We start from the raw sequence: 72,089 nt of genomic DNA, 5'->3' as shown, positions 1-72,089 counted from the left end.
GAGACAGGGACCATGGAATAACCAGATGTGGAGCAGAAACTTAATTCATCTACTTATCACTATGTATCTTTGACAAGTAACTCACAACTCCAAAATCTCAAATTTATCATCTGTAAAATCAGTATAATGATATCTACCTCATAGGGTGGTTTCGAGGTTTAATTAAGGTGCTATGTAGAGTGTCTAACATACAAAGAAAGCCAGATAAATCATAGCTACTATTCAGACTCAGTCGTCCAATAATTGCATAGTCTATGTTAATGTATCTTTATTTGACTGTGCATTTCAACACGGCCAGTGCCTGACAAGTGATATTCATATTGATGACTCTGAGGCTAACCTGTTAAGACCCTAAGGGATTCTTAATCCACAAGTAATAAATGGTGATCAAAAGGGTTTTAGTGCTAATGTATTTAATCATTTTTATTAGCATCACATTGATAAATTCAGTGGAAACATCTCACAGTCTTATTTTACTGGACTTCTCTGCAGCTTTGGACACTGTTCAAACTCTTTCTTGAATATCAGTGTTTTTGTAATTTTAGTATTAATAACACGTTTTCCCCAACCTCTCTAACTGGTCTTTCTAAATATTTTTGTGGGTAACACCTGCTTTTTTTTTTTTTTTTTTTACTTCTTAAATATTGGTTTTCCTTAGGCATCTTTCAGAAGACATTCCTTCTCACCTCACTACTCTTTTTAGACAATGTATTTCATTCCTATGACTTCACTTGTCATTTAACTCATGGCCTCTAAGTAAGGTTGTACAGTCTGTACACTGCCTGAAAGTGCTAGGCCAAGAGAGAGTGAGTGCTGGCAGAAATTCAGTCTGTGTTCTGCTTGCCAGGATGTGCACTCCAGGGCCAGTATTTACCTAGAGGAGGGCTTTTTCTAATTTATACATTATTCCATATGTGAGCAATTGCCCTTCTCTAAATGACACTTACAAATTCATGCATGCACACACACACACATATACACACACACACAGTGCAAATCTTTATAATTATATCAAACTTTACAAATTTAACTGCCAGTGTGAATCTCCATCTGTATGAATCAAACTCCACATGACCTAACCTGAGCCAGTCCCTTCTTCACCCAACTTAACAGCTTCATCCACGTCCCCTATCTCTCTGGAAAGAATTAACATCCACCAAATGCCTCAGCCAGAAACTTAAAGCTACATTTCACCCTTCCCACTCCCTTACTCTCAATATTGAATAGCAGCAAACACTCTGCTGTCTGTACTGCCCAGATTGCCCTTCAGGACTTAAGCGCACATTTCTCCAGCTGGTGAGAATGCTGCCGGCTGAGAGCATGCAGCCATCTGCCCTCTCTGGGATTTCCCCAACCTTAGAGCACTACCACATCCAAGAGTACAGCGCATGCCCAGTGACTAGTTCATGGAGAATTTAAAGGCCCAACTCCAGACTACTCTATGGGACCGTCTTAGTTCCAGAACTACCAGTGAATGCCTTATGTCTTCATTAGAGCCCCATTTCTCCCTCTCCATAGTTCTGCTTCCTTCTCTTTCCCCTCATATACTGATCCCAAGAGCACTTTCAAATGACATTCTGCACACTCATGGTCTACACCATCAACCATCCTCCAAGTATCAGAGGGATATATTCATCTCTCCATCCTTGCTATTACTTCCATATTTACGTCATCCTAATCCCTCACCTGCATGATAGTTGCTACCTTTATCTTCTCATCTTAACTTTCCCTTCTTGTAATTCACTGCCTACACTGTCAGAATAATGTTTTAATCATATACACACTACTTAATTTATTAATTCTTTTCCGGAAGAGTGAAGTCTAAACTTCTTAACATGGCTTGGAAGATCCCTTTTGTTCTGGTCTCTACTATTTACCAACCTCATCTTTCATTACTTACTTCATTTTGTTCCTATCTCTGACCATGCTGAACAATTTCTGGTATTTACCTACTTGTTTAACGTGTCAAAATTACTTTTGCCTTTCAGACTTTGTCCTTAAACTTGGTGCACTTTGCTTCCCAAATCTCCTTCCACCTCTATTCCTTAAGCCATCCTTTTGCCTCCAGCGCAACCCAAGAACCTAAAGCTCAGCTAAATCTTATTAAAATCCTTTAAGTCTCAGAATTCATGCTACTTGTTCTAGAAAATATTTTCTAAATCTTAGGAGACTAGATATATCATGTTCTCTCTGTGCTTCCATAGCACCCTGTACTTAGTCCTAAGAAGCACTATTGATATTGTATTGTGATAGAATTTTATATCTCTTAATTTTTTGTTTTATCTCTGAATTAAACTGGTGAATTATATTTACATTAATAGGATGTCTAATGATAAAGCTTTCTAGTACTCGTAGGATAAATATGAATAAATCATAAGATATATTTCAATGTGCTGTTGAATGTTGGTTAATTTTTTTTCAAATTTTTATGTTGCTACTCTTTAAGCAACATTGTCTATTATTTTCTTTCCTTATACAGTCTCTGGTTTGAAAATCAAGATCGTATCAGTCATTTAAAATAAGATAGAAGCTATTCTGTCAATCCTATTTTCTACAGTTGTGCAAGGCAAGCTAAGTATTTTGTATTCCATGAATGTTTGATATAATTCTCTTATCTGGATATAGAAATGTTTGTGCATTTTATAGTGAGTTCAATTTACCTTAATATATACAGGCTTATTCATATTTTCAATTTTCCTTTGAATTCGCTTTATAGTTTTCCAAAAAAATTGTTTCACCTATTATGTGAAATTTTAATGGCACTACATGTTTACCTATGTAACAAATCTACCCATTCTGCACATATACCCCGACCTTAAAAGTTGGAAATTTAAAAGAAATTTAATGGCATTAAGTTAATAATAATCTCTAATTTTCAAAAGTAAATCTTTGTTCTATCCAAAATTATATTCTCCTTTTTAATTCTAGTTTTGTTCGTTTGTGCTTTCTATTTCATAACCAATCTTGCCAGCATTTTGTCTATTTATTATTTGTCTTTTTGAAATATATTTTTTTGTTTTGGTTGTTGGTTCCATCATTTTTTTTTCTATTAATTGTTGTACCTTTATGTTCTATTTCCTGTTTTAGGTTTTCTCTATTTTACTATTCAAAATTTTAAATTGAATATTTATTACTTTTCAGCCATTCTTTTCTTATGTCAGCATTTATAGCTATAAGTTTTCATCTAAATATTGCTTTAGTTGTATCCTACAAGCTTTTTATTTAGTATTTTCATTTTCATTGTCTTAAGTATTTTCTAATTGCCATTATGATTTCTTATTTGACCTACATATAATTTCAGAGTCTGTTTTGATGTTTACATATATAATTTTTAATGTTAATAATTATTAGTTGAATATTTAAAATTTAATGTAGTTGCCTTTGCTACAGGAAAGGAGTCCAATCCAGAACCCAAGAAAGGATTACTGGATCTTATGCAAGAAAGAATTCAGGGCAAGTCCATAGAGTAAAGTGAAAGCAAGTTTATTAAGAAAGTAAAGAGATAAGAGAGTGGTTATTCCATAGACAAACCAGCCCCCGCCCCGAGGGCTGCTGGTTGCCCTTTTTTATGGTTATTTCTTGATGACATGGTAAACAAGGAGTGAATTATTCATGCCTCCCCTTTTTAGACCATATAGGGTAACTTCTTGACATTGCCATGGCATTAGTAAACTGTCATGGCGCTGATAGGAGTATAGCAGCGAGGACAACCAGAGGTCACTCTCATCACCATCTTGGTTTTGGCAGGTTTTAACCAGCTTCTTTACTTCAACCTGTTTTATCAGCCAGGTCTTTGCAACCTGTATCTCATGCTGACTTCCTATCTCATTCTATGACTTAGAATGCCTTCACCGTCTGGGAATGAACCCAGCAGGTCTCAGCCTAATTTTACCCAGTTCCTATTTAAGATGGAGTTGCTGTGGTTCACATGCCTCCAGCGCATTCAGAGAATATGGTAATAGATCTTAATTTGTATGAATTTGCTGCATTTTTCTTAGAGAATGAAAATCTGGTCAATTTTTGTTAATCCTCACATGGACTTGAGAAGAATGTATGTTCTCAAATTGTAGAATACAGATTTTGATAACTCTCTGTTGAATATGGCTTATCAATCTTGTGGTTTAAATTTTGTTTGTATCTTTCCTATTTTTCTGTCTGCTTTATTAGATAGAAGTGTTAAAAATCTCCCATGTTGGTAATTTATCAAATTTCTTTAGGTATAGTGATGTGTTTGCAGGTTTAACATTTAAATTTTTTTTTGAATTGTTCCTTTTAACATTAAGCTGGGATCATCTAGAGTCATGTGTTACTTAACAATGAGGATACATTCTGAGAAGTGTGTCCTTAGAAGATTTTATTTTGGGAAATCATAGAGTGCATTTACACAAGCCAAGGTGATATATACTGCTATACACCCAAACTATATGCTATAGCCTATTGCTTCTAGGTTACAAACTTATACAGCATGTTACTGTACTGAATACTATAGGCAATTGTAACATGATGGTATTTGTGTATCTAAATATATCTAAACAGAAAAGATATAGTACAAATATGGTATAAAAGGTAAAAAATGCTACATCTGTGGGGCACTTACCATGAATGGAGCAGGCAGGGCTGGTGGCTGGAAGTTGCTCTGGGTAAAGTCAGTGAGTGAGTAGTGAGTAAACATGAAGACCTAAGACATTATCGTACACTACTGTAGACTTTGTAAACACTGCACACTTACTTAAGCTACATTAAATTTGTTTAGAAACAACTCTTCATTAATAAATTAACCTTAGCTGATGGTGACATTTTACTTTATAATTTTTTTTTTAGCTTTTGGCTCTTGTAATAACATTTAGCTTAAAACACAAACACACTAAAACTGTAAAATATTTTGTTTATATTCTTATTAAATAAGCTTTTTTATACTTTAAATTTTTTATTTTTTAAAAAAATTTTTTGTGAAAACTTAGAACATCAACATACACATTGGCCTAAGCCTCCACAGGATCAGAATAATTAATTTCAGTGTATTCTACCTCCACATCAGCTCCTTGATAATTTTATGAACCACCATTATATATGTGGTTTATCACTGAATGAAATGTCATTACAGGTTTCATGACTGTATAGCCCTAATTAAAACTTTTACCTGTTCCATCTATTATATGCCATTAATAGTGAAATTGTATGGGTGTGGTTTGGTTGAGTTAGTATTGTCCTGGTATATATTTTTTATTAGCTTATTCATTCTTACAATGTTCTTTTTTATATTCTCTGTTTTTATGTTTTATATGTGTCTCTTTTAAACAACATATAGATAATTATTTTATTACTAATTGGCAATCACTGTCTTTTAACTGGTTAAATATAGTCCATTTATCTTTATTGTGATAACATATATTCCATCTTATTCTGTACAATTTATTCTGTTTTTCCTTCACTTCCCTGTTTCTTAAATTTTCTTAAATTGTCTTTTAGTACCTCAAAATAACCAATGAACAGAATAAAAGTCTACTAAGTTATTCCTTTGCTAGCATTATCTAGAAGTACAACAATAAGGAAAATAACTTTTTGAAGAAAACATAGAAAACTTTTAAATATGTGTGTTTAACTAGATAATCTAGGTTATACTACACTAACAAATGAATTCTTAAATATTATTGACTTAGAACTTGCTCATGCAAGTCCACTGTGGGTCAATGAGGACTCTCCTTCATCAAAGATAGTGATAAAGGCTTTTCCATTCCTGTGGCATGCTGTCTCAATACCTGAATGTGGACATTGTTACATAGGTGAAGAATGAGTTGAAGATGACTCAGTTGACGAACATGCACCAGCTTTTAATTGCCTTGACTTGGGCACACATCACCTCCACTCTCAGCCTACTGGCTGTAACTAGTCATGAGTCACTCACCAAATTACGAAGGAAGTTGAGAAGGTAGGGGAGCATATAGAATATTTGCAAGGCCTAAGTGTCTCTGCCATAAATACAGCATGAGTGGCTGAGATCATGGGGGGATGTTTTGTCATTATAACCTTTGTATATCTTTAGCTTCTAGAATAATTCTTGACAGGTAGAAGGCCCCCAATTAATAAATATAAATAAGTAAGTGACTGATAGAATGAATAAATAATGAATGATTGCTACATCAGAAGGAGCCCAATCTTAGAAGGTGGAGACCTGATCTCAAGTTCCATCTCCATCACCACTGGATCCCTCTGGGCAGATTATTTAACTTTTGTTCTTTTCTTGCCTATCAGATAAGAGAAGTTATAATACTTTTATTTTACTCAAAAGGCTATAATAAAAATTCATTCATTGATTCATACACTCATTCATTCAACAAATATGCCTTAAGTTCCCATTGCTGGCCACACTTTGAAGAAGGAAATAGAGTCTACAACAATGTGCATTGAGGATAACAGCATTTGGTAGATTTGTTGTACAAATTTAATGAGATAATAAAAAAAAAACTTAGCATCTTTTTTTAAGAAGACTAAATAAATGTTCACTGTTTCATTGTTCTTTGAGCTTCCAGAAATTTCTACCATCTGACAATAGTAGGAGATTATGGGTAAACTGCAGAATCAATTTATGCTTTCTCCATATCAGAAAGTCAGATGAATCTCAAGAAATAAGCTAAATAATTGTGGCCGAGAAGCAATGTGATGTTTTTTCATATTCTTAAAATAAACTGAGTGATTCAAAAATTAAACATCATCATTTTCTGGGGTTATCATTGGCCATGAAATTTTAATTTGATCATTGAAAGGAACCACCATACGTTCCATATGAAGTCTGAGAAAACTAACTCCCTTTAGCATTGTCATAAATTGAGAATGAGGGGAGGTGCTATGTCAGAAATTGAGAGCACTGAGTCAAATTTTCCTCCTAAACAGTTTCCAATGTTTTAGTTAATTAGCCAAGTTTGAATTTAGGATAATTCTTTTTAATTGAAGAAAGTGGGTATTCACAAACTCTGCTTCAGTAATTGCAAGAAAAATGAATTGTCATAAAATATAAGAAAAGTGTTTCTCTCATTTTGTATGAAATTATGTCTACCTCAATATATCAGTAAATTCAATATGAAATTTAAACTTGAAACCATCTACCAAGTTTCTCAGAGAACTTTATTACTACTTTAAAGAAACTAAATTAAAGTGCTACTGTAGAATATTCTCTGATTTCCCACAATAATACCACTTTTCCAAAATCGTAATAAACACATATTCCCATGGCTTTTTAAAATGTCTTTGTGAGTTATATAGAAGGCCTGCACATTTGCCTTATGCTTTAGATAATTCAAAATGAGTCATACAAAAGTAGTCTTTTCTCCATGAATATAAGAGTTTTGCATGTAAATGTTTATATTACTTTTGTCTCCAGTAATATCTGGAAACATTTGGACAGGATGTTAAAGAGATCTCTCAGCCTCTTTCTATACGTTGTCTTAAAATGCAGAAAATGCCAAAGGATCTTGTTTTCTCTTAGAGGAAAACTGAATTTTAAACTGTATTACAAAAGAATATACTTTGTTATTTTAAAATCAAGTGGTACAGAATGGTATAAAATAAACCAAGTAATTTCCTGCCTCAGTGTCACTAGAGGCACTCACTGTCCTCACACTTCGTGTAAAATAACAAAATATAAACATGTTTTCATGCATTGTATGATTTGCTTTTTTCACTTAATAATACATCCTCAACTTTTAAAAGTCAGCAATTATAAGTTTATAGCAATCTTTTAATGGGTTTAAATTATTCTGCCTAACAGTAATATTACAACTTATTTAATTAATTTGGTGGTGAACATTTGGATAGTTTCCAGATATTTTTGTTACTACAATGAATGCTGACCCCATATTTTAATTTTTACAAATTACGGCTAATTGTGCTGCACAAGCAGGCAAGGAAACACAAAGTCTAATGCCTGCTCTTGTTTATTTGTTTATAACCAGTTCTGATATCTCAAGCAATCACGGAGTGATCAACAATTTTTTATTAACTTTGCATAAACATTTATTACATAATTGTTTTCATTGATTTTGTGAAAGTTTGTCACACATCTCATGGAAGCTTTCTCTGTATTCTCTTACCAAAAAATAAAATAAAATCAAGACAGTTAACGTATATGGCCAGCCTGGAAGTTCTAAATTATTGAGATTATCAGAATGCAAATGAAATGTGTTCTTTACCTTTTCTCACATTTTTTTGTTAAGTGAAGTAGTTAATCAGTTTTTGGAGTGTGAAACACTGCATTCAAGCCATGGTTCTGCTGTTAACAGGCTATGTGGCTTAAAAAAATTACTTAATATTCCAAAACCTTGTTTTCTTCATTTCAAAATGTGGATGATCATAAAAGCTAGTTTTATATGGACGTAGGGACAGTGATGGATTACAGAAGATATGCAAGTAAATCTTCTAGCACAGAATTTAGCACCTAGTAAGTGAATACTAAATCTTAGCTAACATCACCATCATCGTTGTTATCATCATCATTATGTTTTTTAATATATAAGATTCTTATTCTGATCACCCTATAATTTACTCTTCACCATCTACAAAATAAATTAGCCTTCATGCCTCTCAGCCTGACCTATCTTGTCTTTAATGACACGTTTCCACTGTGTATCTCTAGCTTCATTTTCTGCATATCACTGTCATTTCCTGAGCACAAATCATTCTCCCTCATATACATACTCCTATTTTACCTGAACTGTCCTCTTTCTTATGGAAAATTCATCCTCAGCCTTGCAGTTTTCTCTCAATAATTTATTTGTTCTATTACTATGTGAGACAGTAGAGATATAAAGTGAAGAAGGAGAAGGCAGATGTGTAAATTGGTAAGAACAGTAAAGTGTACAAGTGATGCATTGGAAGTCTGCTCTTGGAGTAATTGGACTTGGCGGGGTGGGCAGAAAGCCAGAAAAAGTCTTCATGGCAGAGATGCCTTTTGGATAGCAATAGTTATCATCATAAACAAAATATTTCTTTTGTAAAGACTTCCACAGACGTATCTTAGAAAGGATTTTGTGGGGTAAAGATAAGGGATGGAAAATATTCCAAGCAGAGAGGTCTAAGTCAGCAAAATTATAAAAGCACAGACATTAGGTGCATGAAAGAATCTCAGTAGAGAATGTGAGCAGTTGATGAAGGGGAAGGCAGGGCCCAGAGCTCGAGGGACTATGTTTAAGTCATAAATTTTTACTGTGGACAATGAAAAATAAGTGATCAATTTTATGTAAGAAAGTAACTATTCAATGCTTAGGATTCTAATTACTCATCTCTCCCTACCTTCTACCCATTGGGAAAAAATCAGTTGAACAGACACAACTAAATGAGGAACAAAGTAAATTTTCAGGTTTACCCAGGGAGCTATGCTAATGACTAAATAAGGGAAGGCTTTGGGCCTCCTCCCTCTATCTACATCTGGAATGTGAAATATGGGATATGCACTGCTCAGTCCTCCACTGTTAAGAAAACTTACCCAGTCATCTCCCTGGAACATGGAAAGCCTGCTTCTTGACCCCAGTTGCCACCAGAACAAAACCTACAGGAGAACAGCAGGCTTCTGCTCTGCTTCTGACTTTAGGCCCTGAGCTCTGACCCAGGGGTGCTCACTGTATGGAGGCAGGAAACAGAAGATAACCCGCTGCCCTATTGCAATCACCCATGAATCATCAAGAGGCACGTTTCAGCCTGTTTCCTCTGCATTTGAAGCAAAGCTGTTCTGCCTACAAGCAAGCATGTTTCAGTATGTGTCAGGCATTTACCACTAACTGGTAAGAACAAGAGGCTTCTACCATGGGGAAGCATCAGTAAGTCGGGAAAGGAGTGAAGTATTAGTCCTCAGATCTTTCCTGATGGGAACTGTCGTCTCTGTGAAGTTCTTCTCTCCATGGACTGAAGAGAGGACAGGGATGGGAGAGTGACTGCTCCCTCCATGAAGTGGCACAGATAGATCTGCTCCCCTTCCTTTCTGATGTCTTCCCTGACTCACCCAGAAGGTTTCGAGGTCCCTTTCTTCACTGCACAAAGGACATCTTGTACATACCACCTTTTAAGAACTTATCGTAGGATGCCTTAGTTTTTTTATTTGCATTGTCTATATTATCTTAGACCAACAGCTCTTAATCCTTGGCAGGGAGGGGAGGAAGGGGTTGAAGATTTCTTTTATATGTAATAAAAAAGGCCAAATTCCTTTTTGTTCTCTCTTCCCTTCAGAGCCCATCCCCTAAAAAGCATACAAAAGCACTTTAGAAAGTGCACTGAAAACTCTGAAACACCTCCTTACATTCATGTTAACCACACCCAAACTAGACTGTGAGCCTTAAAAAGAAAAGGTAGAATTAACTTTTTAAACTCTAATCATCTACTACCATGTTTGACTCAGACTAAGAGTTAAGGTAATATCCTTCAAACAAATGTTAGCGCACAAGCAAAAGAAAGTGCGAGTAAATTAACCAGCTTCTGTTGCCTGACACATTTCAATTTGAGGAACATTTTTTGAACTTCTGGTACTTACCCAATGCTGTTCAAGTCTCACCCCGTGCTCCACTCTATTTCCTCGAAAATAAACGATAAAAAATGAAATGTAATCAAATAAAGATCTCCTACCCTAACCCTTTTATAAAAAGCAAGAATTGAGTTTAGAATGTGCCCTCCAGGGTTTTCAACATAACCCTGATGACAAACAAACTAATAGAAGGAAGAGATTACTAAACAAATTGGGCAACCATTTCAAAGTGCCTACATTTTCTGAGATTTAAAAGAGCAAAATCTTAATCTCTAAGTGCTACTGTGATAAAATATTGCCATCATGAAGATACTACGGAGTTAAAACAGATTTCAAAATGTGCATGTCACTTTATTTTGCACAATATTATTTTAAAAGGTATCAGTCTATGCTATGTAATCAAAACATGAGTACATGAAGGGAATTTTCATTACAAACCCAAGGTCTTCAATTAGAAGAGATGAAAGGCAAGGGAGCCTGGGTGTTGGTTTTAGTGCTCAGCGCAGTGTAACTGAGAGGCAGTGAACAGGGAGACTGAGATGCAGTCAGCGTCAGCAAGGGAGCAATACAAGAAGGCTTGTATTTGTCAGTTATTTTCTGTAGCTTCCTTGTCCCTAATGAGACAAACCGATTTTGCTGGACACCCAACATCCCATTGATCCAAACGACTGTCCAAACCTAGTAAGCATTAAAGAGAGAAGAGATACTACTGGCAGCGAAGGTATTAGGAAACAAATGGAAGATAACATAGAACCCAAATAAGGAGGATTTATAGAAAAACCCAGATGTAACAGAGGCAGCACATGCACCCCATGCTTGACTGCAAAACTTCTCTGAGAAGTAAGCCCTACCAGCAAGTCCTCCTACAGAAGCTACAGAAAACTGACAAATACAAGCCTTCTTATGTGTGAGTAGCTTTTGGGAGGTATGGAATTACATCAAAAAATCTTTTTATCCTTCATTTTTATTTCTGGCATATCAGAAAATACTTTAATGATGACCTACTATGTGCTAAGCATTGTGGTGCACAAAACCCAGACTTGTACTCTCATGGAGCTTGCAGTTAAGTCAAGAAGACAGCTATTAATCAGATAGTCCCATGAATGGAACTATTGTTCCAAATTAAGATTAAGCAAAACAATTCTTTGAGTATATAAGTAAAGAAATATGACTTAGACTAGGTGCTCTGAAAAGTTACCCTCTAGAAGTAACTCTTAATCTGAGAGCTAAAGGAGGAGTAAGAGGTAACCAGGAGAAGAGGGAGACAGGTTTTTCAGACAGAGAAAACAGCTTGTGTGAGAGCTCTGTGGTGAGAGATGAGGTGAACAGTTCTAGGAGTTAAAGCACTGGTAGCCAGCCCTGCCACAGCACAAAATGAAGGCAAAATGTGTATTCAAAATTGAATAGAATCACTACAACTCATCAGTATAGCCAATAACACTAATACTGATAATGATGATCACGTTGATAATAACAAATAGTACTATCAATTTTGTATACCTACTATACGCTAGACCTTATGTTAGGTAATGGAAATACATACCATTTATTGAACAAACTTACCTGAAAAACAACATGTAGTTTAAGTATTGCCTTATGCCCATCCCATCCTTCCAATAAAATGACAAAAAGAAAATCCTGAGTTACAGTTTCTGCCTTTTATCCCCATAATAAAACATTGGTTGAGAATATGCTTTTTAGGATGTTAACTATGTGTCATTCAATTTATTAAACAGGTCAGTATGGTTGAATCTTTATGAATTTTAAAAAGGAAAAAACATTGAAACTCTTGTATTTCTCATGTTGAAGAGTTAATAAATTAGATAAAACAACTGACAGAAGAATACTCTAACTTATCTAAGAGCCATTTGCTTATCATTAAAACAATTTTGCATAAAGGCTATTAAGTTTGTTATTGATTTTAGTACAGTAAAACAATCATGTTTATTCATTAATTACAAGAAATGTAAAATGTTCTGTAGTTATAAAGATCTGCCTTGAGGGTGAATAGCCAAAGCGTCAGTAACTAAATTCCTAGTAGACTAGGATTCGAAGTAACCTGAATTTTCATTTCATTGTACTCTACTTTTAAGAGAAAGATGCTATGGATACACAAAGAAGCTGTGACACTATTTTAGTTTACACTTTTTAAGCAAATTTCAATTACTCTACAAATATTTAGCATGTGCAAGATATTTTACTACATAAGGTGGAGGACACAGATAATGAAAGACCCGCTCCCCACATTCAGGAACTTTATGATTGAGAACTTCTACTTCTAATTAAGATGGAGCAACATGGGCTGGATTCATCTTCTTGCCTGAAACAATGTGAAGAACAAAATCATATGTGAACCAATGGATTTCTGAACATTGGTCATAAACTAATGAAGGACACTGATTTTTTGGGAAATAAGGGAAGTAATCCCGACCACTTCCTCAGCACACTGTGTTGAGATAGTTTCCAGGTCATAGTACAGGGAATGAGGAACAAAGCAGAGTTCATTAGACTGCTTGAGTAGAGAGAATAAAGCTAAGATCCAGGGGAGACCAAGTCAACTAGAATTGCAGGACACAGGACCAGACAAATAGAGCTTAACAAAGAGACAAATCCAGAAATCTGCATTTTTTTTTTTTTGGCTTCATCAAAATGAAAAACTTCTGCTCTTGAAAGGAGGCTGTTAAGAATATTATAGACATGCCACAGGTTTGAAGAAAATATTTGCAAAGAGTGTATCTGATGAAAGACTTCTATTCAAAAAATAACTTTGAAAATTCACTAATAATAAAGCAAACAACCCAGTTTTAAAAATGCGCAAATATTCCCTACGGATTCTGAATATTTCACCATTGTCAGATGCATAGTTTGTGAAGACTTTCCCCCATTCTGTAGGCTGTCTGTTCACTCTGTTGATAGTTTATTTTGCTTCACAGAAGCTCTTGAGTTTAATTAGGTCCCACTTATCAATTTTGTTTTGTTGCAATTGCTTTTGGAGATTTAGCCAAAAATTCTTTGCCAAGGTCAGTGTCAAGAAGGGTATTTTCTAGCTTTTCTTCCAGGATTTTTAGTTTGAGGTCTTACATTTAAGTCTTTAAGCCATCTTGAGTTAATTTTTGTATGTTGAAAGGAAGGGACCCAGTTTCATTCTTCTGTGTATGGCTAGCCAGTTATCCCAGCACTATTTACTGAAGAGAATCCTTTCCCCATTGCCGGCTTTTGTCAGTTTTGACAAAGATCATATGATGGTAGGTGTGTGGCTCTGTTTCTGGGTTCTCTATTCTGTTCCATTGATCCATGTGCCTGTTTTTGTATCAGTGCTGATGGCAGCAGTGCACTGCCTCAAGAGGCTGCCATTGCACTGGTCGCTGCAGGGAGGGCTTGAGGAGGTGGCACACAGCCCCCTGGGGCCACTGCAATGGGGCCAGGTCAGGTCACCTGCTGGTAGGGGAGCAGCCTGGCAGGACAGCAATGTGGTTAGGGCTGCACTTGCACACACAGCACAGGGCCCAGACCCAGGGCGTGGAGCTGGGGCCATGCTTCAAGGAGCTGTACCCACTTCAGGAAACCATCCAGTAGTGTGGGCAGGAACCCTGACCCGCCCCCAGGCTAGGATGTGCTTGCTCCCACTGACTGGCCTCTCCCCACTTCCAACGCCTGCTCCATCTCCTAGTGGGGTTGGGGACAAGCTCAGGTGCTGTCACAGCCCAGCCGGGTATGTGCATGCTTGGGCCCTGCCGCCGTAGCCCCCTCCAGACTTTGTGAGGGTGAGGGAAGCCAAGGATGGGGGTGAGGGCGGCTTGGCCCTGGCCTGACAGTGTCCCTTGGTGCGAGCAGCCTGGGCACTATGAAGGATGGCAGAAGGCAGACAGGCTCCTAGGTGGAAGGGGACAGGTCCCCTCTGAGGCCCCAATTCAAGCCAGGGAGGGCCTGAAGGATGAAAGCTGGGCTGCCAGTCCCACGACCAGACTGGGGACTTGTGGTGCCTTTTCCGGCCTGCCCATGGCCACCCATGGAGCAATTGGCATGTACTTCCTCCCCTCTGAGGCCCATAGAAGTCCTGGGCTCAGCCAGAGCAGAGCAGAGCATGGAGAGATGATGTGATGACCAGCTGTAAGGAGGAGCCAACCACTCTAGGGCCTCCTCTCTGCTGAGAGCTGCAGAGATGATGGAATGAACTGCCTGCAGAGAGGAGCCAACCACTCTAGGGTCTCCTCTCTGCTGAGAGCTGCAGATGATAGGACAACCAGCTGCAGAGAGGAGCTGTCTCTGCTGAGAACTGAATACTTGTTGGGAGGACCTGCCTGCAGAGATGAACTACCCTCTTTGCTAGGAGCTGAACACTCATCGGGACACCCTGGCTATGGAGAGGAGCTGCCCACTGCTGGTCTTCTCTGAGCTGTTCTATTGCTCAATAAAGCTCCTTTTCATCTGAGTCCTTGTCCTGTGACCAGGAAGAATAAGGTATGCAAACAAGTGAAGGGTGAGCAAGATGAAGAGGAGCTTTATTGCCACACCACGTTAATCTAGACTAAAAAAGCTACCGTAATACAAACAGGGCTGAAACATGCCCCCTGCTCACCACATTGCAGACAAAGAGGAGGAGAGATATTATATATTATATATAATATCTGGCCCTAGCAGCTGGGTGTGGTGGCTCATGCCTGTAATCTTAGCACTTCGGCACCCTGAGGTGGGAGGGTCACTTAAGGTCAGAAGTTTGAGACCATCCTAGGCAACATACCAAGACCCTTGTCTCTACAAAACATTTAAAAATTAGCCAGGTGTGGTGGCATGCTCTGGTAGTCCCTGCTACTCAGGAGGCTGAGGTGGGAGGATTGCTTGAGTACAAGTTTGAGGTTACAGTGAGCCATGTTTATATCACTGCACTCCAGCCTGGGTGACAGAGCAAGACCTTGTCTCTAATAAATAAGTGAAAAATTCCCCATAGCTATAGATCCAGACTTATCATTTACAAACTCTGCTTTTGTCTAACTGCAGGAGCCAATTTTATTATGCCTCTGTCACTACATAACATGCATACTCCTTTCTCCAGTTTCCAGTGACTTGTTCCTCATTTCTTTCTGAGTCCTCATCAGCAGTGTCCTCCAAATCAAGATTTCTACTAACAGTCTGTTCCAAACGCTTTTTTTTTTTTTTGAGACGGAGTCTCGCTCTATCGCCCGGGCTGGAGTGCAGTGGCCGGATCTCAGCTCACTGCAAGCTCCGCCTCCCGGGTTTACGCCATTCTCCTGCCTCAGCCTCCCGAGTAGCTGGGACTACAGGCGCCCGCCACCTCACCCGGCTAGTTTTTTGTATTTTTAGTAGAGACGGGGTTTCACCTGTTAGCCAGGATGGTCTCGATTTCCTGACCTCGTGATCCGCCCGTCTCGGCCTCCCAAAGTGCTGGGATTACAGGCTTGAGCCACCGCGCCGGGTCCCAAACACTTTAATCTTTTTCATATTCCTCAACATGTGTTTCAGCCTCTACCTACTACTACTACTATTCCAAAGCTACTACCACATTTTTATGTATTTGTTACAGTAGTATTCCACTTTCAGCTACGAGAGTTTACATTCATTTTCTATTGTTGTATAATATATTGCCATAAACTGAATAGCTTAAAACATACATTAATTATCACACACTTTCCATGCATCTGGACTCTGGGCATGACTTAACTGGTCCCACCACAAAGTTGTAATCAAGACATTCAGCAGGCTGCATTCTCATCTGGAGGCTTGACTGACGAAGTATCTGCTTCCCAAATCATTTAAGAGTTTGGCAGAATTCAGTTCCTTGTAAGTGCCTGAGTAAGGGTCCTGGTTTTTTGCTGACTGGAGGGTAGAGGCCATCTTTAAGTCCTAGAGGCTGTCTATAGTTCTTTGCCATGTGTGCCTCTCCAACATGACCAATTGCTTCATCAAGATTGGAAGGGGAGTCTGTAGCTCTAGCCTGCTAAATACAGACTCACACAACATAATGCAATCACAAGAGTGACATCCCATCCCATCCTAATATTTCCTCTGTCATTTTCTACTGGTCAGAAACAAATCATGGTACATTCAGCACTCAAGAAGAGAGGATTATAGAAAGGCATGAACACCAGGAGGTAGAGATTACTGGGAGTCATTTTAGGATCTGTTTGCTACTGGTAGAGTTCCTAGCTTGGCTCCAACACTTTCCTTCTGTGTGACCTTGAAAAAGTTCTTAATTATAGTGTGACTCAGTTTCCTCACTTATAAAATGAGAAAAATATGTGTATATATATACATATATCTGATAATTAAATGTGTATTCATGTAAACAGTATGGAAAATGTCTGTTGCAAACCTAGAATAGATTATAGCTATTATTATTATTGTAATTGACAAATAAGAAATAGAGAATCATCAACAGATTTAGAGTAAGGGGCGATATGATCAAAAATGAGATTTAGGAAGGTAGAAAGCCAGCATAGTTGCCTTGCATTTGAGATAAGATGTGACAAAGCTTCTGGTTAGGAATAGAGTCCCTGTGTTGGACAACCCCAGAATACAGAATAAAAAGTGAACATTGTTCCTTGTGGTTAAGCAATAGAGACCCCCTGACAGGAGGCTCTACCAGTAGCCAAGGTAAGGGTTAAAAAAATGGAAAATCAACTAATGAATGAATTTTTATAAATGTGTTATAGCCATACAATTCAGCCATAAAAAGGAAAGAAGTACTGATACAAGCTACAATGTGGATGAACCTTGAAAACAGCATGCTAAGTGAAAGAAGCCAAACACACAAATCACAGATTGTCTGATTGCATTTATATGAAATATCCGGAATAAATAAACCCACAGAGACAGAAGATGGATTAGTTGTTACCTGGGGCTGGAGGAAAGAAGGTAAGGGGAGTAGCTGCTTAATAGATAGGGCGCTTCCTTTTGGGATGATGACCATGTTTTTAAGTAGATAAAGATGATAACTATACAACATTGTGAATGTACTGAATGCCACTGAATTGTATACTTTTAAATGGCTTAAGTTATGTAAAATTTACCTCCTTTTTCAAAAACAAATAAACAAAAAAAAAGAAAAAAAGAAGAAGAAGAAGCAATGAAGGCTTGAACTTGGGTATTAGCCATAGGAACAGGTGGAGAAAATGCATAAAATATTTAGGGTAGGGGTAGAAGCAAGAAAATGTTCAAAAAGAGACAGAGATGCTAGAGTTGACTTTGGGGCTTGGAGCTATGTAACTCAGAACATGGACCAATGTCTCAGCCTTTAACAAGGTCTCGGGTCAAAGTTTTTGGGTTGAAAAAAAGAAATCTTTAAGGCTTCAACCCACTGTTATCTGATATTTAAAATCAATGCCAAGTAGTCATCTAATTTATACCAAGGAAGACGATTTTTTTAAAAAGTGGGGCTGAGACCAAATGCAACATAACAATAAGAAATGTGATGGAAGAAAAATTCAAGGATAACTGTTAATCGTATATCTACTTATAAGCTAGCTACTTCATTCAGCAATTTGTATGCATCATCTCCTGGAAACTTTACAGCAACTTGTAAATCATGTGAGGTAGACACCTGCTCTTTTTCTGCTCCTATTTCTCACTTGCTATTGAGGATCTAGCCAGTTTAATTCCATTTTAACTCCATGTGATTTAAGTGGGACTAAGTCTTCCCACAACCCACTTTCAGACCTAGAAACCCATATCAGACAAGAGTACCCAGTCCTCACTGATCATGGCCATAGTAACAGATTCATGAATGGTCATAGCATCAAGCCAGAATGAAGTCTTTTATAGGTGTTTGCTTGTCTGGTGAGTAGAAAGTATGCACTATTCTTCTAGGATGAATAGCTAAAAACATAAAACTATATATGCCAATGGCCATCTTTCCTGCTATGTCTAGAAAGTCTACCAAGAGTAAAATCAACCCACAGGAAAGTTTAGCCAAAAGATAAAAGCTGTCTACAGAATTCTTATGACATTTGTTCATCCACTAGACCCACCAGCTGAAGCCAGACTATGGCTTGACTCTTCAGTTATAAAGGCAAACACATCAATTCTCTCCTCCTATTAATTTTGCTTGAGCTCTATTTTCATCACTTGCTGATCTGGTCTGAAAAACTGGAGTTCTGGCCAGGTCTTTGAGGTAGAAATGTAACAAGAGCAAAAAGACACAGCTTCTCCTCCTGACCAGAACTCCACTAAACTCATTCTTTTTAGCTATTCCCACTATCCCTACTACTTCTTATTACAAATGCTATAACTATTACTACTAAAATACTACTGTTATCACTACAACTATTACTACTAAAATCATATGGATATTATTATAAATAACACTTCTACTTCAACTAATCATAGAGTTCTTGATTGAAAATGGAAAACATTGTGCTACTCACTTACATCTGCGATCCTTACAAAAGCCCTGAGATACTGTCACTAGCCTATTTACAGATGAGGAAAATTGCACTCAATAGGCCAAATTCACAATGGTATTTCGAACCTGTGTTGAATGACTCGGTGGGCTTCTTGTTGCTGACAACATATTGGTCTTTTTAAGGGAAATGGCCATCCACGTCCCTGCCAAGTGACAGAGATGAATGGAATCACCATGGCTAGTACCACAAGACCTTCGTTCCATCATCCAACCATGATTGAACCAAGGATGGACACTAATTCAAGGATGAAAATTTAGCAACTACATAGAAACTTGCGGCCTTGCATAAAAATGTAACAGGGACTTTATCAGGAATTTACAGAAGCAAATGCCTGAAAAGTATTTAGCTATTGGTAGCATCGGAAGCAGAAAGGATGCCCAGAGGTAAAGTTAAGACCAAGGCAACCATTTGCAGGCAGGAGTTATAAGGAAGCAAAAAATATGAATAAGGACTAGAGGACACTCACTAGTCAGCAGAGAGTAGAGAATGAAATAGGTTCATAGGCAACAGAGAGATGCCATTACAAAGAGAAAGCAGGCGGCCCTGAGGGAGCACAGAAGAATAGCTGGCTGCTGAAGTTGTTGTGGTTTCTGATGACTGCTGGTTTTGAATAATTCACTTTTATTTTTACAATTTGAGGTGTTTGAAGGAGATCACTGTTTCTTACAACTAAACAAACTTGGTTAGAATTCCCAGCGATGAAATGGAACGTTGGGCACAGGAAAAGCAAATCACAGTGACACTAATAAAGATTTCACCTCAATGTTAGCTGGAATTCCACCCGCCCCCATCCACCAGTAGCTATCACAGGGAATAGTATTAGTAGCAGAGCCTGCTGTGGGCTAAGTATGCAGGTATGAAGTAGGGGGTCTTAAAGCAGCCAAGAAAGAGAAGCAAGCAAGTGACTTGTGAGCTTCCACAACCTTCCAAATACTGCCTTAAGTTTTCCTATGTAATGAGATGTCCTTGATGTTCATAAAAAAATTCTACCAGATCTTAACCTGGAAAATATACACCAGACTCTCTATAAAGCAGAAAATTGACATTTAAAAAATTCGATAGTCAGGGTCTGGAGGATATTATCCCATCAGTAATTCAAAACCACCAAACATCCTGAACATCCATAGAACTTCAAATTCCGCTTTTCAGTGGAGTTTTCCTGGATGCACGTTAAGCTTGAGCCTGTACCAAAAGAACAAACTGAAATCATTCAGAGGGTGACATTGTGGAAGGGCAGGAGCAGACTTATTCCAAAGGGGCTCTAACTCCAAAAGGCACCAATGCCTCAGGTTATTAACTTCAGCTGAATCATTTATATGCCACAGTTCTTACTCTAAGTTCTGTAAGGGGAAACCTTTCCATTAGTACTCAACCTGTCATTTACCTCTTTTGCCTTTCCACTTACACTCACCCCAGGGAAGAGTTACTTGAAAATGTCCTTGCTCCCCAGGCATATGCAGGGAAAATAGGTAGGGTGGGGAGTATTCAACAGCTGAGCACTCTGCTATAACACAAAGGCTATCTGGGTGAAACATGGATTGGTTTTCTTGAGACTGGATCATTCCCTAAACAGAATCTCACTCTATGAAAAGAGCAATGCATTCTCCTGTGACAGTCTCGACTAGGCAATAATATACTCTGTTGCCATGGTTTCAAAAATACTAGTGAAAGAAAGGAATGAGTATTTTGTGATGGATACAACACTTACATGTCAAACAAATATCTCAAAATTATTTGTGCAACTTGAACATCAAGTCATAAGAGGAGAAAAAATAATGAATCAAAAAGGATTCTCTTCCCATACTTAATTTCTTATAAGATTTTTTCAACAAAATGTCATTGTGTGGTATGTTTTTATCTATCTCTTTTTTATGATGCATCTCTTTTAAATAGTTCTAAGTACTTAAATATGTACACTGTAAAATAAAGCAATAAGATCCACGAAATTGCATTATCATATTCTCCAAGAGTTGAGGCAAAGTCGAATTAAAGTGAGTTATAAGTACTAAATATACTGCTTTTCATGGCAAAGTTATTTTGATATACACCTAAGTTTCAAATACACAGAGGAAAAGCAATCCAGTAATAGATTCCAGAGAACATATCCTGGTCAGAAACAGAACATTGCAAAGTCTCATTCCCAGAGAAGGCTGAGGGTAAGATGGGACAGCAGTACTTAAACTTCTGCTTAAGGGAAGCTTCATGCACTAGAAAACATCTTCTTCATCAAGAAGTGAAGTAGTAAGACACAAATATGTCAGTGACTCAAGTCAGAGAGGGGAAAAATCCTTCTTTTAGGAGGAAGCAAATTAAGGGCTTTTAATTAGCCAATTTATTTGATACTGACATAACACACCAGGGCTTAAAGTACTAGGGAATGGAGAAAATATGAGAACATCATCAGTGGAAATATTTGCTTTATGGTTCTCCTCCACTTATGCCTCCCTAATTTCTGCTATTCTATTAAAATGTCTTTAAGAAGGATGACTAAAATGAAGGGGACAAACCTTCAATATATTGCTGGCATACCAATAATTATACTAACCACAATAATAACAGTAAGTTTATTCACTGAACTGCTGAGCACCAAGGTAAGTGTTTACATTTCAGGGTCATTCATACCTCTGAATATACTGTAAGGTAGAAATAATTATACCTGCTTTAAAGTTTTCAGTCTCATTGTGACTACAGTAAAACTATAAAGAATACATAAAACTGCTCACATCATCTCCGATTTCAAAGAATATAATATATATTAAGGTAAAGATGATATGTATACATAGGATATCTAAAAAGTACAATCAGTAAGAAAATTCTGAACCATAAACATAATTGTAGGACAATAAGTATGAATATTGTCCTACAATTCATACTTGACTTGAGCTTGAGTCAGCAAAACTCCAGCTCAGACCTGTCGGGCAAGCACGTGTCTGCACTCTGTTCAGTAATGCTGACCAACTCGTTCTTCCTCTCCACATCTCATTAAAGGTGGCTAATAAATCAGAATACCCTTCTCAGCATCTTGGATCACTTCTTTCAGAAGTATACATTATGTACATTTCATTTCACATCCATCAGATGGACAGGGTTTTTTTTTTTTTTCAATTAATATAGTTGATGACCTCAAATTCACTCTTGCAAAGTCATTATGTTTTCTCTCGCCATTAAATAGATAATCAAAGGAAAGAGAGTTGGTTTTATGTGATGTTCTAAATGTCTCGTTTGGCTTTAATGTACTTAGTTGATGCTAACAATATCTCATGAGTTTCATTTGAACAAATTTCAAACGTTCCATCTTATAAGTTAAGAACCTTGTAGATTTTCTAGCCCCAGGTTTATATTTTATACATTTTGAAATTGATGAGTGCCTAATAAAGTCCTAGGTCATGTACCTAGGTGTCATAAATTGCTGTTCATCCACAATTCATCCAATAGTTACTCAGGACCTATTATATGCTGGGTACTTGCTAAGGGCTGAGAATACAGTGGTAGACAACACAGCTTTGGCTCTGTGTCCAGGTGCTTACAGCCTAGCATGAAATAGGAACAATTTGAATTCTATTTGAATACTATTTATCTGTACACATTATACATATATTTAAAGCTACTATGTTGATAAAAAGATGGTAATAGTCCTAATATAAGGTCTGTTACTTAAAGTATGTCTCGATGTGTCAGATTCTGTGATGTTATGTTTATTATCTTGTCTAATTCTTATAATAGTCATGTAAGACATTTACCACTGCTCCCATTTTATATATGAAGAACTTGAGACTTAAGTGGATCAAGCAACATGTTCATGGTCAAATAGATAACGACTGGAATGAATGCATGTCTAATTCCAAAGTCTGAATATTTCCACTGCACTATGCTTCTGAGATCTCTTTTCTTAATGTTATATTTCTAATCTTCCCATGGATATTGATAAATAAAAGATGTAGACTATGCATATGGTCAAAAATAGTGACACCAGAGCTGGGCACAGTGGCTCATGCCTGTAATGCCTGTACTTTGGGAGGCTGAGGTGGGTGGATCACGAAGTCAAGGGTTTGAGACCAGCCTGGCCAACATGGTGAAACCTCGTCTCTACTAAGAATACAAAAATTAGCCAGGCATGGTGGCACATGTCTGTAATCCCAGATACTCGGGAGGCTGAGGGAGAATTGCTTGAACCTGGGAGGCAGAGGTTGCCACTGCACTCTAGCCTGGGCGACAGAGCAAGACTCTATCTTGGGAAAAAAAGAAATAATAATGACACCAATGCTTCAGCAATTTAAAAATCACAACAATTAAAAAATGCATTTTTAGATGTTTGGGTCACTTGGCCAATTTTTGAAAGAGCAAGCACTCTAGAGTTGGGGTGAAGCAGTGAGCATGCAGCGGACCTTAGTTCTTCCTAAAAGTGAATGGCAGGATTATGTAATGGAAAGAAACACAGACTTGGTTTTAAATCTCAACTTTTTCCTTCTCTCATTACATAGTTTTGGCCATGCTTCTTGCAAACTCATATTCAGTTTTCTCAGATATATTTAAAAATGCAGTTTATGTCCCTTCTCTTAAAAGACTGTGGTGGATATTTAATGAGATCAGAAATGCCTCATGCCTAATGTAATGCCAGTTATAGTGGACATTTAATAAGTGTTCATTCCCTAAATTGGCTCAATTTATAAAATCAGAAGGCTATTAAAGATGGCTTGCACCAGAAGAAATGCTGGCACAGACACTGGGAGACATGTCTTCTGAATGATGACCTTATTCCTTTGAAGAACAATGGTCACACAAAGAAGAAGTTAGAGTAGAATTTAAATTTTTAGTTGGATGAAATTATTTACATCCTTGCTTCTAACTAAGAAAGAAAAGCCCTGCTCTCCCTTTTCAAGGTAACAAGGCAATGTTAAAGATGACAGGCAGAGGAGATTGGATAGTGTTAACGGTGACAGAGGGCCTTTACCAGCACTCTTGACATCACCATTTACCTATACATCTCATCTCTACCTCATCACAAATGTAAGACTGGTCTCCTGATCAGAGTGTGCAAATGGCATGTGCTATGTCCAGTCCAGTTAGGGGCTGGAGAGGGGCCACAGCAACATCCATGTCCCAGAATATCTCTGCACAGAATCTGCTCTTGAAAGGGATGGTGAGTCCACTTCAGTAATATAGAGTGCAGTTATCTCACTCATTGTTCACAGGCAAATCAGCCTCTTCCTGTTTCAGAATCCCCAAATATCTGTACTTTAAGAACCAAGATGGCTACAGAGCTGTCCTCTTACATACATAACGAGCATTTAGACATTAAAACAAGGAAATGAAATACATGAAGGATAAACTGAGGTTCCCTTCAGTCCACACAGCATCTCCTTATTTTGAGGCCCTCATTCTCAGGAGAAATTGACTTTTTCAAGTGTGACACTTTACCAAGGAACTTGTATAAGCCAAACATGTATTATCTCTGAGCCACATACCAACTCTGCAGAGTAAACATTATTCTAGATGAGGATATTGAATTTCAAAGAAGTTAAGTAACTACTCAAATCACAAAGCTAATAAATGGGAGAGCTGAATTTGGGACCCAAGCTTGTTTGAAGCCCATGCCAAGTCAACCTGGATCCCTCATCTGACTGGGAGCAAAGACACTTGATAGATCCTATCCACTGATAGATCTTCAGAGCCTGATATACTCCAAGTGAATTACTGCAGATTAATTTTATCACTTGAGAGAATGGCAAATGCCAGACAATGGAGGTGGGTTGAGCCAAAGCACAAAGCTGAAACAGTAACTTCACCCATGATATCACTGAATGCTAAATATCAAGGCATTTGTATCCTTCTGTGTCCAACCCAGTAGTAACAGAGCCTCCCCATGGGCACATCAAAGCAGGACTCATTTGTACCTTTTATTAAATTCAAAGCAAAACTAGAAACTGAAAATGCATTTTCCATGTTGAAAATGCATTTGCTTTACAACAGCCTGTTAATAAAACTGCACATTGTCTCAAAAGCCTCTGTGTAGACCTACCCAGTATGATTAAAAGAAATTTGGAGAACACAGGCAACATCTTTAAATATTTAAATGATTAAAATAAAAATTAAAAATGGATTTCCTTTCAATGAAAGGTTTTAAATTGAATCCATAAACCATGTTTGATTTCAAAAGCTAGCAGGAATGCATGTTAACTATTAAAGATGTTTAACGTGAAAATGTGTATTCAATAAAAAATAGATGACTCATTTTTATATGTGGTTTTCAATTTGTTTTGTTGGATCCAATCTCCTATTGGAAATGCAAGCAAACTCCCTTAAGTTTTCAAAATCAATGAGTAATAGTAAGTTCTATCAATTTTAAAAGAGAAAGGAACCTGTTTCAATATGTTATCTGCCTGGGTACAATAACTTTTAAGAATCAGCAAATAAATAATCTTTAGCAGTTACTCTGCATTTAGTTCCTTGCCAGGTGTTGTGCATACTGCAGGAAAAAAAAAAAAAAAAAGGATGATATTGATCCCTGAAGGAGCCTGTGCTTTAAATGAGAAGATGCAGGCTAAGATCTGAATCCTAAGTATAGTAAACACCCCTTTAGGAGCCCAACAAATAGTCTGTAATGATAGATGATCTTGTTAAAGAAGATGCTATGATGTAAGAAGGTGTTGGATAGAGAAGCCAAATTGAGAGGTGATGGCTTCAGAAGGGTCATTTTTGTGCCACCTGGTTCTCCTGGGTAGAGACAGTTTATGTGAAACACACCTTTAATCTTCTATAAACCACAAGAGACAGAGCAGAAGCTCTGAGACATGTAAACACTGCTCAAAGAAGTTTGTCTTCCTCACAAAGAGCCTTCAGCAGTATGATGTTCCCACTTTGGTGTAGTAAGGATGTACCACTCCTCAACCTAAGGCAATTTTGCACTGTGAGAGAACACAAAAGAAGCAAGGTTTAAACCTTAGATGCATAAAATTGTTTCCCTTTGGAAGGATTAGAAGAAAACTTGGAATAATTTCTATTTCATGACCCACTCATATGTAAACATATGTGTGCATGCACACACACACAAACATACACACAAAATTTACAGGTACACATCCAAAATCTAAAACTTCCTAGTGATTTCCAAAACTGTTCAATGACCTGTGAAAACTACACACTGGGGAAACTACACACACACACACATATGTATATACACACACTATATACGGCCCTACAGGGTTTGGATCAGGAATATTCAGGAATATACTATATATATACACACACACTACATAGATATACTATATGTATACTATATAGTATATTTAATATATACACTATATGTAGTATATATAGTATATATTATATATACATGATATATAGTTATATATAATGTGTGTGTATATATATAGTGTGTATCTATATATACTCTCCATGTATATAGTATATTCCTGAATATTCCTGGTCCAAATGCTGTAGAGCTGTAGAGTGGTGCTTTGGAGTTTGCGTTTTTTATCGACAATCCTGAGGTTGTTTGGATTTAGCAAAGTTTAGGACTCACTGCTCTATCTCTTCTTGAGTAGATAAACCTCCACCTTTGTTTAAGCAATTCTATTAATGGAGTGTTCACTACGGCACAAGGTGTTAGTATTGACCGTTTCAAATACATCAAAGAGTTTTCTATATACAGCACCAAATTTTGCAACTTTTACCTGGTGGCTTCATTTCAGGTCTGTGAAATAAGCCTGTCATTTATTTCATGAAAGTATTCATACATTTCTTATAATCAGTCAGATATTTTTATAATCACTTGATTCTTCTCTTCTTAAGCTGAACATCCCCAGCTATTTTTAAATTTCCTGTGTTACATAGTTTCCAGGGACTTCATCATCCTAGACGCCTGACTGCGGATAGCTGTGGTTTATTGGTATCTCTCTTCTCACTCACTCTATACTCTCTCCCAGGGTGACTTCATACATATGACTTATTTATCACTAATTATGACTTGCAAATATTTATCTCTACCATAGGTCTCTCATACCCCAAATGCCTACTAGAAATCCTTTCAGATATATTTAATTCATCATGTCTAAAACTGAACTCATTGTTTTTCCCCAAACTCACTCCTCCTCCTCCTCTTCCTCCTTTTCTTCCTGCTCCGCCACCTCCCCATGCTTCTACTTCTTCTCACCTCCTCCTCTTGTTCTTTTTCTGTTTCTTACCCAGAAACTAGAATCACCATCCACCTTGTTGCATATCAGGCCCTGGGAGACCTCTGGGTCATTTCCTTCTCTCTCACCCTCTTTATGAAATAGGTGATCAAATCCCATTTATTCTATCAACTCTGAGTCATTATACTTACCTTCATCCCCATCATTCCTGCTTAACTTTAGGCATCAAAGAGAACAACATCTTACATGTCCTTCCTAGCCCATCATGGTCACTCTATAATCAATTTCCCATACCGATACCAGAGATATTCCCAAAATGCAATGCAATAATGGCACTCTTCTGTTTGCAACTGATTGAGAGATCTCAGTTACCAGACAAAGCCTAAGCTTTCTGGCGTAGCAAATAAGGTCCTCATTCTGTGGCCTCATGTTTCCTCAGGCTGCACATATTCCAGGCTTTAGAAACAGCTTTTCTAATATTCCTACTTTACCTCTATTTTCTCTCTCCCTTTTATCACACTGTTTCTTCTGTGCCTTCCTCACTTACGGTTTGCTCAAGAAACTTCTACTCTCCCTTCAGAGCTCAACTCAGGCTTCTCCTCTCTCAGGAATCCTCCCTGGGCTTCCCTCCACTCTGAGTCAGGTTCTCCTTCAGGTTCCCACGGAACCCTGGGTTCCAGCATGGCTTTTATCTTCACACCTGTCTTGCCTACTAGGTGGCGAACTCCCTAAGTCAAGGACCATTTGACATTCATGTTTGTATCCCCATTTACAGAGATTATTCAAAGATGAAAACTAAAGTTTGTCTCTTCAATCCCAGATCAACATTTTTTGTTCTATTCTTCAGGGTGCTTAGTTCTCCCACCACCACCAGCTTGGGAAAATTTCTAAGATAAATTCCCACATGTGCTTGAAATGCTAACAGCTGACAGTTACAAGACAGAACCTAGAAGAGTTTCCAAAAGCTTAAACAACGTAAACACCAGGAAATTTGTACATAGGGAGGAATGTGCAACATAAATAGTAACTTTCGAAAGCCTGAATCTCCTGACCTCAAGCCAGAAGTGCCACATACTGATTGCTGATAGGTAAGGAGGCCAGTTCCCAACATGAATGTTATTCAGGCCCAAGGGTGTACAAGCTGTTGATTTTGATATATTGCTGACAAAGGGATGATTAGCTAGTGTCCCTGACCAGGCAGCATGTTGCCCAGTGCCCCAGAATAGCATAGGTTACATCTCACCCCACGGAGGGGTCTCTGTCCACAGGAACGCAGGTCCATGTGCAGAGCAGGGTCATTTTTCCACTTGGCAGATGGTGCCATAGAAGCATCATAAAAAGCTTGCTCCAGGGCCTTAAATACAGCAAAATTAATTAAAACACGTTTTTAAGAAGTTCTGAAACAGTAAGTTATGACAATTCATTTAAAAAAAAAAAAACTCACCTATATGGAACAACAGATGGTAAATTTAAAAGCAATTAAATTTGTTTTTTAAACTCACTAAATTTAAAGATTATGGACACGTATTAACTTGTTTCCTCCTTTATTCTATGTTTTTTTCAAATTCTGAATAAAGAAAATATTGCAAAATAAAACAGCTCTGTAATGAACACCAGCAGACTGCTCACTCAACATTAATATTTCCTCATTTATGACATGAAAAGCCTGAGCTACAGTAACTCTCACACTGACACTAAACTTATGTTTATATATTTAAAGCAAACTTGATTATAATAGCAAGGATTTATTAAGTGTGTCCTTTGTACCAGAAACGTTCTAAGTATTCAAATGCATTATTTCAATTCATCCCTATAATAGCTATTATCATAATTTCACAGATGAGTAAACTGAGGCAGAGAGAAACTATATTACATATGTTGTCCCAACTATTAAGTGGCTAGGCGGAGCTTTGACCAAACAAGTTTTTTATTTTATTTTATTTTTTGAGACAGAGTCTCGCTCTGTCACCCAGGCTGGAGTGCAGTGGCATGATCTCGACTCACTGCAACTTCTGCCTCCTAGGTTCAAGTGATTCTCCTGCCTCAGTCTCCCAAGTAGGTGGGACTAAAGGTGCGTGCCATTATGCCTGGCTAATTTTTTGTATCTTTAGTTGAGACGGGGTTTCACCGTGTTAGCCAGGATGGTCTCGATCTCCTGACCTCGTGATCCACCCATCTCAGCCTCCCAAAGTGCTGGGGTTACAGGTGTGAGCCACTGTGCCTGGCTGACCACAGGATTTTTAACAAGAGAGTCTGCACTCTTAGCCAACACCCTCTCCTACCCCAGCCCCTTGCTTCTGATAATTCTAAAAACCAAAGCTAGCTGGTATGTGGTAGTTCTTATTGATCACTCTGCTAACAACCTGTCCAAGAGCAAACTGGCCTATGCAAGAGCCACAACACACAAAACACATCAGCCTGAGCTTTCAGGCATGATTTTTTTCCATCTTCTTCCACAATTTGTATTCACACTGTGAAACTGACACAGGTAGCTCACCCACTTCACTGGCCTATTGTCTAGATGTTGGTGGGAAATTTTTTTTTTATAGTAACATTTCAAAGCCTGACTTCTATCTCCTTTGGGAGGTTATTGATTTCTTAGGAGCATTAGTAATTTATAATCCTGAGCAAACTAGCAGAATTGAGGAAAAAAAGTATTTCAATGTTCTTGGGAGAACTGATGAAATAGTTTAAAACATTGGAATGCAAATTTAAATTTACTCACTTTACCCCTGAGTAGCTCATACCTTTAAGTGAAACATAAATGGAAGGAAATAAATATTTCCTGATGAGTCAAAACAAATATGTTTTCCTCATCTTTGCAGTTTCCCTGTGTTAAATGAATTAATCAAGAATGTTCTGAATATCAATTGCACTTAACAATAAGAAAGACACAGAAATGTCACACCCATCCTCCACGGGGCTGACAGTGGAGGTGGCATCCTGTGATAGTTTGTACATAAAGGCCATAGCAAACTGTGGTGGAAAGGACACCAGATTAGGAGTCCTGCGATTAGGGGTCTATTTACTATTTCTGTAAAGACTTTTGTAAACACGTAGACAGTGTGTATCTGAGTGGCATTGCCTTACCAGCTCCAGGGACATGTTTGGGGTGGAATTCACTAACCTGGCTGGATTTTATTGAACACTTATGTCGTGTCATCCTCATTGTCTGCCCCACCCAACAATCAAAACTTCAATACCAAAAATGACATTACGGAAAGGCAAGCAGAAAACTTCTTGGCTAGTGAGAAGAAGAATATTCAAAGGCAATGATAAGAATTGCATTTCTAAAATGATATAGTCCTTTGGCCACAAATGGATCTTATTCTCCTCTTTTTGACTGTGAGATTTTAGGACTTGTACACAGTACGTATATTCATCTGAGACGTCTGTGAAATGGTAACCATAGTCACGTGCTTCATACAGAGAAAGTTATTCCTGTGCAAAATTACCAATGCTCATACCATTGTCTGTGAGAGTCTACTACAGGATATATAGGAGTGAAATCCCGTTTGAGGATTTGAGAACTGGTGGGATAATAATGAGGAGAGGTAGAGTCTAACCCTGGCTCAGTCACCAAGTGGACAGCATGAGAAGCCATTAGAATTTGTCTCTTTTATCTGAGAAGGATAACAACCTCTGGCCCACCTGCTCCATGAGCTGTAGGCAACTCCTACGAAGAGCCTCTTAATGGTCCTCCATGACTGTAGACTCTTCCCCTTCTGGTCCACCCTACACTTGCTGCCAGGGGAAGCATTTTGAAATGCGCATTTACTGTGACTTCCTCTTGACTTTTTTCTGTTTCGTTTGTCTAGCTAATTTCTACTCATTTCTTAGGTTCAAGCTGAGACATTTCTTTCCAAAAGCCCCTTCTGGTCTCCCAAGTCTAAGTCTCTCCTGAGTGCTTCCATAGTATCCTACTCAAGGCACGCAATCCACAATATTGGGTATGTTCATTTTTACAGCATGGAGAAAGTCCAGCTTCCGTCAACTCCATGCTTGTGGTGGGCAGAGATGGTGCCTTTCTCTGCTTGTCACCAGAACCTGTCAGACACAAGGTTTATAGCTCACAATGTATGGATGTTCATAAGTCTGGAACTATTCTAAATGCTTTATATATAGTATCTTAAATTAATCTGACAATATTTTAATGTGAGTGCCATTCTTATGTCCAATTTACAAATGAGAAAACTGGAGCAATGAGAGGTTAAAAAACTGTTACATTGGTCACAGAGCTTGCAGGTAGCAGAAAAGGGATTTAAGCCCAAGTGATTTGGATACAGGTTCTTCCTCCTAACCTCCACTCTGTGTCAAATGCAGAGTAGGGGTTCAAAGTAAGGACCCATGCTCAACAAATATAGGTAAAGGGAGGAATGAAGAAGGAAATAAATCAATTAATTAAAAGCCTTCAATAGCATCTTATTATATTCAGGATAAATGAACCACTATCATGGCAAATACAATTCTGTGAAATCTTGCCTCGCTCATTCTCCAATCTCAGTTCTTGTCACTCATTAACATGGATCTTGAGCCCCAGACAGTTATACACATCTTGCCTCTATGAATTTTTCAATGTTAATTATATTACCGGGATGCTCTTTTCACATCCTGACCAACTCTCACTCACTTGGTCTTGCATCTTTGAAGGAAGCCTGGGTTACAATGCCATCTCCTGCACACCCACTGTCATGCTGTACCTAACTCTACCCTAACACCTTCTAGAAAGTGTGCAAATGTCTTTTTACTTATCTACCTCTTACAGAAGACTATGAGCTCCTCTGGGGCAGGCACTGGGTCAAGCTAGTTTCTCTATCCTAGTTTCTAGCTTGATGTCTGGCACTAAAAGGTTCCAAAGAAATGCTTGCTGTGTGAATGAACTAAATGTTCTTTATATATTTGCTTTCAAATTACTCAGTGTTCCTCTTTAATCATTACATGGTTGTGAAGAAGTCCTTAAAGGATGCCTTCTTTAATCCCCCAACTCTCCGTCCAATGTCTACTGCCCTTTAGGAGAGAGCCAGGAAGCAAGAAATGTCCTCACTCTGGAGGAAAGGTAGAAAACCAGCACTGTCCTTAGGCCACTCAGGAGACAGATGTCAAGAGTTTCACTGGAAGGGTACTTGGTGAAAGAACAACCAAACATTTCCTTGAGTATCTATGTCCTTCAGGAGCAAGAGGAAGGTCACTCTGCCCCTGAACAATTACTTCTGGGGCCTTCCTATGGTGATGAAAATAGCCCTGAGAACAAAACATTTCTTACAAAGATGAAAAGTAAAGCCAAATATATTGTGTGAAAGGGAATTCAATTGCTTACTAATTCATAGTAAATAGCAAGATCTCTTGGAAAAAAAAATCATCAACTATAGGCCAATTATAATAGCACAAGAAGGTGCCAGTTTGCCAACTGAATGTTATTTCATTGCACCATATTCCTCAAGATAAGTGCTATGACCCATTTACAGGTGAGGAAATGAAACTCAGAAAGACTTAGCTTCTTGCCTGAGTCGTACTGCAAATCCAAGCCTGTCCACCTCAAAATCCTATGTTCTTTTCACTGCACCATGCTGCAAGATGCTCTGGAAAGGCATCTGTGAGAACAGAGAAGAGAACATGAGGCCACCAATCCATGAGAAGCCATGGAAGATGAGGAGGAATACTGCTAGCAGTGGAGGAAGAAAACTCAGACATGTGAGTTGGGACTTTATCTCCAAGTTGTGCTAAGTTTAGAGTTTAAACCTGGAGGTAGCCTACATCCAGGCTCTTTTCCCATATGTGGTTACTATGTAAGCCTGAGCCAAGGAAGCATCTCATACCAGGGCACAGGAAAAGATACCCTGCTTCATCACAAAGGCCCAGATTGACAGGCACTATCAGCAAAAGCAGGAGGCTGATTCTGAGTGTTTATCTTCTTTGCCCGGTCATGCCTTCAGGTTAAATTTGCTTCAAAGGCCGGGCGCGGTGGCTCAAGCCTGTAATCCCAGCACTTTGGGAGGCCGAGATGGGCGGATCATGAGGTCAGGAGATCAAGACCATCCTGGCTAACATGGTGAAACCCCGTCTCTACTAAAAAATACAACAACAACAAAAAACTAGCCAGGCGAGGCGGTGGGCGCCTGTAGTCCCAGCTACTCGGGAGGCTGAGGCAGGAGAATGGCGTAAACCCAGGAGGCGGAGCTTGCAGTGAGCTGAGATCCAGCCACTGCACTCCAGCCTGGGCGACAGAGCCAGACTCTGTCTCAAAAACAAAACAAAACAAAACAAAAATGCTTCAAATACTTGTCTTCAGTCTTAAAGGACTCTGAAACAGTCCTGACAGCAACACACTACCCAGTTAGGACCAGGTTGCAAGGAATGGCACTTCTATTGCTATGATGACTGGTCTACCAATGTGGACATGAAAGGGTATGGGAAAGGCCAAGGGGTAAACAGGAGACATCTTAGCAGATCTTCAGCTAGGTTGGGGTCCTGAACTCACACCTGCTACAGGGGCTGGGTATCGCAGGGCTCTCAGATCACATTTCCAAACCATGCAATAAAGGAGAAAAATATATGTGCTCTGGAGCTAAACATTTGCTTCTATCTAGGTTTGTATGCTTACTATTGTGATCTGAGGAACATCACCTAACCTCACTCTGTCTTAGCTATTCAACTATAAAAATGATTATTGGCAGGATTGTTGCAAAGAGAAACACATTGTAGGTACACAACATGCTTCAGATGTTTTATATTGTCTCCCAGTTCCAGAAAACCTCCATGGAATAGAACTGTGCAATTACTCTTACATGCTAATGCCTGCAAGACAAGAGCTGAGGAAATGAAGTGCATACATGTGTCTCTCATCTCAGATCTGCCAAATGACGTTGTAATTAATTGCATGCAAGCCTCTTTCACCCACTGAACTGGGAGTTCTTTAAAGTTACATGTGCATATCTGTGTCCTAGGGCCTAGCACTAAGTCTGGCACGATGTTGATGACAAATAAGTGTTCGATATGTGAAAGTACAAATGAATGAAAGAACCAGTGATGCCATCTGGACCAGAGTAGGTCTGCCTCAGATGGGAGTCCCATATTGAGCACATCAAACGTTGCCGTTGTGAAGGATAAACTGGGCTAGTACTGATTAGCTCACTAAACAAATATTTCTCCACTGAAGCACATGCTTGCTCTCCCATTTCACTCTGTATTTACTTATTCATAGCCCATAAAAAGCGGTGAGCTGGAAACATTCATGTTTCCTCATTACATTCCCCAAAGTGGGAGGTTGTTTTCCTCTCATGTAGCATTTTTCCAGTGTGTGAAAATCTCTGGCCTCAAAGCACACTTGTGGGAACCCATAATTGAGTCTGAAATCATCCAACAGCAGCAGAAAGTTCTTACAGCCCTGAGAGCCTCAGGGAACCAGGATGCTTACAGAACCTTCCTGAAAAACACGGGATCTACAGCTAAAGCCAGAAAACCTCCAGAGACCATCTGGACCAACCCTTCCTCTCACAGGTGAGGAATAAAGAAAAGCGAAGCAGCCTTCCAAACCCTCTTATAAATGGCAAGATTTCAAACTCTCTGTTTGCAACTGGCTTTTGTTTTTCATTGTTCACTCCAAACCTGCAACTTTTTCCATTTTCAAATCACATTTTCCACTTACACCCACACTCTGATTACCCCAATTGGAGACAGGGAAGTTTTCTTAGAATCTTTCCTCTTCTCTTTCCTATGCACTTCATCATCCAGTCCTGACCATCCTTTTCCTTCATTGTCTCTTGTATCTTCCATTGCTCTGGAATCTGCTATCTTTCTGCTATATCCATGAAGTGATGGGAGGGTCTGGAGATTTGACTTCACAAATATCCCATCCAGTATTCCTTTATATTCCCTCATATATCCTCCCTCTTGTGGACTCTTGAAACATCCCTTAGACTAGTCTGTCTGCTATTAGTCTTACCTCCTCTGACCTTACCTCACATCACCCTCAAAATCACCCTTTTAAAACTACTCAGGAACCTCTAATGCTTTCCTACGCCCTATAGCTAAGTCTTAAACTTCTTAACATGGCATCTGTCCCTTTCAAACCTAGGCTTAATCTAATTTTTTTATTTACCTCCCACCACTTCCTTCCATAGGCACACACCAACATTTTCATGCTTCATACCTTCACGTACTCTGCCCCTTCCCCAGATGACAAACCAACTTAGCCTTCCAGGCCCAGGTCAAATATCATCTCCTATTTTGTTTCATTTTTAATCTTCATGCAGTTTGCAAATTGAGGAACTAGTATCTGAACCAAATCATTTAATTTTAAATCCTATATTCTTTGTACTATTCTACAATTGTCTCTGAGCAGTGACTTTGATAGTAAAGTATGGACCTCAGTAAAGAAATTCACTTCCTTCTAAAGATAGATTCATTGCAAAAAAAAAAAAAAAAAAAAAAGTGTTGATCAGGTTAACACATGCCATATTAGGATCAAATTCTTGTGTTTGCAGGGAAGAATTCATTATTATTTACTTAAAAGGTGTAAGTAGCAATATGCTGTTTTATGTAGTCAAGAATCAAGGAATTCTAGTCAAGATGGAGTTGCCTTCAGACTGTGACTTTTCAATTCAAATTAGATCATTCACTTTCATAACAGAAGTTGCCAGCCATGGATGCTATGGGAGGAAAGAATGGATGGCTTCACCAGATTCTTCACTGGGCACATGACTCTCCAACAAAATCATTCCTTATTCTTGTCCTCAAAGAAATGTGAGCCCAGCAGGAGATACAAAGAGTACCCAAACATGGTCCCAGCTTCAGAAGCCTTCTTCCTGTTGTGTCTTTCATTGTCTTCCATTAACATTCAGATCAGAATTCAGTTAATCTATGCACCCTCCGCTAAAGAGTTGGTTTTGTTTGCCATTTGTTTATTATTGAGTTTTCATACCTCCCAGCTAAGGTGCTGATTCAGGTACATGATTCAGATTAGTCCTTTGGCCAAGTGAACCCTTGGGTGAAATTTGTCCCTTATCACTGAACACAGCATGGCCAGGTTTGTTTGGGAAGGTATGGCTGCTCCTTCAGGGGAATTCCAGCATGTCACAATATGCCAAATATTGTGAAAGAAGAAAGGGAAAGAGAGACTAGGAAGAAAAAATCAGCACTTATAAAAAGAGAAAAGATATTTTAGATATTTAAACACTATAAATCACATATGGTGCCTAAAAGCTATATGGATATTATTTAGTTCAGAAACTTGTGCATAGTCATATTTACATTCAACTTGAAATTCAGTTTTTATTACCCCAATTCTTGATCTAAACATGTGCCATGTCTCATAAATATTTGTTCTATGAACATATAGTACTGTTGTAAAAATGAATAAACATTCAGATCTGAATTCAGTTAATCTAAGCAGCCTCCGCCAAAGAGTTGGTTTTGTTGGCCATTAGTTTATTATTTAGTTTTCACATCTCCCAGCCAAGGTGCTGCTTCAGGTACGTAATTCACATCAGTCCCTTGGCCAACATTTCAACCTCTGGTGATTTTGAAATAAAGTTGGCACAGCCAAAATGACTACCTTTGGACAGAGTTTTCTTGCTGAGTATAGAATCATTGTTTTGTAAATGTCCCTTATATTCAGCCATTCTTGCACTGCTCTAAAGAAATACTTGAAACTGGGTAATTTATAAGAAAAGAAGTTTAATTGCCTCACAGTTCTGCAGGCTATACAGGAAGCATAGTGGCATCTGCTCCTGGGGAGGCCTCAGGAAGCTTCCCTCGTGGTGGAAGATGAAGAAGGTCCAGGTGTCTCACATGGCAGAGCAGGAGCAAGACAGAGAGAATCAGGGCAGGAGTTGCCACAAACTTTAAATGACCAGATATCACAAGAATTCACCATTGGGACAACAGCATCAACCCATGAGGGATATTCCCATGTGATCCAAACACCTCCCACCAGGCCCCAGCTCCAGTACTGTGGATTACAATTCAACATGAGATATAGGTGGGTACAAATATTCAATCTATATCATCCCCTAATTGATGGTCACTCTGTACAATACCATCAAACACCTAAGGGATGATTTTCTCTGGGAAACTTCAAGTAACTGAAAGAAAAGTGTATCTTGACCTAAGTTGCTGAAATCTTCATGATGTTTCTTCTTTATGGTTCCTTCTTAGTGACTAATAACTTCTGTTAGATTTTCATAGAAAAAAGCAGAATTATTACTATTATTGTTATTATGAATAGCTGTACTGATCCTTACTTTTGGAGACTCAAAATTATGATGAGTAGAGCTAATTTCCTTTCCTTTGTGGGAGCAGGACTTAGTGACTTGTACTTAATGAATAGAGTACAGAAAGGGAAAAACAGTAACTTTAGAGTTACTGTAGTTACAGTTACTAAGAAATCTGGTAGATACCACCTTAACTAAGAAAAGTTGCCATTTCCAGTGATAAGTCATGCTGATATCATGTATTCTTTGATATGATATGATGATAAATGTACCTCACCACTGTGGTATTCTTTCCAAAAGCTATAAACCCCGGTAAAGAATGAGTAAGCAACAGACAAACACAACTGAGAAGCATTCTACAAAATACTAAACTAGCACCCTTCAAAAATAATAACGTCATGAAAAACAAGGCTAAGAAACAATCAAACTGGGGTAGACTGTGGAGACATAATAGCTAAATGCAATATGGTAGCCTTGAATGGGTCCTGGAAGAGAAATAGGACATTAGTGGAAATACTAGTGACATCAAATAAATACTAATGACATTCAATAAGGTTTGTAATTTAGTTAATATTGTTATGCTAATGTTAATTTATTTGATTTTATGAATCCACCTTTGTTTTATGAGATGGTAACATTAAATGAAGCTGGGTAGAGTGTATAGAAACTGTGTCCTATCTTTACAGTTCCCCCGTAAATCTAAAATTATTTCAAAATTAAAAGTTTAAATAAGTCACAGTGGGTAATTATAATTATTTTCCCCATTTTATAAATATAAAAAACTGCTTGCTCAAGATAATTAAAAAAAAAACAAGCCACAGACTGGGAGAAAATATTTGCAAAATACTTATCTGATAATGGACTGTTATCCAAAATATACAAAGAACTCTTAAAACTCAACAATGAAAACCAAAAAAAAACCTGATTAAAAAAAGAAAATAGGTTAAGGATGTGACAGATGCTTTACCAATAAAGATATAGATGGAAAATAGGAATATGAAAAGATGTTCCACATCATATAATTGTAAATTAAAGCAACAATGAGATACAACTGCACACCAATTAGAATGGCCTATATTTAGAACACTGACATCAAATGCTGGTGAGAATGTGAAGCAACAGGAACTCTCATTTATTGCTATTGGGAATGCAAAATGGTACAGCACTTTGGCAGTTTCTTACAATACTAACCACATTTCAACCATATAATCAAGCAATTGTGCTTCTTGGTATTTATCCAAATGAGTTGAAAACAAATCCATAGAAAAACTGAACACAGGTGTTGATAGCAGCTTTATTCACAGTTTTCAAGACCTGGAAGCAACCAATGTCTTTCACTAGATGAATAGATAAATAAACTGGCACATCCAGACAATGAAATATTATCCACCCCTAAAAAGAAATGAACTATCAAGCCATGAAGACATGGAGGGACCTAAAATGCATATTATTAAGGAAAGGAAGTCAACTTGAAAAGGTTACATACTGTATGATTCTGATTCTGTAACATTCTGGAGAAGGCAAAATTTGTGACAATAAAAAGATTAGTGGTTGCCAGAGATTGGGGGTAGAAAGGGATGCACAGAGCACAGAGGATTACTTATGCCGTGAAGTGATTCAGTATGATACTACGATGGTGGATGCATGTCATTATACCTTTGTTGAAACCCACAGGATGTATAACACCAAGAGTGAATCATGATGTAAACTATGGACTTTGGATGACAATGATGTGTCAATGTAGGTCCATCAACTGTGGGGGATGTTGGTAGTTGAGGAGGCTGTATGTGTGAGAAGGAGGTGTATTAGTATTAGACTAATAAAGACATGCCTGAGAAAAGAAAGAGGTTTAACTGGACTCTACGTGGCTGAGGAGGCTTCACAATCATGGGAGAAAGCAAGATGGAGCAAGTCACATCTTGTGTGGATGGTGGCAGGCAAAGAGAGAATGAGCTTGTGCAGGGGAACTCCTCTTTTTAAAACCATCAGATCTTGTGAGACTTATTCACTATTATGAGAACAGCAGAGGAAAGACTTGCCCTCTTAATTCAGTTACCTCCTACTGGGTCCCTCCCACAACATGTGAAAATTCAAGATGAGATTTGTGTGGGGACACAGCCAAACCATATCAGGAGGGTACAGGGGATATATGAGAACTCTGTACTTGCAGCCGATTTTTGCTATGAACCTAAATATGCTCCAAAAATTAAAGTTAAAAAAAAAAACCCTGCTTGCTAGATATCTCAACTCTTATATGTGTCCCTGAATGTCATAAGCAATTCAAATGCAGCATACCCTAAACTGAACTCATTATCTAATATGTCTCTACCACTCTTCAATTTCTGATTTGCATTAATTGCCTAATAATCTACCCAAGGCTCAAAATTAATTCTCCACTCCTCTCATTCTGTGCCTTGAATCGATCAGTCACAATATCCTGTTGAATTCAATCTTGTATATCTCTTTCAAATCGAACTTTCTCTTTTCATTTTCCTGGCACTATACTAAAAACAATTCTTCCCTCTAGCCTTACTATCTTCCAATCTGCCCTCCACCTTGTCTTCAGGGTAGTCTTCCAGAAAGCAGTATGATTAGGTTCCTCCCTGCATCAGAACCTCCAGACCCACTCCACTACCCACAGAATAGGACCAGGGTAGGCCTACAACTGCCACCAACCCTTTGTTCCATCCCTGAGGAGCTTAATAGTGATTCTTGCCAATGCCAGGCCCAGTCCTACCTTATACCTCTGTACCTGCTGGTCTCTCAGTTCTGAGTTCTTTTCCTCCCTCCCACAGGCACAGCCCTCGCTATTCCTCAAGCCAATACTCAGAACTCTCCTCCTCTGAGAAGCTTCCCCTACTAGCCCCAACCCCCTGCAGTGTGACATGATGTCTTCTTTGGAGGCACACAGCATTTTGCTGGCACTTGCAAAAACATCATGTTCGAATTATTGTGCTCAGTTATGTGCCTGTCCAATGACATGATAAGATCTTCACCAGCAAAACCCTGTCTTATTCAACTTCATATGGCCCAATGCCTGGCATTCATCTAGGCCTAATGCTTCAAGATTTCCACTAAACTTTTTTATACTGAGAAACTGAAAGCCTTCACACAGGGCAGCATTGTTATGTGTAGATGGCAAACTGGTGTCCATGTGGTTGTGAGTGAATACACAGTAAAAGATACCCTTATTGACAGACATACGTGTTTTTACTTCAGTTTACCCATGTCAATGCTGGTATGTATCACTCTTCCTTTAACCATTATGATTCATTTATTCATCCATCCATTTGCTCATGTTTGTATTAGAAATGGTAGTCATTGAATGAGGAATACTTTTTTTTTCAGAAACTATAGGTAAAGTAAATTTTACTCTTTCTTTAGGTTTCTCCCTGGATGCAATTCGTAAATAAATGATCACATGCTCTTTACTTGTGAAAGCAATGAGAATATTCAAGATTTGAGCTTCAGCTGGTTCTTGATTAGGTTTGACAATTGCGTCCTAAAATTCTCTTCCATGAAGAATAAATGCAGTGTTTATAGCAGATAACCATCCTAGCCAAGAAAAATTTGAATAATGAAAGTATTGCATAATCATGTTATTTGCATCCCTTGACAGCAGAATTTACAATGCCTTGTTTAATGAGAAATTGAATGGAAGATGTGTTTGAAAAATTAATCCATTTTAATAATATATGGCACTGATATTGGCCATGTCTGTCAGGTTTTATACCTATAAACTAAGAGCCCATGAATATCAATTACAGTAAAAAATGATGAGATATGTATTATTTCCCTAAGGAAATTACTTTTAAAAATATGCATTCTGACACTCTCAAGATTAATTACACAATTACGCAGCTCCAAAGTGTAATCAGTGAAATTCTAAGCAGCAGTGAGAATGAGTATTTATATTTATTAAAAACTCAAAAGCCTCACTTCTGATGAAACTTCACAAAGTCACTGAAGTTTAGAGACTATAGCATTCCAATAAAAATATTTATCAATCTTCTATCTAGCAAAGTCTGGGGATTGGGGGTAATTTAACAGTAGCAAAGAAATAATGATTAGAACATTGCAAAATACACTGAGTCAAAACAAAGGCTGAATATTAAAGAACCAAAAGAAACAAGGTTGTTCACCAAAGGGAGGCTAGAAAAATAGATTTAAGAAGAAAATTCATTTCTGGAAATGTTTTTACAGTGCTTAATAGAAGTGCTACTTTAGAAAGGCCGACATTGAGGTGAATAAACGAGGATGGAAATCATAAGTGAGAAATTAGCTTTGAGGCTCAAGAGTTTCCCACTTAGTCCCTGTAGTTCTGAGAGCCCCGGTCAGAAAGTTATACATAACACAGCCTAAGTAGATTAATAGCATCTTGGGGCCCCACTAACACCCTTGAGATTCCCACAATGTCTCAATGAGAGATCGCCTCTTCTGCAGAGGTGAAGCTCATCACATTTTACTGGAGCTAATTTCAAAGTCAAGCAGCTCTGATTATTAGAAAGGCCTTCAACACATTAAGCAGCATCGAAATTATCTGCTCTTATTAATCACCATTCCTAGCCCCTTTATCTAAGACTATTCAGCCATTATTTGAAGACAGCTACCATGCTTCCCTTCCCTCCTCTGCTCCCAGGATTCTATTCGCCAGGCCAAAACACTTCAATTTCTTATTTCCAACATGTAATTTACTTTTCACTTGTTTCCCCAAAATCTAAAATTTTTAGAGAGCAAAGGCCTATTCATCCAGCTATCACCAAACCAGTTTCTGGCACCCAGTATACTTCCTGTAAATGATATTCAGACAAATAGCTTTGTTTCCTTTCAGGAACCAAGTCCATCTCTTGTGATTTTATCCTTCATAAAATTAGGTTCATAGACATTGTTCTGTCTGTATGTCAACTTCAGGCTTATATAAAAGGACAATAAGGCATAAAGAATTCACATAAGCTCCTCAAAATTAGGATGAAAGAGGCTCAAGGGTTTGGGGAAGAGAGCAGTCAGTACCACCCTCAAGAGAATCAAAACAAACATTAACTTCTTAGAAGGAGTCAGGCTACAGAAAGAGACCAAGAGAACTTGGTAAGTTCTTGGTAAGAACTTGGGAGCACACTTTTGTATGTTCATATTTCTTTACCATATGTTCTCCCACAGGGATAAACCATTTGAACAAAGCTTATCATGCATGGCAGCAAGAAAGAACATGTGTAGAGGATCACATCTCACTCTGCAGGCTCATCTTAGGCAGGTATAAAACCTCTCATCGAGAAGAGAGGAAGTTGGAGCAGTCAATGGAAATGAAGGAGAGGCTTCCCAGGCCTGAGCATAGGGAGGCTGACTTGGACATGGAAGGAACCCTAATACTTAGAAGAGAAAACACTAGTGTGAGAGTTCCTGACAAAAAGCTATATGGTATAGAAAATATATATTATAGTTTCATGTTTCATGGACATGTAATTGGGATCATAGGGCTTGTTTTAGATCAGTTTAATATAGCCAATAGTCTTGGCCTTCCAGAAGGATCGATGGAGGCTGATGGCCAAAAACTCCAGGCCATATTGTTGGTCTCCCTCTCAGCTGACCCAGCTTTTGAACGGGACTGTTCTGTCCCTCAATCTTCCCTGCCTGTCAGCCAATGATAAAGAGACTTTTCTGTGCCAGGAACAATGTCATGGAGGCCTAAAAGATGAAATCCCCTGTGCTTAATGTTCCTTCCAAGGTAAGGCCTAGAGCTCCAAAGAGCATTGACCTGTTTTTGGTTTTTCACCCTATATAGGTGACAAGTACCTTAAAAGTAGGCAATGACATTTGTTCTACTCTTCTGCCATTCTGAAAACCTAGAATACCAATTAGCACTCAGCTTCTGACTCGTATTTTTTAAGATTTTGTAGTTGGTTAAAGTAAAATGACAGTAACTGAAGCACACAACACATTTTAACATTGGTCATAATTACATCTGCATACTGAATTATCTATACAATCAAATAAATTATATAGCACTGATATTTGCTTATGAGGAACCTAGAATACTTGCTTACACATATTAGTATTACACATTTATTTGTTAAAATCACCAGAATCCATTTTGTGCTCATAACACTACTAAGAAATAGGAAGGAGTAAGGAAAATAATACTCTTACCTTAATAAATTTATTACATAGATTATCGCAAAAGTGATGCAAACCAGGCTGCTACAAAGCAGATTGTTTTATTTTATACATTCTTTAAATGTATAAGTATGTTTCTGAATAAGTCTATTTAGAAATAAAAAATATATATTTCTCAGATTCTGGAAAACCAGTGATATGCAAGATATCACACGTTCAGTCTAGATCAAACATTAACCAGAGTCTATAATCAATGTATGCAAACAAAATATTTTGCATATTTCTAGACTGGGATTACTTGATTTTTAAAGTTTTTTTTTTCATGACATGGTTATATGCAAGAGCTGGTGGTTAGAAGACAGTGAATGTCTTGATAAATGTACTTGCCATCCATTCTAGATCAAAGTCATGAACATCTGGAAAAAGCTTCACTTGGTCTGAAAATGAATCAGATAATGTTAAAGTATCCAAAATATTTACTTAATCACATCTGTTATTTTATGAGGATGGACAGGAAAGAAATTTAATGGCTGATACTAGCATAATAATTTGGAGGATTTTTGAAAATACGAAAAGATGAACTGTCAGAATAGAGACTACAATGGCTGGAGCCTTCTCTAAGAAGATATTTTAAGCATAGATTTCTTAAAGATCCCAACCTCACAAAAATTTTATGTATCTATGATTCTAGAAGATACAGAATGCCAAATATTCCAATGTAAGGATGGTCCTGAGAAAAAAGATCCTTGGAAGTCTTTAGAGTGGTAATCATATGCTGATGTCCCTGCCGAGCATCTCTCGGCATAACCTCATGAGGTATAACCTCATGTTGAACAGCTGCTGTTAGAGTTGTAAGAACATAATTCCCTAATGGCTTATCATCTATCTTGTGTGTTTTTCTGGAAGTCAACCAAGGCATCAAACTGAAACTCAGGCGACTGAGAATGTAATTAAATAGCTTTAGTCATAGGTCACTAATGTGAAGTCAAACATGGACACTGGAGATGAGCTCTAATTGATCTCATGGATCTGTGTCACATGAACCAGTTTTTCCTTTCAAGTCCAAGGTACTATGATGGGAAAGAACCATGAAAAGGTCTGAGAATTGAGCATCCTTTATTTTTATCTTGGTTCTGATACTAAGCAGCCTTTTGATACTGGCAAATCAATTCATTTTATTGAGTTTGTCTTCCAAAATTGTGGAGAATCTCTGTAATTGAATCACTGTTTTTGTGAAGCTCAAGCAACACTGTGGGTGAAAGTGTTGTGCCCCTGTGAGACAGCATTGTATAACAGGGAAAGATGACATGGTCCTGATTCTAAATAAGGACAACGACTTTCCATACTTATGAATCCATCAGAGACATCCATACATGAAGGCAGAAAAATAGATGAGCAGCTCAGATGCAATATTACTGCAGAAAAAAATGCTGCAGCATTGTGAGGTTTCAACATTCAGATTCTAGAACTGGTATTTTGGTTGCTGTTATTCAACCTACAAAGGACTATTTCCCTTTACTGAATTCACATGTTAGGCCATATAAGTCAGATCTGCTTCTCTTAAGAAGACGACGCTGGCCCAAACCTGTCTGTTTACATAATGCCTTATGTGATGTTTCCCCTAACATAACCTGACATGCAATGATTTGCCACAGAACAAAGTGTGCAGTATGCAGAGCAAGGATGGTTGTTTCTACTCCACACAGGAGAACAATAAAATCCAATTAATTTAAATCAATTAAAGTGAAATATCTTAGTATCTTCTGGGTATCTGGCACTGCTGGGTGTTACTGGACATAAAAGATGTGCAACAATGCCTGTTGACCACAGTCTAGCTGAAAAGGCAAGAAGCTAAATGTGCTATATAGTAAACAACTTACTCTGTAAGTTAAGCTGCACTCTCTGTGTAACTTTTAACAAGGCATTTTTCCTAAGTCATACAAATAGAAACAACAGGAAAGATGTCTGTTAAAAGTTGCACACGGAATCAATGACAGGTTAGGATAAGGACCACTATCTCCTAACCACCAATGTTCTTTCCACTACTTCATGTTCAGTATACCTTTAACAGATGGCTCTGTGGCTTTTTTTTTTTTTTTTTTTTTTACATTCAGAAGAGATGTTCTTTTATGATAGAAAAGACCTGTAGTAGTTCATAAAATTGGCTAATTCAAAAGGTGTTTATCAATAGTACTAGAAATATGCAAAATTCAATCTTTTTTAATTTAAATCAGTAATCCATTTATTACCAACTACCAACAAGGCTTTAAAAGATGAGTAGAATTTTCTACAGGAAAAAAAAACTGGGGAAAAGCATACTGAGAAAGTGTGGGGTGCATTTGTAGATCAGATTTATACTGCTATTAAATGCAAAAGTGAGTGCTTTTCCTAAGTGTGTGCACATGCCTAGACAGGGCGATGTACAGACTTCATGAAATATGCATAAGCCATCACCTAATTTCCTTAAAACAATTATGCAACTATTTCAAAGGTATTGTTCAGGCATTCTAACAGCCTTTATTCCTACAAAGCCTGTATTTGTTTCGTGAGCTTTTATGCGTAATTATTTTGATGGACTTAACCTAGAGCTAGTCCCCTTTATATTATTTTACTATTGTACTCATTTTTCATTAACCTCACAACAACATTGTCCTCATTTAATCTTTGTGAATTCAGAAAGTTTAGGTTGAATTATTTTCCCTTTCCTTTAGAAAAGTAGTCTTACGGACAAGACACTCCTTGAGTAGCACCAAAGGCATCCCAGCTACCAGCATTCCAGAAATTTCTGCAGGTTGATTACACATTGACAGAAGTAGACAGACTTCCACTTGTGCTGGCCCATAACTTTCTGACCTCAGGAGGTAACCTAAACTGGGTCAGGCTCGTTTTGAGAAAATAAAGATGTAATGTTTCAATGTGTAGGCTGGGCATGGTGACTCAAGCCTGTAATCCCAGAACTTTGGGAGGCCAATGTGGGAAGGTGGCTTAAGGCCAGGAGTTTGAGATCAGCCTGGGCAACATAACAAGACCACATCTCTACGAAAAAATTTTGAAAAACTTAGCTGAATGTGATGGTGTGTATCTATACTCCAAGCTACTTGGGAAACTGAGACACAAGGATTGCTTCAGCCTCAGAGTTTGACACTGCAGTGGGCAATGATCATTCCACTGCACTCCAGCCTGGGCGACAGAGTAAAACCCTGTCTTCAAAAAAAGAAAAAAGATTCAGTGTATGTATAAATATAATTTTATTACAAGGCAAAGTGTTTTAAACAATCAAATATAGCTGGTTACTTTCTCAGTAATGTCTTTCCTCCACTCTGTATAAAAGTGCACATTTCTCCTTTTTCAATTTGGTCAAATTGCATGATTATTTTTGCCTATGCAGATACAACCTTTCCTCTTTTTTTGTTTATTTTATCTTCTCTGAGTAGAAAGGCAATGAGATTTGAAATCATAAGTGGGACTGAATACTAATAATGTGACCATGAAAAAGTTATTTTAAGGCTTCACTTCCTCACTCGTAAACATATAATTAACAGCTTGTAAAAGTATTATGTATGTGTTCACTTGTGTATATATACACATATATATACACACATACATCACATATGTATGAATAAAATATTTACCACACATTTTGGGGGGAGGATGGAATGAGACAGTACAGTGGGTTGCTTAATATATGTTAGTCTTTCTCCTTCTCAACTCTGAAACTTAGACTGATCAGTTGGACATATTATATAATATCTCTGCAAATAATCGTTTTGTTGTTGCTGCTATTTAGTACCAAATTAACATCCATGTTACCACGGATGAAAATCACTCTCATTGGTCCTGAAACATTGTCATCAAAGTCATGACTTATAGAATTATGTCCAAAGAGAGAATAAAAGGTTAAGATGATTCAGTAAATATACGTAAAGATTTTCTTATAGATCCAACACACAACTTTGTAGCTATATCAACCCAAAGTCAATATAACATGATCTCACCTTAATAGAAGTATAGTATTACTCAAATTGTTATGAAGATAGAGAACTTACTACTCTCCACAGCAGCCTGCTACATTGTTGAATATCTATTATTATTACAAAAATATTTATTTTCACTGAGTCCTATAACCTTACTGTAAACCTGTGCTATGCCTTTTGGGGGCACATTAGCTCAATTCATGCTTCATAGGGTTATCTAGATATGATAGTTTTGGCAAAACTTATTAATAAGATTATCAATAACATAAGCAAAGCAGATGCAGAAAGATTAAAAATAAAATTATGACTATGAAGAATTTTAAAAGGGCTACATATTTTACCACATGTGTTATAAGGCAAAAGAAAAAGAGTGAGAGACAGAGAAGGCAAAATAGGAGAATTTAATAAGATACCTGTAATGTATCAAAATCTATTTCAGATGTCAACTCTTTAGTCCAGTCTTCTCACAATACTTCAGAGTCCGTCACTCTCTCCTCTGATTTCATCTGGAATTTTCTAGTTTTCCTACTATGGGCTTATTGCCTGGTATACTAATAAGCCGTTTCTATTTTTCATCTCACTGGACTGTGATAGGCTCCAGGACAGAGACAGGTTCTTATTTTTCCCTTTGTAGGCACTCAATGTTGGTTGAATGAGTAAATTAGACATCCAGGGAGAAAACTGTCAGTATAGAGAGGGAGGTGCTTCTGCATAGTCATATGTATTCCACATGCTGGATGTGTCGGGAGGGGGGTTACATCTGAAGAGGGAGGATGAATGCACGCCTTCTCTGGTCCTTATGATTCTAATATGCTCAGGAATAGGATACTATTATAATCACCAAGTGTTTCTATTCGAATTCCTCAATAAATACTATGACAATTTTATTTTATGAAATGGAAAGGAATGTACATTTAAGCAAGAAATTCTATTGCAGAAAGATCAGGACCCAGGAAATATACATTTTTCTCTTCTCTGGATTTAGCTACATTTATCTGTTTAACTCTACTATTTCTCTGTGGTAGTCAAATATACTCTTCAGTTTTTCTATGATTCTTTCTAGATTAACAGTGTCAGTATTGAAATAATTTCTATTTGTTAACAGATACCTTGGTTAAATATATTTTCTCCTCTTTGAATATTTCTCTCAAAATCTCTGTGTTGGCAAGAAGTCTCTGCTTAGGTTTTTACTTTTGACACACTGAAGTGTGTATGTGTGTATATATGTTACATGTGTATATATAAGCACACAAATACATCAATTATTATGTAATATAATCTATTATATATCAAATATATTATGTATATATACATATATACATATTTATACATATGATATTGGTATATATTAGTATACACATATGTATATATACACATATAAATTATAGATTAGTATACTATATAGCATACTATACATTTTATATTATATATTATATAATATGCATTTAATATTATATACTATAACATTATATATGTATATATACATATATTATATATTAGTATACTATATACACTATAGTATGTATAGTATACTGTTATACACACGTATCATTATATATATATAAAATATATATTATGGGTATATATAGTATTATGGAGACACATATGCAGATATACACACATACATACAACATATCTATCCAAACCTAAAACACCAAATAGAATGAAACACCAAATAGAATGAAAACAAAAAAATCTTACTGCATTAGTATTTTTCAAATCTTACTATTTTATTCAAGAAAAGATAAACAGAGTTAAAGATTTTAATGAGTCACTCAAGAGTGGCAATAATAGAAGCAAAGTGCAAATTATAATAATTCCACTTTTAAATGCAAAAGGGTACATCTGAGCAATAAACTATATTGTAGAAGGACCAGGACCTACATATTAATTTTTTTTCTATTCTAAGCCTGACACTCAGCTTATGTTTATGAATAGACCACTGCTAATTGCGACATTTCTATGTTGCGTGTCACACAGGCACTTATCTTTATAATCACCTTTCAGGAGAAACTGTTCAATATGATAGTTTGAGAAAATGGTATATACATCGGGGATAGTGATTCTGATGAGGCAAATATGAAATCAAAACAAAATTACATATATTCTTAATTTTTTTCTCACATGTGAATGATTAATTTCTTAAATAACACACAGGAATTCTGTCCTTATATGTCATTCCTTTTCTACACAAGGTAGAAAGGTTGTAAAAAAACACAACATGTTGGAGCAAGAATAGTATGTTTAATATATGTGGGAGTCCTAACATGTTTTGTGTAAATTGAATTGTGTTTTCTATGGACTTGCATTGTCATCTCAAGGCTTTGAGATTCTCACCTAAGCCCACTCTTCAGGAGCACAGCCAAATAGCCTTAGACTAGTTGTGAGGGGGCGGGATCAGCTTAAAATTAGTTAGCAAAACTTTTATCATGAGCACAAAAAGTCCATCAGGGACCTTCCATGGTCCTGTAGGAGTTAACAATGTCTGTATTTTGGGAGAGATGTTAGTGTAGGGCCCTGAATTCACAAACAATGGAAGATGAGGATTAGAGCCAACTTATTTCTCACTTTGGTAAGTAAAACAGCTGCTGCTATACAGGAAGATTCTGTTAAAACAAAGGAAATAAGAACCTAAGAAAACAAGAAGATAGTTTGTTAAAATATCTGGGTACCCCTGGAAACTTTATCAACTGGCTGTGTGACCATAGGCAAGTCATTTCCTCTCTCTGGGCTTCATGCTGGTTCCCAAGATGTCTTCCAATTCCTCATAACAATATACAAATTCCAAATTATTCCCAGTATATGTCCTGGCCAAATATGAATCCTGACCCTGTGTAGGAGAATTCTAGGGCCTGAATAAGTCATTGACTCATTGTTAATGCTTAGTATCAGTTGTTTGCAGAGATTTGGTAAGAAGCAGAAATAATATGTGTGAAGCCCCAGCCACAGTGCTTGGCACTTGACTGGCAATGAGGTGCTCATATTATCACTTATTACCAGTAACCTCCAAGTCAGCACAATATGTGCCTCAAAGTCAGCAAATAATTATGTGTTATTATGATTTAAATGCAATGATGAATAAAAGTATCCACCTATGATAGATTTCACTGATAAATTTTCCATTGAAAAAGGGATACTCTGACATAAACAGTTACTTGATTATTGACTTGCCTTTCAGCCAAAAATAATTTAGCTCAATTTTAAAAATAATTTTACCTCATATTTGTATAGTACTTCACAAATGCCAAGAATATTATCTCACATGACAACCCAATAAGATAGAATAGGTATTTATAGCTCTAGATTATAGACAAGTAAATAATGGCTCAGATTGATTTGTTCAAGGTCATATGAGTAGCAAAAGGCCAGGATGGGGCTAACATTGAAATCTCTGGACTCTGATATAGCATTTATTTATTCACACTAAGATGTCTAGGTTTTGTTGCCTAATGTCTACTTTTCTTGTTTTTGCCTATATGCACAAAAACAAAGATTAAGTATAATAACCATCTTACCCGATCTAAAAATAAAGTGGCTCTGTACACAATAGTTTAATTCACAAAAATAAATCACCATGCACACACACACAAACACACACATTTTACTCTAATATCAAAAGATAATAGAAGAAATTATTTATTTTACCCAGGTTTTTTTTGTTGAAACATAGATGATTTCTTATTAGACAGCTTACATTAATGTCAAATGACAGGGTGTTTATTAGTGACATTTTGTAAGACATTTAACCATTTGCATTAGAAGCTGCTTCAGCCCAAGCAAAATTGGAAATGGAATACATCTTCCATAAAAAGAAAGGTCACAATTGGATATTCACCAGAGGAATTTAAATTTTTTAATACCATGGCGCAGCTAAGGTGACAGCAGAAAGTTTTAAGTGTAAGAAAAAAAATAATTCCTTTACCCTGTGGAATTCAGAAGAAAATGAGCAAATAGCTCAGTGGAAAATTGAGGGAGGATTATCACCCCTCCACACCATGTAAACTAAAGTTATTATTCATGCTGAATTACATAGTTCTCTCAATCTAGCACACAGTACTGTTGATGATAATCAGAGTAGAAAGAGACTAAAGGTAATTAGGAGCTACCATATAAATCATTTTGAAGCACAGATGAATTATCTATCCTCTTTTGTTTCTTAAGTTATTGGTCAGGGTTCAAGGTATTATAAGTTTGTAGAGTTTATTTTTTTGATTTCTATATAGTATTTTATTCAAAGAGTAAAAGTCCAGAAAATGGTCCTGGACTTTTTTCCCATTGCTGTTCATTTGTCTTTGCTTTTGAGTTACACAACATATTGCAAACAGTGATACTGTGATTTATAATAAGATATACGTATGTATGTACATATATGTATGGTCTTCTCCATGTTTCCTGGCACAGAGCCCTAAAACCCTCAGAATCTCTAAAGTGTGAGTGCCTCTTTTATGCTAGTGAGATGGTTAATGGCTGGTAGTTTCAGGATGAAGCTCATAGTCAGAAAAACCAAGACATGATTTGGGAGTTGGGACTTCCACCTCCACTCTACAGCCTCCAGGGAAGAGAAAGGAGCTGAGGTTTAAGTTAATCCCCAATGACCAGTGATTTACTCCATCATGCCTAAGAAATGAATGCTTCATAAAAACCTAAACAACTAGATTTGGAGAGCTTCCAGATAGCTGAACACGTGGAAGTTCCTGGAGAGTGGTGCACTCAGAGAGGGTATGGAAGCTTTGCATGCCCCATCCCATACCTTACCCTTCATCTGGATGCCCATCTGTATACACTGTAATATCCTATATAATAAACTAGTAAACAAACCTTAGTTTCCCTGTGAATTCTGTGAGCTTTCCCAGCAAATTAATTGAACCCAAGGAGAGGGCAATGGGACCCCCAATTTATAGCTGGTCAGTCAGAAGTATAGGTGACAACCTACTATTTGCATTTGGCATCCGAAGTGGGCAAAAGTCTTGTGGGGCTGAGCCTTTAGCCTGTGGCATCTGACACTATGTCCACATAGATAGTGCCAGAATATAATTAAATTATAAGACACTGAGTTGGTGTCCACTGGAGAAGTGGAAGAAATCTCCATACACATTTTTTTGACCAGAAGAGGGATGTTGTGTTGAATATTGTTTAACTGTGTGTAAGATAGGAAAAACACGTTGGTTGTTCTTGTATCTCTTTCACAAGCATGTGGTCAAAAGCATTATGGAGAGATTACAGCAAGATGCTTACGTGCTAACAATCCAAATCTGCCGGCACATGAGTTCCTCAGCAGAGTTACCACGCAGACTTCGATGAACAGAATTGGACCCATCTTAAAGTCCAGTCTGTAATGACCAATGTCTGCTACTAAAAAGAGAAAAGCAAAGCCTTACAAAAGAATCAATTTTTCTCTAACCCACATAGAAATTGATCAAAACTGACCAGTGCTGGTTAAAGATCACGGGCTAGGTTAGAAGCTCAGAGTCACTGTTCTCTACATTTAGGGCTTATACTAATGTCTGCTAAGAAGGTTACATTGCTTCTTATCTGGAGAAAACACACAGAAAGTAACGACAATGTGAATCTATAAATGTACACATACACACACTCATAATTGCATCCCATGAGACAAGAAGAGTAAATTTTTAGTAACTATGATTTGTAGATATATTTTCTCTATGAGCTTATGGTAACAGATAGTGAAAGGAAATAGAAAATTAGTGTTCATATTCTTTTATAAAAGGAAAAGTGACATTAAATCCAGAAAGTCAGAATGAGTGATCCATTTTCCAATGTACTCATCTGGATTACTACTGGAGTATCTTAATTATAATTATATATTCTTCCTAAGAGATTTTTTAAAGAATGAGTGTGAGTTAAGTGAGAACTTCAGTGGTGAGATTATTTATACTTAACTGGTGGAAATATAAACTCCAGGAGCCAACCTGAAACACCTTCCAGAATCTCTCCACCATATTCTTACCTCCCTCTAGTTTCCTATGGGACCATGGACTCTTGCGTAAGTCCAAACACACCAGCAGCTCATCTAAAACCTGGGAATTACTGGTCTCCCACCATTGACAAGGCTGCAGCTCCTCAGAATGACTGCTTCCAGTGGTCAGATCTCAACTCCTTGACAGGTATCAGCCCTTCTGGAAACACTATATCAAAGTCTATAGAATTGCACAGTGAATCGAATGCATTGTAAATCCCACACATAGTCTCCGTTTTACTAAAAATTAATAATATATTTGTACTTATTTGTTAATAAATAACATTTGATCTTAAAATCTACCCATTTCAAGTCAGGAAAAGTTCAAAAAGACATGGAACCTAAGCTATTGTATCTCTCTCACTACACTTGTAATTTCATACAAATGATTTAAGAATCCAGATAGACCAGCCTGACCAACATGAGGAAACCCCATCTCTACTAAAAATACAAAATTAGCCAGGTGTGGTGGCACATGCCTGTAATCCCAGCTGCTCGGGAGGCTGAGTCAGGAGAATTGCTTGAACCCAGCAGGCGGAGGTTGCAGTGGTGAGCTGGAGATCGTGCCACTGCACTCCAGCCTGGGCAACAAGAGTGAAACTCTGTCTCAAAAAAAAAAAAAAAGAATCCAGATAATATAATCTACAAAAGAAGAAAATGTTAATACACATTAAGCAACTACTGACAAAAGTATTACTTTAATATATGTCAATCTGAAAATTAAATATACCAATAAGGTCAGTTGTCTGAAAGGAAATTAGGCTGAGCAAGAGCTACATATAAGAGGAAAAAGGCCCTACTGTGAAATGGCCACAGTGAGGAAGGAATCCTAGGATCACAGGATAACAAGGCAATGGGTCACCATGACAAGGTCCAATATATGCAGCAGACGGATCTCTTTTTCTCTCTCCCTCTCTCTCCCTCTCTCTGTCTCTTTTCCCCTCTCCCCTCCTCCACTCTCAGTTATGGAAATGCATAAATATTTCCCTCTCCTAAATCCAAGAGAATAGAAGATGAGATAGAGATAAAGCCAGTAAGCCAAAAAAAAAAAAATACATAGTGTGATAAAAGAAATAAGAAATATCAAGTAAAAAAAGTCCTTCTATCCTGAGACTGATGAAGTTGCTTATCAGCTTAAGGAGATTTTAGGCTATGGCGGTGGGGTTTTCTAAATATACAATCATGTCATCTGCAAACAGGGACAATTTGAGTTCCTCTTTTCCTAATTGAATACCCTTTATTTCTTTGTCCTGCCTGATTGCCCTAGCCAGAACTTCCAACACTATGTTGAAGAGGAGCGGTGAGAAAGGGCATCCCTGCCTTGTGCCAGTTTTCAAAGGGAACGCTTACAGTTTTTGCCGATTCAGTGTGATATTGGCTATGGGTTTGTCATAAACAGCTCTTATTATTTTGAGATACATCCCATCAATACCTAATTTATTGGAGGATTTTCAGAATGAAGGGCTCGTTAAATTTTGTCAAAGGCCTTTTCTGTACTATTGAGATAATCATGGTGGTTTTTGTCTTTGGTTCTGTTTATTAATGTTGGATTATGTTTATTGATTTTGCAGTATGGTTGACCAACCTTGCATCCCCGGGATGAATCCCACCTTGATCATGGTGGATGAAGCTTTTTGATGTGCTCTACATTCGGTTTGCCAGTATATTTACTGAGGAATTTTTACATCGATGTTCATCAGGGATATTGGCCTAAAATTCCTTTTTTTGTTTGTGGTCTCTCCCGAGGCTTTGGTATCAGGATGATGCTGGCCCCTCATAAAATGAGTTAGGAGGATTCCCTCTTTTTTCTATGATTGGAATAAGTTTCAGAAGGAATGATACCAACTTCTCCTTGTACCTCCGGTATGAATTCCGGAGATGTGAATCCGTGTCTGGTCCCTGGACTTTTTTTGGTTGGTAGGCTATTAATTATTTGACCTCAATTTTCAGCGAGCCTGCTCTTGGTCTATCTCAGGGATTCAACTTCCTTCCTGGTTTAAGTCCTTGGGGAGGGTGTATGTGTCCTAGGAATTTATCTATTTCTTCTAGATTGTTCTAGTTTTATTTGCATAGAGGTGTTTATAGTATTCTCTGATGGTAGTTTGTATTTCTGTGGGGATCGTGGGGTGACAATCCCCTTTATCATTTTTATTGCATCTATTGGATGTATTCTCTCCCTTTTTCTTCTTATTAGTCTTGCTAACATCTATTCAATTGTGTTAATCTTTTTCAAAAAACCCAGTCTCCTGGATTCACTTGATTTTTTGAAGTGGTTTTTGTGTCTTTATCTCCTTCAGTTCTTCTCTGACCTTAGAAATTTCTTGCCTTCTGCTAGCTTTTTGAAATCACAAGCATTCTTATACACCAGAATAACAGAACAAACAGAGTCATGAGTGAACTCCCCATTCACAATTGCTTCAAGAGAAATAAGAATACCTAGGATCCAACTTACAAAGGATGTAAAGGACCTCTTCAAGGAAAAGACAAACTGCCTGCTCAATGAAATAAAAGAGGAATACAAACAAACTGGAAAAACATTCCATGCGCTCATGGATAAGGAAGAATCAATATTGTGAAAATGGCCATACTGCCCAAAGGTAATTTATAGATTCATTGCCATTCCCATCAAGCATACCAATGACATTCTTCACAGAAATTAGAAAAACTACTTTAAAGTTCATATGGACCAAAAAAGAGCCCACATTGCCAAGACAATACTAAGACAAAAGAACAAAGCTGGAGGCATCACACTAGCTGCTTCCAAACTACACTACAAGGCTACAGTGATCAAAACAGCAGGTACTGGTACCAAAGCAGAGATATAGACCAATGGAATAGAACAGAGCCCGTTAGATAATAATACACACATATCACAGCCATCTGGATCTTTTGACAAACCTGCAAAAACAAGAAATGATGGAAGGATTCCTTATTTAGATAAATGGTGCTGGGAAAACTTGCTAGCCATATTTAGAAAGCTGAAATTGGATCCTTTCTTACACCTATACAATATTATCTCAAATGGATGAAAGACTTAAATGTTAGACTAAAACCATAAAACTCTATGAAGAAAACCTATGGGCAATACCATTCAGGACGTGGCATGGGCAAGGACTTCATGTCTAAAACACCAAAAGCAAATGACAACAAAAGCCAAAAGTTGGCAATGGATCTAATTAAACTAAAGAACTTCTGCACAGCACATAGGAAACTAATCAATAGAGAGTGAACAGGGGGCAACCTACCCAAGAAAAAATGGGAGAAAATTTTTGCAATCTACTCATCTGACAAAGGGCTTATATCCAGAACCTACAAAGAACTCAAACAAATTTCAAGAAAAAAATCAACAAAACCCCATCAAAAAGTGGGTAAAGGATATGAAACAGACACTCCTCAAAGAAGACATTTATGCAGGCCAAGCAGACACACAGAAAAAATGCTCATCGTCACTAGCCATTCAGAGGAAATGGCAATACAAAACACGATAAGATAACATCTCCACAGCCAGTGTAGAATGGCGATCATTAAAAAGCAGGGAAGACAACAGTCTGGCTGGAAAGGATGTGGAGAAATGAACAGCTTTACACTGTTGGTGGCACTGTAAACTAGTTCAACCAATTGTGGAAGATGATGTGGCGATCATCAAGGGATCTTGAACTAGCGGAATATCCCATTTGACCCAGCCATCCCATTACTTCGAGTATATACCTCAAGGATTATAAATCATGCTGCTATAAAGGACACATGCACACTTATGTTTATTGCGGCGAGCCTATTCAAACAATAGCAAAGACTTTGGCATCAACGCCAAATGTCCATCTGTGGACAGAACTGATTAAGAAATGTGGCACATATACACCATAGGACTACTATGCGCCATAAAATCGGATGAGTTCCATTGCCCTTTGTGAGGGAACATGGATGAATGCTGGAAACCTCAGCAAACTATTGCAAGGACAATTCTCGCAAAGAGTTCTCAGCAAACTATTGCAAGGACAAAAACAAAACACCACATGTTCATCATCAGTAGGTGGGAATTGAACAGTGAGAACACTTGGACACAGGAAGGGGAACTATCACACACTGGGCCTGTGTGCGGGTGGGGGAGGGTGGGAGGGAACATTAGGAAATATACTTAATGTGAATGATGAGTCAATGGGTGCAGCACACCAAACATGGCACATATAATACATATGTACAAACCTGCACGTTATGCACATGTACCCTAGAACTTAAAGTATAATTTAAAAAAAATTTTTTAAACTGGCCCAGGAATTACAATTCCTAAACACAAACTGCACAAAGGCTTCCCAGATATCAGCAGCACGACATGACCATATCTCAAAGCTTAACTCACTACTCTTGTAGAGAAGATTAAATCTTCATTTTGGGAGTTACTGAGAAAGAGTAACATGAAACCCAACTTGTTTAATTTTCTAAATGATAGGAACATTATAAACCACAACTGCATGTGGTCTGTCCCTCTCTGTCTCCTCAAAGCATCCCTACCTTCCCTGAGCTTCTGAACACAGTAGAAGTGATTGCAAACAGCCCCTCAATGAACACCCTTGACAACTTCAGCTTCCCAATATGCTGAGACTAGCCTAGCCCATGTGGAGGGAAGGTTCTATCCCAGCTTCTGACACTGCTGCCTGATAATCTGAAATACTCTTTCCCCCTTTAACTCTTGGAATTGCTGATTGTAATATTGTTGGTGTGTCTCTGATGGAGTCTCTCCTTGACCAAATTTTAGTTGGGCTTCTCTGAATCCTCTTCCCAACTCAGCCCTAACTTTTGGACTTCTGTGTACTTTTTAATCACTTAATTTTAGCAAGACTCCTGTTGGTCAGTTCAGCCAGAATCTTTTCTTACCACTGATGTTTCTTTTCAATAATTTTCTGTGCACTGACCCCACTCTGCTCCTTGTCTATAAATTCTCATTTTCTCTTGTATTCAGAGTTGAGCCCAATCTCTCTCTCCTATTGCAAAACTCCACTGCTGTAATCCCTATACCTATTGCGATAATCCTGAATAAAGTTTGCTTTACTGTTTTAACAAGTGTCATAAATACTTTTTTCTTTAACATCTTCTCTAGGTTAAAGCCCTGACCCCTGCCATTCACCATGGGAGAAGACAGCAATGACTTTTCTGCCCTACTGGTGTTCTCTAGGGCTTTCTGACCCAGGTCCTCATCAGCGCAGTCCCTAGCATTGAGCCCAGCAACCCTAGGAGCAAGGCTTTGAAAGACAAGGTTTTGGGACCTCCCAAAGGTAATTAGGATGTTTGGCATTGTTTGCATATTAGTCTAGAAAACCTCACATACATCACTTGCTCCAGCACAGATTACACTTTTTTTTTAAAAGATCCCAAAAGAACATCAGGATATTAAAATATAAAATACAACACAATTGTATGTGAATTTCTGTGCTCAAGAGAACATAGTGAAAATTAATGTTGTGATCTTTCTGAGCACTTATCTTTTGCCAGCAATGGTTTCTTCAACCACTGTTAACTAAATCCAAGAACCTATTATATCACAAACTGTAGATTAAAGATAATTTTTTTCAAAGCGGATTTGTTGTACTCTTGCAAGGAAATCTCTTGCTCAACATAATTTTTTATCTATGGAAAAATATTTTACTTTAAGCAAAGCTCCCTCAAAGACCCTAACATAACTACTCTCTGATAGCCATTTTAGAGACACATTGAGCAAAAGATTCACAGTAACAGGAAGTTCATGAAATTACTCCTTTAGCACAATGAATTGTTCAAAACAATTCTAATATATGAAGAGTTAAACTTCCTCAGATATTATAATTATAAAGATTATAGAAAAGTATTTTATATATATAATTATCTAAGATTCTTTCTAGGGATGGAGGGAGAAGTGGTATCAATTTGCACTGTGTATAGATAAGTTCAACATTTGAGCATCTTCTAATCTTATTTAACAAACTAGTCAATATTGACATAGTCTCATGACAGGATTAGGCAGCAGTGCTTAAAATAAAAAGGTATAAATCTTGAAAACTAGAGAAACCCTTCAGAATCATTCTATTTAACTCCAAGAGCAGCACCAAGTACCACATGGAAGGAGAGCCCTCTTGCATATTATTGATAACTACTCAAGTAGTGGAAGAACACCTGAGCTGTCTACAGCACTGAGTGGAAGCAACAGATTCACAAACAGCACAAAGAATCACCCCTGTTATCCAGGAACTCACTCCACAAGAGGGTTTGAAACCCTAGATAGGCAGAGGCCAATCCAGGTGATGTGGGACTGCAGCATATTCTATTTTGAGGATTCTTTTAAAAAATAAGAGTAAAAAAACAAATATAAGAATGAATATTTATTGGATAAAGAAAAACAAGAAATTACAAATTTTAAAAGAACTGACAAATACTGTAAACATCACACCATTCAGAAATATAATATACTAGTTTTATTAAATAACTGCCTAGTGCCTCTATTATTTTTTCCTTACATTTTCTGGCTATATGTGTTTTTATCACCTCTTTGTGCAGTTTGTAAAATAATTTTACATGAAGAGAATAGGATATAATTCTTTCATTTTGTATCACTGAACAAAAATTGTTTAATTAGTTGATAACTGAATTATATAAACACAATATATACATGTATTTGCTGTTTGTAAGACTGCAACAGGTTTATGCCATACAAACACAGAAATTCTAGTATATTCTGATAAATTTACACAATTCCCATCAAAAAAAGCAATTTATTTGCCTTTTTAAATTTTTTATTATTTTTTAAAGTATACTTTAAGTTCTGGGGTACATGTGCACAACATGCAGGTTAGTTACATAGGTATACACATGACATGGTGGTCTAATGACCAGTGATGATGAACAATTTTCATATGTTTGTTGACTGCATAAATGTCATCTTTTGAGAAGTGTCTATTCATATCCTTGGCCACTTTTTGATGGGGTTTTTTCTTGTAAATCTATTTAAGTTTTTTGTAGATTCTGAATATTAGCCCTTTGTCCAATGGATAGATTGCAAAAATATCCTCACATCCTGTAGGTTGCCTGTTCACTCTAATGATAGTTTCTTTTGCTGTGCAGAAGCTCTTTAGTTTAATCGGATCCCATTGGTCTATTTTGGCTTTTGTTGCCATTTCTTTTGGTGTTTTAGTCATGAAGTCTTTGTCCATGCCTATGTCCTGAATGATATTGCCTAGGTTTTCCTCTAGGGATTTTATGGTTTTAGGTCTTATGTTTAAGTCTTTAATCCATGTTGAGTTAGTTTTGTATAAGGTGTAAGGAAGGGATCCTGTTTCAGCTTTCTGCATATGGCCAGCCAGTTTTCACAACACCATTTATTACATAGGGAATCCTTTCCCCATTGCTTGTTTTGTCAGGTTTGTCAAAGATCAGATGCTTGTAGATGTATGGCATTATTTCTGAGGTCTCTGTTCTCTTTCATTGATCTGTATCTCTGTTTTGGTACCAGTACCATGCTGTTTTTGCTACTGTAGCCTTGTAGTATAGTTTTAAGTCAGGTAGTGTGATGTCTCCAGCTTTGTTCTTTTTGCTTAGGATTGTCTTGGCTATGAGGGCTCTTTTTTTGGTTTCATATGCAATTTAAAGTAGTTTTTTCCAATTCTGTGAAGAAAGTCAATGGTAGCTTGATTGGGATAGCAATGAATCTATTAATTACTTTGAGCAGTATGGCCATTTTCATGATATTGATTCTTTCTATCCATGAGCATGGAATGTTTTTCCATTTGTTTGTGTCCTCTCTTATTTCCTTGAGAGGTGGTTGTAGTTCTCCTTGAAGAGGTCCTTTACATCCCTTAGCTTCCATTTATAATTGTATATGTTACATTATAGGTAATATTCTTGACAGAAGAGAATTCCCATTTGACTAAGGCATCAAAGTAAACTGATAACTTTATTTGAAATTTCATATATCCGGTTATAGGAAAAATTTTCCACTGACTCACTTCTGGTTTCACCATTTGCAATTTTGTTTATTGTCTACTGATGTCAGGCACCTCCAGACAAGTTCATGTCACAATGCAACCCTGGCACTACCTAGTGTGCCAGGAAACTAAGTAACTCAGCATACTGGTTAGGGGGAGAGTTTCTAGAAACTGTTGCTACACTGGATGACCACCAGTATACTGTAAGCCATGTAAACATGTCCCACTAAATTCAAACTAAACACATCCCCAAATTTTCATCAGCCAAAACCCAGTGACATTCAGCCAACACTTCCAGTGCCACCCAGGATGGAGGACATGTCAGAGTGAAAAGGAATGGTGGCCTTACCTAATTGCAGTCCTCCAAACAGTAAATACATGTATATGTGAAATAGTGTTTATACAATTCAGTTACCAACTAATTAAAAAAATTTTGTTCAGTCACACAAAATATGAGGATTACATGTTATTCTCTTCATGTAAAATTATTTTACAAACTCTACACAAAGATGTGACAAAAACACATGTAGCTGGAAAATAACAGAGGCACTAGGCAGATTTCTCTTTTTTTTCCTTTTTTTTTTTTTGAGACAGTCTCACTCTGCCATCCAGGATGGAGTGCAGTGGTGCAATCTTGGCTCACAGCAACCTCTGCCTCCCAGGTTCAAGTGATTCTCGTGCCTCACCCTCTGGAGTAACTGGGATTACAGGTGCCCACCACCACACCTGACTAATTTTTGTATTTTAGTAGAGATGGGGTTTCACCATGTTGGCCAGGCTGGTCTCAAACGCCTGACCTCAGGTGATCCATCCGCCTTGGTGTCCCAAAATGCTGGGATTACAGGTGTGAGCCACCGTGTCCAGCCAACATTTCTTATATTTATATGTTTACAAAAATAGAACTATGTTAATTCATTGCTAGCAACCCCTCCTGGAACCAGGAGGGGGACCTCTGCAGGTGAGGGGACTTGAAGCATAAACTTCATTCATATCCAGATTATCACACTCTGCAAGCAAGAGAACACCAACAGACTCCTGCACCCAGGAGATCAGAGGAGGACAGTTCTTTATGGATGGTATTAATGAGAAAGAGTTCCCAAAAGAAATTATCTTAGCTGGCCTTTAAGGATAGAAAGCGTTTTAGTGAGGAATAGAAAGTAAAATACGTTCCAGGCCAGGAACGTAGCCATAGCAAAGGTTTCGTGTTAGAACTGAATAGAAAGTATTTTAGGTGAAGTGATAGGAAAGCCAAGAATCAAAACACAATATTGAAATAATTAAGATTTGTCACTTGCATGAACAAAACCTAACACTTTCTGTGTATTGGCCATATAATTCATTTCCTGTGTTAGGTATACATCACTTTGTTTCTGTGATTTGTCTGTGCCCATACAACTATGTTCACATTATCTCTGTGCTATATTGCAGTATCTAAAGTAGCCTCCAGAAGACACTGGTCAGGGCTGTCAAATGTTGTATGTACAGTTGTCTGGGGCTATCAGTATATCACTCTAGCAAAGAGATCTTCTCTTGGTTTGTATCATAATACTTAATGAGCACATCATCTTTGTTTTTTTTTTTTTTTTTTCTTTTTTACCAATCTGAGGTCTGAGAATCTTGAGTGACACAGAAAGTTGATTTTTTCTCTTACTTTATATGCTGAAGATTCCACTTCTGTTGGTTTCTCCATTTATGTGCGGGTAAATGTGTTGTGATATCTTGTCTCCCACGCACTTGTTCTTTTGAGTAAGGAGTGAGGAGTCCTCTGGATAATTTCTCCCAATGACAGCAAGCTTTTGTAGAGGGCCTGCTACTTGTCCCACTCTGTATGTGCTGCTTTACATGTTTCATTGACTCATTGTGACTCTGAAGGTAGATATTATCTCTATTTTATGTACAAAGGTAATTTTGTGCTTTACATAACCTGAGAGCTAGGCCAGGCCACAGAGTCTGGGATGGGTTAAAAAAAATCTATGATACGAATGCCCTCAGGTGCTCCACTCAGAAGGGAAACATGAATCAGCCCCACTGCTTGAGACCAGAGATTCCATTGAGGTTTCCCCACTCACAGAAGGAGGTTGACAAAACTGCTGCCAACTACAGGCAAGGATATACCTTTATGCAAGCTACCTAGTGATCAGGAAGTGAACCAAGTCTCTTACACATGACCATCTGTGATATCCTCTATGTCACTAAAATGGCAGTTCAGACTGGACTAGAGGACTAAAGACACAGTAGAAGCAAATGTAAAATTGCTGGGAAGTGAGAATTGAGCACTGAAAAAAGGAGAATATATGTATTTCTACCAAAATTAGCTCACAAGTCAAAATTCTAAAACAATGTAAAAAAATTTAAATATACAAAAGATAGGCAAATATCAACAATTGGAACATTGATTACTACAGAGATAGTATATTTTGTGGAACAATCTAAGTAACACTATAAAATAAATAGGTTTAGAATGTCCACTGAAACAGAATAAGAAGTATGAAAGAATGAAAGGCAGAAATAAAACCAGAACATGCAGATAAATTAGGGAAATAAAAATATGTATATAAAGAGAATTCAGTAAATGGGATGAACTCTGGACTGAACACAAAGAGAGTATCAGTGAATTAGAAGTGTGCTAATGAATGCACCTAGGTTAGGCCATGGAGACACAGAGGAAATAAGATTAAAGTGTTTTGTTTCCCTCCACTTATATGACAACTTCCACCTGACTTCTCTACCTTACCACCTTCACAGTTATCACCCTGTCCCTGATAAACCCTAACCCTAATCTTGGAAGACTAAAGAGCTGAAAAGAAAGAAAAAAACAAACTGGGGTTTTCATGCATCTCCATTAACTAGAAGGCTTTGGAGAAGCAAGTAAGTGCAGACTGAGCACAGGGACAGAGAGCAGACCCTGCAGACCCTATCAAGAAGGCAGCACAGACAACAGCCCTGAGTGCCTTGGGAATGGGTGGGAGTGAGAGTGTTTGAGGACATTGTGCCCAGAATTTAGCACTTGCACCTTCTTATTTGGGGTTTTAAAATTAATGCAGGCAAAGCTGATGCTAGGGCATGGGAGGTAAGAAGTGAGACTGGCGCTGAAGAGGAAAGTATTTTCCTAATTTTTAACTTTGCTCTGTATGTCCTTGATTTAGTGTGCTTTTACAAATGCCCTATTTCTTATCCTGTAGCTGAGCTAATAATTGCTTATTTCTGGGAGATGTAATCAGGCCTCTCTCTAACAGAGGGGCCTGAAAGGAGAGAATGGGCCCAAGTGCCAAGACAAAGATGGGCTCTCTAAATCCAGGAAGGATAAGCATAGCTCCCCAAAGCCTTTCTCCCTTTTTTGGTCCAGCTTGCAGGGAGTCTCAGTAACACTGTTGGAATATCAGCAGTTACAGCTGGCCACTCTGCAACCAACTTGTCATTCTATTTCTCGAAGGAGGCTGATTTCACACAAAAGACCATGGACTGGTAGTCAGAAGACCTGAGTTCTGTTCCCAGCTCCAACACACATCCCAGCAAGACCGTGATCAAATCATTTTCTGTTTCTGAGACTTATTTTCCTGCTCTGTAAAAATGAATCAGTGAACTAAATCATCTGAACTGATCTCCCCTGACCAGCTCCCTCAGCCCTCATCAACCAAAAACTAATGCCCATGATACAACACTATTGGTATTACATTATTCAATTAATCTTAGTGTGCTTAATTAAAAGACAACAATAATTTCCTCCAAAATGGGGCAAAAACTGCATTCAGTAATTAACTAAACTGCTTTCCTAGAATATAGCGGTTGTTCAATACAATAATAGGTTTTTACTATTTGCACTTATTTGTTAGTGAGAAAGAGAACTAAAATCTTGTATTAGAAAGTTGTACTTTGGCTGGGTGCAGTGGCTCACACCTGTAATCCCAGCACTTTGGGAGGCCGAGGCAGGCAGATCATGAGGTCAGGAGATTGAGACCATCCTGGCTAACATGGTAAAACCCTGTCTCTACTAAAAATACAGAAAATTGGCTGGGCATGGTGGCAGGCATCTGTAGTCCCAACTACTTGGGAGGCTGAGGTAGGAGAATGGCATGAACCCAGGAGGCAGAGCTTGCAGTGAGCTGAGGTCGCACCACTACACTTCAACCTGGGTGACAGAGCGAGACTCTGCCTCAAAAAAAAAAAATTTGTAATTCAGCCTTCCAGGAACTCAGAAATTGAAGACGTAAGAGCTTGATTACAAAAGAGGAGTCCAAAAGCAGTGACAGCTTTGTTAAGGGGTGGACCCTGACCAGGCAAGATGCTCAGTGTGGCTTGGATTAATGAAACAAGTCTCAGGCTAGAGGCCAAAGTGTCTTAGAAATACTATAAGTTCTGGAGGGTGGGGTTAAAAGTAACCCCCTATAGGGTCAAGTTTTTAGGTTTCTGATAGGGTTTTGGCTGTGTCCCCATCCAAATCTCATCTTGAATTGTAGCTCCCATAATCCCCACGTGTCATAGGTGGGACCAGTGGGAGGTAACTGAATCATGGGGGTGAGTCTTTCCTGTGCTATTCTTGGAGAGTGAATAAGTCTCAGGAGATACGATGGTTTTATAAACGGGAGTTCCCCTGCACATGCCCTCTTGCCTGCTGCCATGTAAGATGTGATTTTGCTCTTCCTTTGCATTCTGCCATGATTATGAGGCCTCCCCAGCCATGTGGAACTGTGAGTCAATTAAACTTATTTCATTTATAAATTACCCAGTCTCAGGTATGTCTTTATTAGCAGTGTGAGAATAGACTAATACAGCTTCCCAAGAAAGAAGGTTTTTGTATTGTCTGATATCTATCTACTCATTGTATCTATATTTCTAGCAGTATGTCTCTGTATAACTTATATACAAATATATTAGTATTTATTATATCATATATAAAATATTTATTCATATAAATATATAATTTTCCCATCTCTCTATCTCCAAGAGGCCTAAATTTCTACCTGTCTCCTGTGTTTCTAAATCCACTCTCCACAGCACTGACCAGGCTGAGCTCTTTGGCTGTAATCAGTGGGTGAGAGTGAAGTAAATTAGCATTGCTATATTAGAAAAAAAAATAATTTTACAGTTATAGAGCAACACTATTCTCTCAAAACTCTCCCTACTTCATCATCTCCTGCCAAAACCAAAACAACATAAACACATCCAAAATCTCATGCCTCACTTTGATAAAAATAGAAATAGGCTTCACGATGATTATACACAACCAATTCTTCTGGATTTACCATTTTTTATTGTGCTAGAAATGTTCTTTTTATAGTCAAATAAAGATAATTTTTGCAGCATCCTCTATTTCCCCCAAAAAACAAGACTGATTGAGTCTGGATTACAAAACAGAACCTGCGGGCTGTCTCGTTTTATTTATAAGCTTAACATAAGAAATAAAGGCCATGTGATAGGCTCACACATCTCCGGTTAGGATTTTTTGATCTGTGTATTTTGGATTTTATATACTCATACTACAAATAAAGTATCTTCTAAACAAATTTCAAGAAATCCCAGTCTCCTTGAATATTTGTTGGACTGTTCTGTCTGCTCTTTGAATATTCAAGGAGAAGGGAAGTGGCTATTTTTCTCTAGCATCCACTATGGTATTTTCTCAAACCTAACGCATAAGATTTTCCTTTCACATTTTCATGTTTTTAAAATCAGAAGGCATCTTTATAGTCAATCTATAAAGTTTCTCTATATAAAGTCCTTTTTCTGCCTTTTCCATCTTCTTGCAAATTAATACATTCTGAGACTGTCATATAAAATCTGGTATTTAGAATGTTGAAAACACAACCAAATGATTGCATGTTTTTGATTTGACTTTATGAAGCAGATATATGTATCCTCATTCTAAAGAAAGAGAAACCAGATACATTGTGCTTCAATAACTTACCCGAGATAATTTACCCAAAGGCACACAACCTATGTGGGGACACTGATAATTGGAATTCACTTCTGTCTGGTTCCTATTGTAGTTCAGTCACACTAAAACGTAGAAAAAGGCAGAGAGTAGATACCTTCCAGAAAGACTGCTGCTGGGACATTTGCCCTCTAGAAATAAGAGACCCTATTTGTTATTCTTGTTTTTTGCATTCCCCAATGTCAAAATTAGCTAGAATAATTATGAAATGTATACAAAGTGATTTCAATTTATTTTTTAACTATTCCATAATAAGAAAGTTATTTTTATTGGCCATTTTATTGTATATTTTTAACTGATTAGTAAGACATATGAGAGACCAATGACTAAACACTTTTCTGAGAATAAATGCAGCCATGTTGCTATAGAATGCTATGGCAGACGGGTGACTATAGTTTAGACTTCCCTGGTAGAAAAGCAGGCGACAATATCACACCACATACCAGGCACTAAGAAGTTGGTCTAACAGCTGCTCAGTCTTATGTTTCATTCCCATTTGGGTGCAAACTTTTCCGCCTAAGCAGCTACCCATATCAGTTAACTCTTTTTCCTCAAATCAACAATACCCGTAAACATCTCCCTAAAATGCTAATTTAGTTGCTCTGATGCTACTGCAAAGCACAGTGCATTGACTTCATTAATTGAGTAATCAAGGAAATTGAGTGTCAATAACTCAAGCACAGATTTTGTGTAATAAAATTATTGTTTAATTCTGTAGATCTCAGTTTTTCTGTCCTCATTGCAAAGGGATGTGAGTACATTTACAGTCTATGATCTAGTATCATAAGCTGTCCCAGAAGAACCCATTTTGATTGAAAAAAATACCTTCTCCCTGCAAACATTAGCCTTTAAAAATAAAAAATAAAAGGTTGTTAGATTGGGGGCCAATTATCCTGTTACATAATTATCTCACTGATGTAAATGTATTCACCCTAAGTGTATAATAACGAAATGTCACTTAAATATTTTGAAAGATCTTGTGTAACTTCATTATTTATAGGATAACCAAAGGAGGAAAAGTAATTAAATGTTTATAAGTCCTGGGCAAATATTGTCAGGGAATGGGGGTGGAAGTCAGGGCAGGAATTGAGAGCATCAAGTATCTCAGGGCCCCAGGGCACAGATCTGTTCATTCCCAGTAACATCCAACATTCAAGGTTGAAAAATCCTCTTGGGAGAGAGATCATAATATTAACTCACAATGTGAGAAAAATCTTCTCCTGGGCCATGATGTAGATAACAGAGTACTGAGTACTTGGAATAGGTTAGCACAGGAGAAGAAACACAAGAGACGGAAAATAGTAAAAGGGGTCAGCCAGAGCCACAATACGAGTGACTGCAAGGAACAAGCAAACCATGTTACCTGCCATCCTTCAGGCAGAGACAAGGGAGGAAGTTTCTTCTCTCTCTCTTCTCTGCTGAAGCCAGACCCTACAGCAGTCCATCAACAGGGTCTCAGTTGAGGTCTGAAGAATGGGGTGAATGAAGGGTCAAAGAATAGCTCTGCCAACACAGTCAGATCACTGGGTTCAATGTGCTCTTCCATTTGGACATTCTGATGACTAATGTGCGTATTCAATATTCATCAATCAATGAACACCCAGGTTGCTGAGCTAGTGCTGAGTGTTTTCTGTTCAGTTTCCTAAAACTAGATGCTCAGGTATACGGAGATTAATCAGCATTACTGTCATCAGGCCTGCTTGCCACAGTCACTGTTGGTGGCTTTAGCCTTAGTTTAATAAAAACCATGATAGACCCATGTTTACATTAAAGATCGAGATTTTTTTCTCTATTAACAGCAATTATCCCACAGAAAATTCAAATTAATCAAGAGTCAGAGATGAATAAATAGTAATATTACTGGCATTTTCAAAGAAAATGATTTGTGCCTGTGCACATAGGATCAGAGATGGGAGAGTTGCTAATCAAAACAACAAAAGTCCAATATAGGCTGGCATCATATTCCATTTCATTGAAAAAAATAAAAATAAAATATAGCTAAAGGAGATTAATTTTACTCAGACTATCTAGCTACTAAATGGCTTAAACAGAATTTTAATGCAGATCTGTTTAGTCTGTTTAATGCAGATCTGTTTAATGCAATAACTAAAAATCCAATATCCTATTATTGGAGTCCTATAATGAAATGGAATAAAGGATAAAAACTTCCCAAATTTGAAGAAAGATATATATCTAAGAATTTAATAAGCTGAGAGAACCTTAAGTAAGACTTTAAAAATCCATGCTAAGACACATTATAGTTAAATTTCTGAACACTAAAATCAAAGACATTAGCTCGAAAGCAGCCAGACAGAAATAAAGCATTACCTATAGAGAAATACAAATCTGAATGACAGTAGATTTTTCATCTGAAACAATGAAGGACAGAAGGAAATGGCACAATGTTCTTCAAGTACTAAAAGAAAAGAACTGTCAACTGTAAATTCTATAACTGGCAAAACTATTTTACAAGAATGAAAGGAGAACAAAGGCTTTCTCATATGGAAGAAAGCTAAAATAATTTGTCCGTTAACAGACCTACCCTTACAGAAAGGCTAAAGAAAATTCTTTAAACTAAAATGATAAAAAAGAGAAATCATAGAGTATCAAAATAGTCAAATATGAGAAATGAGAAAAAATAGTAATGGAAATAACCAAAATATTGCTTGATATGGTTTGGCTCTGTGTCCCCACCCAAATCTCATCTTGAATTGTAATTCCTGTGTGTCAGAGGAAGGGCCTGGTAGGAGGTGACTGGATTATGGGGACAGATATCTCCCTTGCTGTTCTCATGATAGTGAGTGAGTTCTCATGAGATCTGATGGTTTCAAAGTGTGGCCCTCCCCCCCTTGCTCTCTCTCTCTCCTGCCACCATGTGAGATGTGCCTTGCTTCCCCTTAGCCTTCTGCCATGATTGTAAGTTTCCTGAGGTTTCCCCAGACATGTAAAACTGTGAGTCAATTAAACCTCTTTTCTTCAAAAATTACTCAGTCTCAGGAAGTTCTTTATAGCAGTGTGAAAATGGACTAATACATTGCTAGTCACAATAGACTATTCTCTTGATGAGTTTTCTCAATCTTATTTAAGGAATTAAACAAAAATCATAATACTATCTATTCATCAGCTCAGGCTACCATAAAAAATACCATAGACTAGATGACTTAAACAACAGGAATTTATTTTCTCATAGTTCTGGTGACTGGAAAATTCAAGATTAAGTTTCTGACAAGGTTCAGTTTTTTTGCTGAGGACTCTCTTCCTGGCTTGCCAATGGCCAACTTCTCCCTCTGTCCTCATTTGGCCTTTCAATGGTGTGCACTTGCAGAGGAAGAGGAAGCACTCATTGACACCAATGAGTAAGGCTTTAGTAAAGACACTAAGCCTATTAGATTGACGCCGTGCCCTCATTTATACTTAATTATAGACACTATCCCCAAATAGAGGTGACCTTTGAATAACATCAGGGTTAGGCTGCCAGAACTCTGGTGCAGTTGAAAATCCATATATAACTCTTGGCTCCCCAAAAAGTTAACTCCTAAGAACCTACTACTGGCACATCCTTACCAGTAACATAAAGAGTGTGATTAATATGTATTTTGTGTGTTATATACATTATATACTGTATGTTTTACTGTAAAGTAAGCTAGAGAAAATGAAATGTTACCAAGAAAAATATAAGAAAGTGCAAATATATTTAGTATTTATTAAGTGGAAGTGAATTATAAGGTTTTCATTTTTGTCACATTGAGTAGGCTGAGAAAGAAGAGAAAGAGGAAGAGTTGGTCTTGCTGTCTTGGGGTACTTTATGGTAATAAATAACAAAATATACTACTATATACATATGTTTTATACATTCATGGCACATCTTTTTCTTAATTTTTTAATAGTTTTAGGCTATGGGATTTATTTGCATTGCTTTCAAATTTTGAAAATCTCCCAAAACCTTTAAAATATTTATTGAAAAAAATCTGCATGTAAGTAGACCCAGGTGGTTCAAACTTATATTCTTCAAGGGTCATCTGTATAGCCATACTGGGTGTTAGGGCTTCAACATACGAATTTGGAGGGAAACACAAACATTCAGTCCATAACACCGTCTGAAATTCAAGACAATGATATTTCAATAGTGAGGATGGTAAAGTGACCCAAATGGAAGTGAGATTTTCATGCTACACTCAAAGCAATAAAATGTTATCAATAGACTATAAGACATATAGAGAGATATATGTATATCTATATATAGAGTAATACCAAGAGCAACCATTAAAAAATTAGACCAAGCAATGTACTAAAAGATATGTTAAATAAAATAAATTCCTTAAAAATATTCAAGTAACTCACAGGAATAAATGATAAAACAGAAACAACCAAAGAAAACAAATAATAAAATAGCTTATTTAAGCCCTAATAAATTTAAATGTACATGATCTAAATATACCAATTAAAAAACAATGATTGGCAGAGAGGATAAAAAAATAAAAGCTGCAAATATGAAGTTGCCCTTAAAAAGAGAAGGAGTCTTTAGTGGGGAGATTATAAAGGCAGGTTAAAAACAAACACACACAATCTATGCTCTAACCTTCTACTACGTCTCTGCAACCAAGCTGAGTATGCCTGAGTATCTAAAACTGTTATCTCAAATAAGGACTCAGACTAAAACTTGAACAACTTATACTCTGCTGCATCAATTGGTAAAGTTGCTCTAATAAATAAAGATCGAATGCCCAGGCTGTTCAAAGAAGACATTAAAGCACTCCACTCAAAAACAATTGATTGATTGACTTGATATTTGTGATAGTTAATTTTGTCAACTTGACTGGGTTAAGAGACACCTGGATACCTAATAAAATGTTATATCTGGGTATGTCTGTGAGGGTGT

This window comes from Rhinopithecus bieti, unplaced genomic scaffold (assembly GCF_001698545.2).
Source record: "Rhinopithecus bieti isolate Rb0 unplaced genomic scaffold, ASM169854v2 scaffold_4781, whole genome shotgun sequence".
NCBI classification, from domain to species: domain Eukaryota; kingdom Metazoa; phylum Chordata; class Mammalia; order Primates; family Cercopithecidae; genus Rhinopithecus; species Rhinopithecus bieti.
The sequence above is the reverse complement of the archived record's forward strand: the minus strand, read 5'-3'. Positions refer to the sequence as shown.